The following is a 72,089-nucleotide window of genomic DNA, read 5'->3' as shown; positions in this document are numbered from 1 at the left end:
CTATGTTTTGGTCGACGTTTCGGTCCCAATCCGGACCTTTATCAAGACCTCATCCGAAAAAAACATATATATGCATGATAACAAAAAACTCTGTGAAAGAAAAGGAGAAGAAACAAGTTGACAAGTCTAACAGGCTCCCCAGAAGTAATAGAAGACTATGTAGAGCCAAGCTATTATATATATAGAGCTTGCTGTAATATAGTGCAAATATACCTGCATGCACAAAATAGTGAATACGGCATCAGTGCACACACACATATATAAAATGGAACCAATAGAAACAATTGACCAATAGACCCATTCACCAGTGGTCACACTGTACTGTGGGGGCGAACCCACATAACCGAGAGAATATATTAAAAAAAAAGCCCCATTACACCCGTGCGCCAGATGTCTGACCTTCAAAATGACAAAAAACTGTCAAAAAGTACCTCATTGATCCATGATACAATTGGAACGCTGTTTAATATGGCAATGCTAATTAAGGTATACAGCCTGCAAAACATGAGGGAACCATGAACTGACTGCTCGGGATAATGAGCCGAATGTGTCTACTGTGCTAATCTTACCTCATACATCAGGACTGGTCAGTAAGTAGAAAGTGCATCCGTGCAGTGTGCTGGGGAAGAATCAATCAGCCACTTAACACTTGCGTCCCGAATCAGGCTGAAAAAGCCACGAAACCGGAAGTGCGCGGTCAGGCAATGACGCACTTCTGCGTGTCAGCCTGACCCGCACGCCAATGGAAATAACCATGGAAACTGACACGGTGGCTCAAACAAGCCATAACTTTGACTGACACTTCACAGCACTGCCGCTGAAGTGGCTGTGCTCATTGGGATAAGCTGAATAATCTTACAGTGTGACCAAAAAGGTGGGGAGGTTTTTCACTAAGGGAGCCTGATAGTGCCGTGTCAGTATGCCTGTACAGCGGTATTTTAAAACATACAAAGGACAACTACAAACATACACTTACAACCACTATAAACATATATCAAGTGATTAAATTTAATTTAAACGGTAAAGTACCATAACATTATTTAAATGTATGGCCTAACAGCTACTTAAAATCCATTACATAACAAGCCCATCAAGATACTCAAGATATTATTAATGATTTGTCATTAATAAAACAATAAACCTATAAATGGCATAGGTGCTAGCATTGTTTATTTTTGTCTGAATGTTATTATTTGTATACACTATGCTCAAAAGGTACCTAGATTGTAATTGGCCGGCACTGGACTAAAGTCTGATCATTAAACCACAAACCCATGCAGTTCACCTATACATAATTAAAGAAATACATTCAACGGGTTACATTCGTTCAGTCCCCTGGGCATAACTGTGTCCAGCTCATGAATCCAGAAGCTTGCTTTCACGTCTTTTTAACGTGACCAGCCTATCCATGCCCTGCTTATGTGGTATCCAATCAATAAGTTTGCATCTTAATGAAGCCGCTTGATGTCCCTTGTCTATAAAATGCCTGGCTACCGGTTTATCACTCGAGCCAGTTTGAAGAGCTGCTCGTATAGATGCTCTGTGGTTTGCCATTCGGTCTCTAAACCTTCTGGCTGTAAGTCCTACAAAATACAAACCACACGGACATATTAAGATGTATATTAAATAATCAAGAGCGCAATGCAGTCTATATTTGATTTTTATCTTTCGACCAGAGTGCGGGTGCGGGAACGTAGGTCCCACAATCATGGAGGCACAAGTTATACAATTGCCACATGAGTAGCACCCAGGTCTTTTCAACATAATGTCTGATACCTCACTTTGTTTACCCGGATAGGTAGTAGGTCGCATTTGCAACTGCCTCATATTTGGCCCTCTTTTATGTGCCATCATGGGAGGTGGCATTTTTTGAAAAGGTAACGTATGATTGCTTGTGACAATGGGCCAATACTTCTTCAAAGATTTCTGTGTGATCCCAGCCTTGCCAGCAAATGTGGTTATGTACATGAGGCGAGAATCTTTTTTGAAAGTATTCTTAGCTACACAGGACTCCATTGAAGCAATGGTTCTTGCTTTCTCCAAACATTGTGTTAAAATCGACTTTTGATAACCTCGCTCAAGGAATCTTCCAGTCATTTCAGGTAACTTTGTATCTCTGCTGGCTTCTGTAGAATTAATACACATAACACGTAGATACTGTGACAGCGGAAGGTTATCTTTTAAGGCTGTCGGGTGATGGCTTGTCGGGAGCAATGCCAGATTCCTATCTGTTTGTTTTCTTAAAAGTGTCGTCTCAAATTTCCCATCTGAGTACCTGATGGAGACATCCAAGTAGTTGATGGTACTAGAATTGATATCATATGTAAATTTAGTAGGAGTGTCCAATGTGTTAAGATTGGTCACCATCAATTCAAAAGCTTCAATGGACCCACCCCAAATTAGAAAAATGTCGTCAATAAATCGACGATAGAATTTAATCGAGCTGCCATACACATAGAGTATATGTTCCCTTTCATATTTAGCCATAAATAAATTGGCATATGACGGAGCCAAGTTGGAACCCATTGCTGTACCCAATACTTGCATATAGTATTGGTCTTTATACTGGAAATAATTTTTATATAGTACTAAGGTGGCAAGCTCAATCAAAAATTCTGTGGGGATATCTTTCGATGGTCTGGTCATCAATGCTTCCTTTAATGCCTCCAACCCTTTATTGTGTGGGATCACAGTGTAGAGAGACTTGACATCTAGAGTGGCCAATAAAATATTATGAAGTGCACCAATGGCCCTGATACTCTCTAAGAAGTGATCCATGTCACATAGATCTGAAGAATTGCCACAAACCAATGGTTGTAATTCACTATCAGCAAAAATAGCGAGAGGTTGCAAAACTGACCTTTTGGCAGAAATTATCGGTCTTCCGGGAGGTCTCACTAAGGTCTTATGGATTTTAGGTATTGTGTAAATGATTGGGCATTGTGGTTTATCAACTGTTAAGAACTTAAGTTCGTCATCATCAATCCACATCTGTGAGTGGGCATGCTTTAACACAGTGTCTACTTGATATTTGATATCTTCCACTGGCCTGGTGGTTAAGGCAGTATATACATTTGAATCATTTAACTGTGACATAATCTCAGCATCATAGTCCTCCCAATTTTGTACGACAACTGCTCCACCCTTGTCGGCCGATCGGATGACAAGGTGTGCGGTCTCCCTAAGAGACTGCAAAGCTGTTTTTTCTTTAGTGGTTAAGTTGTCATACATTTTGGGAGCACTTGTGGTGGCAATCTCACTGTTTACAAGCCTCAAGTACGTTTTTAAACTAGCATTGTGCGATGGAGGGTCAAAAGTGGATGTTCCTTTAAATTTCTTAACAGGCTCAGAATTGCTCCTATTGGTAAAAAATTATTTTAACCTCATTGATCTACCAAATTTATACATATCTACGGCAGTTCTAAAACCACTATGTCTGTATGTGGGTACAAATGTTACACAGTTATGCGCAGGGGACTGAACGAATGTAACCCGTTGAATGTATTTCTTTAATTATGTATAGGTGAACTGCATGGGTTTGTGGTTTAATGATCAGATGTTAGTCCAGTGCCGGCCGATTACAATCTAGGTACCTTTTGAGCATAGTGTATACAAATGATAACATTCAGACAAAAATAAACAATGCTAGCACCTATGCCATGACAGCCTTAAAAGATAACTTACCGCTGTCACAGTATCTACGTGTTATGCGTATTAATTCTACAGAAGCCAGTAGAGATACTCAGTTACATGAAATGACTGGAAGATTCCTTGAGCGAGGTTATCAAAAGTCGATTTTAACACGATGTTTGGAGAAAGCAAGAACCATTGCTTCAATGGAGTCCTGTGTAGCTAGGAAAACTTTCAAAAAAGATTCTCACCTCATGTACATAACCACATTTGATGGCAAGGCTGGGATCATGCAGAAATCTTTGAAGAAGTATTGGCCCATTGTCACAACCGATCATACGTTACCTTTTCAAAAAATGCCACCTCCCATGATGGCATATAAAAGAGGACCAAATCTGAGGCAGTTGCAAATGCGACCTACTACCTATCCGGGTAAACAAAGTGAGGTATCAGACATTATGTTGAAAAGACCAGGGAGCTACTCATGTGGCAATTGTATAACTTGTGCCTCCATGATTGTGGGACCTACATTCCCGAACCCGCACTCTGGTCGAAAGATAAAAATCAAATATAGACTGCATTGCGCTCTTGATTATTTAATATACATCTTAATATGTCCGTGTGGTTTGTATTTTGTAGGACTTACAGCCAGAAGGTTTAGAGACCGAATGGCAAACCACAGAGCATCTATACGAGCAGCTCTTCAAACTGGCCCGAGTGATAAACCGGTAGCCAGGCATTTTATAGACAAGGGACATCAAGCGGCTTCATTAAGATGCAAACGTATTGATTGGATACCACATAAGCAGGGCATGGATAGGCTGGTCACGTTAAAAAGACGTGAAAGCAAGCTTCTGGATTCATGAGCTGGACACAGTTATGCCCAGGGGACTGAACGAATGTAACCCATTGAATGTATTTCTTTAATTATGTATAGGTGAACTGTATGGGTTTGTGGTTTAATGATCAGACTTTAGTCCAGTGCCGGCCGATTACAATCTAGGTACCTTTTGAGCATAGTGTATACAAATAATAACATTCAGACAAAAATAAACAATGCTAGCACCTATGCCATTTATAGATTTATTGTTTTATTAATGACAAATCATTAATAATAGCTTGAGTATCTTGATGGGCTTGTTATGTAATGGATTTTAAGTAGCTGTTAGGCCATACATTTAAATAATGTTATGGTACTTTACCGTTTAATATTAAAATGAATCACTTAATATATGTTTATAGTGGTTGTAAGTGTATGTTTGTAGTTGTCCTTTGTATGTTTTAAAATACCGCTGTACAGGCATACTGACACGGCGCTATCAGGCTCCCTTAGTGAAAAACCTCCCCACCTTTTTGGTCACACTGTAAGATTATTCAGCTTATCCCAATGAGCACAGCCACTTCAGCGGCCGTGCTGTGAAGTGTCAGTCAAAGTTATGGCTTGTTTGAGCCACCGTGTCAGTTTCCAAGGTTATTTCCATTGGCGTGCGGGTCAGGCTGACACGCGGAAGTGCGTCATTGCCTGACCGCGCACTTCCGGTTTCGTGGCTTTTTCAGCCTGATCCGGGACGCAAGTGTTAAGTGGCTGATTGATTCTTCCCCAGCACACTGCACGGATGCACTTTCTACTTACTGACCAGTCCTGATGTATGAGGTAAGATTAGCACCGTAGACACATGCTGCTCATTATCCCGAGCAGTCAGTTCATGGTTTCCTCATGTTTTGCAGGCTGTATACCTCGATTAGCATTGCCATATTAAACGGCGTTCCAATTGTATCATGGATCAATGAGGTACTTTTTGACAGTTTTTTGTCATTTTGAAGGTCAGACATCTGGTGCATGGGTGTAATGGGGCTTTTTCTTTAATATATTCTCTCGGTTATGTGGGTTCGCCCCCACAGTACAGTGTGACCACTGGTGAATGGGTCTATTGGTCAATTGTTTCTATTGGTTCCATTTTATATATGTGTGTGTGCACTGATGCCGTATTCACTATTTTGTGCATGCAGGTATATTTGCACTATATTACAGCAAGCTCTATATATATAATAGCTTGGCTCTACATAGTCTTCTATTACTTCTGGGGAGCCTGTTAGACTTGTCAACTTGTTTCTTCTCCTTTTCTTTCACAGAGTTTTTTGTTATCATGCATATATATGTTTTTTTCGGATGAGATCTTGATAAAGGTCCGGATTGGGATCGAAACGTCGACCAAAACATAGATGCATCCCAATAAGTGTGAAAATGGATTATGAATAAACATTGTTTTTAATATTCAAGTGGCGAGTGCCTCCTTTCCTTGGCTGGAGATTCAAGCGTTTATGTGGGATTAACGAATCCTTGGAAGCACCCCATCATTGTCTATTTCTTAGTTGAGAGTGTGGGACAATTTTGGTATATATATATATATATATATATATAATTACTGTATATAGATATCTAAGTATATTATATATATAAAGATATATTATACATGTAGTGTGTGTATATACTGTGTGTATATATATATATATATATATATATATATATATATATATGCATAGATAGATATGTATATATTACATGTATAATGTGTATTTATATATATATATAAATTATACATTTTGCCACAGTGCAGTCATGCTCCCAACTTGCTGTAGCCACACCCACTCTGGGGGGCTCCAGGAAGTTGCTGTAACAGGGCCCAAATTTTTTCTTGCAGCCCATGATAGTACTAAAAAGGGGCTCATTTGGATATGACAGCTGCCCCGTACTGTTAATGGTAGTATCTCATGTTCCTTTTAAACTATTGTGCAAACACTGCAGCAGCTGTGGGAGATGGAACAGTCAGCGCACCGGTGGCAGTTGGAAGCGGCAGTTGGGAGCTTCATGTCTTTTTCCTGAAGGTTATCTGCAGGAGAGGCTGTGTTTGCTGTGTCGCTTCTGTGAAGCCCTTATCCAATGGAGGTGTGAGAGCGGGAGTTGAGGTGGAGCCAGTGAGATTGACAGGTTTTGGACGGAGATATCTGGCTAGTGTGATCCAACTGAGGAGGCGGAGCTGGAAGATACACTGGGCCCTATCAACGCTGATGAGCAGTCAGAAAGAATGGGACAGCCTTCGTCTCTGAGACACACCTCGGGTACAGTACCCAGACTCAGTAACTTTGAAATTAAATTGCAACTTCTCCTCCATTTATAAACCATTACCTACAGTAACAACTGTTTATCTAAGAAACTCACTGGAAAAGCCTAACATTATACTGATGTGCAATAGTAGTTTCTTCTAACGTGAGTCAAGCTTACATTGGCTATATTTACAATCGTCAGTCAAACGTGTATATTACAAGAGAAAGCAAATACATAGTGTACACCACTGAGCTCATTATCTAGGTCAAACGTAAAGATATTTTGGTTAAACCAAGGTTACTTATATTGCAGTATAACATTAATTTATTGGTGAAGGTAAATTGTTGTATTGTGCAAGTTACTTATTGTAATGTGTTGTGAAGGGAACGCAACAGTTTATGTAGCGCTAAAGGTATTTTGTAACCTGAGAATAATTTTTTGAAATTGAATTGTATAATTACTGTATATATATAATATAACACAGGGTGTAGAAATGAGGACTCAAGACAGATGGATACTTGGTTAGCAGTGTCTATAATAGCAGCAGACACTGCACTTTAGCATGCATAGGCTTAGGCCTGGATACACAGGCATATAACACAAGTAAACAAACAAAAGTAAATGTCCCAGCACTTCAATTTGCTGCAATGGCCTGCAGCCACAATCTGCCATGCTCTTCCAGCATAGCCAAACATCAGTCCCTGGCACTATAGAACATTGGCCTACTAAGCTGGCCGCTTGCCGACATCAGTGCCCAGAGCAGTGGGCAGATGAGAGTTTTAAACTCTTCCTGTTCTCCAGTGATATTCAAAAAAAAACAGTGCTGGGGAAAATCTCTTAATCCCTTATTTGTGGGTGTGGAACTAATCCAGTGTGAACCTGCTTTCATCTGTGAAGAGCACAGGGCGCCAGTGGCGAATTTGCCAATCTTGGTGTTCTCTGGCAAATGCCAAACGTCCTGCACGGTGTTGGGCTGTAAGCACAACCCCCACCTGTGGACGTCGGGCCCTCATACCACCCTCATTGAGTCTGTTTCTGACTGTTTGAGCGGACACATGCACATTTGTGGCCTGCTGGAGGTCATTTTGCAGGGCTCTGGCAGTGCTCCTCCTGTTCCTCCTTGCACAAAGGCGGAGGTAGTGGTCCTGCTCCTGGGTTGTTGCCCTCTTACGGCCTCCTCCACGTCTCCTGATGTACTAGCCTGTCTCTTGGTAACGCCTCCATCCTCTGGACACTACGCTGACAGACACAGCAAACCTTCTTGCCACAGGTCCCATTGATGTGCCATCCTGGATGAGTTGCACTACCTGAGCCACTTGTGTGGGTTGTAGACTCCGTCTCATGCTACCACTAGAGTGAAAGCACCGCCAGCATCCAAAAGTGACCAAAACATCAGCCAAAAAGCATATGAACTGAGAAGTGGTCTGTGGTCACCACCTGCAGAACCACTCCTTTATTGGGGGTGTCTTGCTAATTGCCTATAATTTCCACTTGTTGTCTATTCCATTTGCACAACAGTATGTGAAATTGATTGTCAATCAATGTTGCTTCCTAAGTGGACAGTTTGATTTCACAGAAGCGTGAATGACTTGGAGTTACATTGTGTTGTTTAAGTGTTCCCTGTATTTTTTTGAGCAGTATATATATATATATATATATATATATATACAGATATACAGAGCCCTAACTAGACTTTTTGGTGCCCTGTGCCAGAAAGATCATTGGTGCCCCCCTCATTTATCAAAGGGACATAATGCACCCAAAAAAGGGCCATGGCTTCATGGGGGAGGGCCAGGGAAGAGATAGGTCAGGAGATGCTCGGGATGAAATAAGAGGAAGCGACAAGCAAGAATGATAATAAACAGAAATTTGACAGGCCCAACAGCGCCCCCTGACCTGTGGTGCCCTGTGCGATGGCACCGGCCGCACTACCCTAGCTACGGCCCTGTATATATGTAAAGTCCAGACAGCTACACCCTACTAAGTAAACAGTTTGATTTGCTGATTCATACATCTTTAAGTAGAGGCTATGATATGAACACGCTATTGTTACAAAAGGAGAAGGTGTTAAAGGTGCATTCAGGAGACATTGCTGGCACCTGCAACCAGAGATCATTCTGCAATTATTCCGTGGACCAGCCAATACATGGTTGGTACCCCTATTGTTCCAAGGGCTACTTGTGCTTTATGGCCAATTGTAACATCAGATCGTGAGTTGCCAGATATTAAGAACAAACGCCCTGTTGCTGCCTTTAAATGGGGCAGAAACCTGCGTGACAGATTGTTACCAACTGATATAACCAGCTTCAGTGCCCCAAGTTTACCTAATTTATATAGAAAACCACCAGGTTGCTACAAATGTAATAACTGTGTAACTTGTAATATATGATAGCTTGCAAATCCTTTCAACATGCCCGCAGTGGCAGAAAATTTGATATCAGACATGTGCTCACTTGCAATACCTCGTTTGTGGTACACGTCATCATGTGCCCATGTAGATTACATTATGTGGGACAAACCACAAATTTAAGGAGCGTATGGTGTTACACCGCTCTGCCATTCACATATCCTTAGAGGGAAAGGGCATTGATCAGCCGGTGGATCGCCATTTTAGAGAGGCTAACCATGGATGGGCTACACTTAGATACTTTATGATTGACCATGTTCTAGAAAGTCCCAGAGGTGGTGACAGGGGTCGTGTATTGCTTTGCAAAGAGGCACAAGGGATTTTTAGACTCAACAACATTTTTCCACAAGGCTTAAATGAAAAGATTAATTGGAATTCATTCATTTAATACCTCTATACAATAGTGACTGTATATCATCCATTCTTTTGTGTAGTTTATTTTGTGTAGTTACACTTGGGTGTTTACACTGGATTGTTTGTCTACTTGTGGTTTGTATTTTTCTTGGGGAGTTTGTTGTTTTATTATTTATCATTTTAAGTTTATTCTTTTGTTCTCTTTCTTTAGATATTTTACAGGTATTATTATCCTTTCTCTGCTAATAGTTTAATTGTCTTTGCTTTGATCACAGGGGTATTGGGATGTTGCGGACATCTGCTGCGATGGGGCGCGCCTGCGCCGTGGTGTCCCTTGGGCTTGCATCCTGTCTGGAGTGCAAGCCAGTGGGTTGACTTGACGACGGTGATATCATCCACCGGATGCCTGCTCCCCGGCTTCCCCGCTGACGGAGATGGTCCTATATAGTTGGGATAAGTTGCTGTTACTCTTTGATGTCCTGAAGAAAAGCCTGTGAGCCTTGAAACGTTGACCTTACATTAAAGGGGATTATATTGCCGTTTGTTTATTGGTTTCCTGAGTGTCATCCCTTGTGTGGAAGTATATATATATATATTATCCACAAATTCTTGCACACGGTGCTAGTAGACCTTGGGCCGGGCCTGGCAGGGCAGGCCCACATTTAGCTTCTTCCGCTTTTGTGCTACCTTCACTGACTTTGACACTGTTTTTTTTTTTTTGTACAGAAGTGATGCTGTAATCATCAAATTGATGATAATGATGACTGCTATGGGGGAGATGTATGACACCTTCGAGAGACCAGTCAGCCTCTAGCTACCATTATCTAGCACAGTCTATAAAATTACAGAAACTGTTTGCTTGCTATAGGTGTTACATTACAAGTCGCAGTCACAACTCGTTTTCTGCTAGCAGTTTACCTCTTACTGACGCTGTTGGATGGTGTTCCTATTTCTACACATTGGACTTTTGCCGCCTCGCTGAGTATAGCGTTCCTGTAGGTTACCCCGGCTCGGCTGCATGGTCAGCATTCTGAACCTCCTTGTGGCGAAGATTCTGATATTCCCGCTGTAGTTCCGTATTGTCTCGGGCACTCCAGCCTCTCCAACAGCTCCCTAGCAGCACCAATACTTCTGTTCTGCTATCAGCTCTCAGGGCCGCAGCACTTGCTACCAATGTTCTACCTTCAGCTCTTGCCGCATCATTGTCACCCAAGCCACCCCCGCAGCTTCCAAGGCTGTCTCCAGCTCTCCAGTTTCTGCAACGGCTTCCTAGCTGCACCAACACTGCCGTGCTGACATCGGCTCTCAAAGCCGCAGCAATTACTACAAACTCTCTACTGTCGGCTCCCTAGCCGCATCAACAGTTTCCATGCTGTCTTCGGCTCTCAAAGCCACAGCACTGCTACCAGTTTTGGATCATCGGATATTGCCACACCATCGGCACACAAGCTGCACCATCAGCATATTTGCCGCACAATTGTCTCTCATAGCCACAGCACTTGCTACCAGTTTTGTATCACCGGCTATAGCCGCACCTTCGCCACAGAAGTCGCACCATCTGCGTATTTGCCGCACAATCGGCTCTCATAGCCAAAGCACTTGCTACCAGTTCTGTGTCATCGGCTATTGCCACACCATCGGCACACAAGCCACACCATCTACATATTTGCCGCACCATCGGCTCTCATAGCCGCAGCACTTACTACCAGTTTTGTATCATCGGTTGTTTCCACACCTTTGACATACAAGCCGCACCATCTGCATATTTGCAGCACCATCGGCTTTCATAGCCGCAGCACTTTCTACTAGTTTTGGACAAATCGGCTATTACCGCACCATCGGATCACAAGCCGTGCCATCGGCATATTACCTGTATCATCAGCTCTCAAAGCCACAGCACTTGTTACCAGCTTTTTACCATCGGCTATTGCCACACCATCGCCACAGAAGCCGCACCATCGGCATATTTGCCACACAATTGGCTCTCATAGCCAAAGCACTTGCTAGTGCTACCAGTTCTGTATCATCGGCTATTGCCACACCATTGGCACAGAAGCCGCTCCATCGGCATATTTGCCACACAATTGGCTCTCATAGCCAAAGCACTTGCTAGTGCTACCAGTTCTGTATCATCGGCTATTGCCACACCATTGGCACAGAAGCCGCTCCATCGGCATATTTGCCGCACCATCAGCTCTCATAGCCACAGCACTTGCTACCAGTTCTGTATCATCGGCTATTGCCACACCATCGGCACACAAGCTGCACCATCGGCATATTTGCAGCACCATCAGCTTTCATAGCCACAGCACTTGCTACTAGTTTTGTACCATCGGCTATTGCCGCATCATCAGATCACAAGCCACGCCATCGGCAAATTACCCATATCATCAGGTCTCAAAGCCACAACACTTGTTACCAGCTTTTTACCATCGGCTCTTGCCACACCATCGGCATACAAGCTGCAACATCAGGCTCTCAAAGCCGTACACCAGTTTCTAAGCCATTTCTCGAACTGTTTTTTCTTGTTGTCTCACTCACCACTAGATTCCATTGTACCTTCGTGTGAACCACTACCACCCCAAGTATTAAGACCAGGCAGCTGCCTAAGTACCGGTGAAAACGACCAGTTCTAAGGGAACAACGGGCAGTTGTTATTGGCGGAAGACCTCATCAGCTGGGTTCTAGTCAGTTCACACGGGGCAGGCTTTGGCAATCATAACAATAGGTAACTTCTCCACTTTAAGTCTCTCAGTGGTTTGATACACCTCCCCCTATAGCTTTACTCTATCTGCATCTGCACACTGATTCTGAGTTGCACAATTGCAGCTTTCTCTATATCAGTCCCAAACAATCCGTGTTAGCGGTCTGTACAGAAGTGCTATGACCAGCGTTTCTAGCCATAGACTGCTTTTCCTTAGGATTGTGGCCCTGAACGCTTGCTGGAGAATTCAGCAGTGGAAGGAATCTACCGTGACTAGCAGACAACTAAACTCTGTAATAATGCACAATTCAATGCTGAAAAATAAAAAAAAGACTGAGCTGTAGAGCTGTGTATCAATGCCTATTTCCTTTTAGATTGTAAGCTTGTGAGCAGGGCCTTCCTACCTATATATCTGTCTGTTATTACCCAGTTTTGTTCTATTAAGAAACTGTTAATATAAATACTAATAATAATAAAATGCATCAGACGATACAAATAGTTGTTTATACTGTATGCTGTACACTGCAAATCTAATACAGCAGATAAACTGTGGATATGCTATTTGGACACAGTGGGCCTGATTCATTAAGGATCGCTATTGCAATCGCAACCTCGTAATCGCACGCAGGTCTGCTGCTAAAATATGCTAATGAAGGCAATCGCAATGCCGTTGCTCTGCCAGCATAGAGACGCCCACTACTGCTACCTTGCAAAACTCCATAAACATTGGTAACATCGAGTACCATCGGCTCCTCACGCAGAATTACAGCAGCTCTGACCTTACTTAGAAATTGCTAACCTCATTGCATGCAGTAAACACTCAAGCTGCATATGCCCTTGTAATGGCTAATTTATGCACGCCCATGTAACAGCATTCAAATTGACAGGCATGCCTGCATTTCTCCAACCACTCCCACGTCACCACCCTCAAACGCTGACTAACTGTCACTCATTCTGCGTTGGCTACCATGCTCTGCGTAATCGTAGAGCAATCGCAGTGTAGTCTTCGCGCACTGCGATGAACTGGGGGCACTGTATAAGGGGCACTACTGGGAGCACTGCATAGGGGGGATCACTACTGGGGGCACTGTATAAGGGGCACTACTGGGGGCACTAAATAGGGGGACCACCAGTGGCAAATGCAGGATTTCCAGAGGGGGGTTTCCAAATGCTTAATTTTAGAGCGAGTGTGTCCAGTCCATGAAGAGGGCAGAATTAGTACTTAACAAGCTTTAAGAAGCATCATACAAAGAGTATTGTATGTAATAATTCCAGCATACTGTATACAGGACCAGTGATCACAGTAAGCCATTAGATGCTTCAGTAGGCCATCCTGCCTGAGCTGAATGTATTTATATTAGATGTGAGCACCATTCCAGACTATTGGAGCAAGACCGGGAGCCTGGAGGAGCAGCAGAAGCACCTAGCGCTGCCCTGGACATATATGTACATTTTGGGCTCTATAGCAGTGAATCTCTAACAGTACATGTTTTCCAGATCTTCTAGTTGGTGCACAGGTTATTTATTACTGGCTGATACATGTTAAAGATCCACAGGTGGTGCTAATTAATTCATTTGTGATACTGAGAAGAACATGCAGCACTAGTAACAATCTATTATATTACTTTTTCTATTGAGGTCATGGTATGTGCTGGGGAGGGGGGTTTCCAGGCAGACGGAAACCCCCCCTGCGTTTGCCTATGACCACTACTGGGGGCACTGTATTAACAGCACTATTGGTGGGACAGTATATGTGGCACTACTGGGGGCATTGTATAAGGGGCACTACTGGGGGCACTGTATAAGGGGCACTACTGGGGGCACTGTATAAGAGGCACTACTGCAGGGGACACTGCATAAGAGGCACTACTACAGGGGGCACTGCATAAGGGGCACTACTACAGTGGGCACTGCATAAGGGGCACTACTTCTGGGAGCATTAAGGTGCATATGGAATGGACTGTTCCCAGTGTGATGAGAAATGGTGGTGTGTCATGTTGACACACCTACATTTTTCAGTGACCATGCCCCTTGTGGCATGTGGCCACGCCCACTTTGTCGGTGTGTGCACATACTGGGGAGGGCTCCATTTTTTAACTTGCCCTGGGCTCCAAATTCGCTAGTTACGCCACTGCTGAGTAAACTGGAAAAAATGCCCATGTCAGTCAAATTCAAAATAGGTATGGTACAGTATGTTTATCACTAAAGGGTAAATAACATACAACACTATTTATGTGCACCAGTCTAAAATTAGTAAAGCAAAACAACACAATTAGCTAAAGAGAAATTGAAACAGCGATCTCCCTGAGCTATTGTATTTGTCATGTTGAAGAGTAGAAAATAACCTTTATCATCCATTCAGTTTGTCACATTATTGCACTGTATGCTCTTTTGTAGTATAAAAAACAAATGCTGTAATATGACACTACAATTCTACTATGTGACATGCTATAATCAGAGAGATGTAAAACCCAAGATAACTGTTGTGCCTGGATTAAAATGATTTTTATAATGTGGCATTGCTGTTGCAATGATGTTCCAATTTCCATAAATAAGATTGCACATTCTGTACATACGATGCCATATGTAAAGCCAGTGTTCCATCTGTAGGTGGCACTGTGGTGAAAGTGTACAGACATGCACTCTTTCTTGGGGTTTGTAATAGCTGTTTCATCCTAATGAATCTGTGCACATACAGTCATGTTTGGGTCTTCCAAGTTTAACAGTTTTAATCCCAGGATGCACCCAGAATGCTTAATCTTCTAGAATTTAATCTGTGAAAGTAGTAGAGTTTTTTGTCATTGCGCAGGGCTAACAAGCTGGATATGTGACCCTTATTTCATATAGATGCATTTGACACCACAATTTTTCTGAATTGGGCTAACAGGAGACTCACTTCACTTTTCTGCGCTGTTGGAAGGGGGTGGAGGGGACGGTTGCTCTCTGCTCAGCTCCATTCCCCCCTCACATTGTGTTACTGCCGCTATCACATGCAACCCTTTTATCATTTAATCATACGAGGTTCATTAGCACCCCCCTTGCATCTCCCCTCACTGCCTGACTGCGGTCAGCAACCCAGGTACCCCGCATCAGGACAATCATTTCCCACATCCCCAGGCCACCCCGCGCGCAACTCCGCTGGTATCTCCGCTAGCTGGCCCTGCCCTCAGCTGTGGTGGCTATTTTAGATCCTTGACAGCAGGCACACAGCAGGCTGATTTAGCATGCAGTTTCACCACCTGCCCCCACAGTTTTAAGAGCAGGGGGGCAGCATGGTGTTAGTAGTTTGTCCCCATTGTTGTTTAGCCCTAGGGGCACACATACCGCCATTTATCCTGGGGTTTCAGTAGATTCAAGGGCCCGCAGCGCTAACCCAGCACCTCAATTCCACGCCCCCTTCTCCTGCAGGTAGTGGTGGCGCCCCCGTTCTGACAGGTTTTGGAGCCAACGTGCCAGACGTTCGCATGCAGGCAATTCCCGGTCCTTCCCAGCAGAATCCTTTTCCACTTTCATTTGCCCCCCAGTTTAGGCCCGCCCACCACATTTTGCAACAGACCCCAATACCTTACACCATGGTGCCAAGCTTCCCCGTTCTTGACCCAGTTTCGCAAGGTGCAGCAAATTTTTAACAGGCTTACCAGCTTCCACAGCCGGCCCCGCCTGCCCCTGTGTCCTTTACTGCAACCCCCTCCATTGCCACCGATGCACCAACCCCCTCTCAGCCCTCCCCTTCCTGCTGGCCCCGCATTCACCTCCCCTCTGGCGGCGGCCCATCCTGCTCCACCGGCTCTCACTCCTCCTCATTCCGCATCCTCATGTGTTGTTATTTTTCGAGTCTCCAGGTTTCCATCTTTGAGTCTTCCACAGTAACGCAGGAGGGGTTGCTGCCAATTAAGGTTGATCCGGTGTCAAGTCAAGACATGGTGGGCGCACCACGCAGCGAGGGACTAGGAGCAAACGCACAGTGGTCGTGGCCGGGCCATCTTCTGCAGGATCCGGTGAGCTTATGGTTCCCCCTTTGTGCAGCGTTTCCCCCTTTTCCTCTGAAGATTCCACCAATTCTTCTAGCTCCACAAATAGGCCTCGTAAGTTCATGAGGTATTTGGTGCAAAAGATTAATGGGAAGAGTAAGAGTCCAAGGAAATCTAATACTGTATCAGCAGTTAAAGTCCCTGATGCTGCGGGGGACATGGTTCATTGTGCAAACATGGCTATACTTAGGGGATTGAGGTCAAAAGTTAAGGAGCGGATTAGGAAGGGCAAGCTTATAGACATGTTTGCCTTTATGGCTGATGCTAAAAAGATATCCATAGATTCTGTGGCAGCCCAGAAGCAGCCTTTTCCGGCCCGTACCGGTACAGCAAGTGCCGGTCGTGGTAAGTGCTACACTTTTAACAATCCCCATGCTGTGTGGCGGCGGACACCTAACCAAAGAGTGCAGCTGCTCAGGGGGGTCAGGAGCGGGTCGTGGGGAACACCGAAACAATCAATGGGGGGGTATTATTTAAGGCGCCCTTGCCAATCGATGTGGTTGAGCTACTGAAGTGGTTGGGTCACTATCCTCTTAGGGAGGAAGCAGCCTTTTTGTTGGATGGTTTTGAAATTGTTTTTTGTTTGCCCTTGACACGTGACATATGTCTAGTATCCAAGTCTGTAAGGGATCACCCCGATGTCGTTAGTAGTAAATTGGAGGCAGAGGTTAGATTGGGGAGCATGTGCGGCCCTTTCGCATCTCCCCCTCTGAGGGGTTTATGTATTTCACCGTTGGGGACTGTTCCTAAGAAAGACCCAGGCAAGTTTAGATTGATCCGACATCTTTCTTACCCGGAAGGGGGGGGCAGTCAACGACGCTTTGGACCCTGCGGATTGCAGAGTGGTTTACCAGTCCTTCGAGCAGGCTCTAAGGTTAGTGCAAAGTTTTGGCAGGCGAGCGCTGCTGGCTAAAGTGGATATCGAGTTTGCTTTCCAAATACTGCCTCTTCATCCTGAATCTTTCAGGTATATGAGTTTTAAAGTAGTTGACACCTATTATGTAGATAAATGACTTCCCATGGTTTGTTGTATTTCTTGTTCCTTTTTCGAGCGATTCGGCTCCTTTTTGCAATGGTGCGTGCAGGCGGGTACAGGTCAAGGCGGGGTGGCCCATTATCTAGATGACTTCTTGTTACTGGGGCCAGACGGTACTTCAGTTTGCAGGGACTTGCAAGCGTGTTTTACGGTCCTAGGCGTGCCGATCGTTCACAACAAAACCGAAGGCCAAATTACGCGCTTGTCATATCTTAGGCTAGAAATAGATACTGTACTAGGTCTTTGCCAACTGCCCTTAGATAAAGTTCAAAAGTAAAGGGAATTGCTAGAATCCTTCTTTTTGGCAAAAAAGGTGTCGTTAAAGCAATTGCAGTCACTGCTAGGCCTTTTAAATTTTGCGTGTAGAGTCATACCTACGGGTAGGATTTTATGTCGTCGGTTAGAGCGCGCCATGGCAGTGGTTAAAAAATCTCAGCATTTTATTCGCATATCTCAAGACTTGAGGGAGGATCTACACGTATGGTTGTTATTTTTGCGGGAATTCAACGGGGTTTGTATATGGCTGCCAGCACCAGTAGGTAATGGCTAATTTCAATTGTTTACGGATGCATCCAGCTCATTAGGTTTCAGGGCTTTCTTTGAAGGCGAATGGTGCGCGGAGGCGTGGCCAGATTCCTGGAAGACTGAAGATCTAATTAAAAGTATGCTGCTTTTGGAACTTTTTCCAATTGTGGTTGCAGTCGAGCTATGGGCTCACAAACTTAGCAACAAGAGAATCGTGTTCTGGAGTGATAATTTAGGTATAGTACATGCTATCAATAATCAGAGGGCCGAGTCAATTCTGGCTTTACGATTGTTGAGACATTTAACCCTTTTATGTTTACGCAGAAACATGGAGTTCAGGGCTCGTCACATGCCAGGAGTAGAAAACGAGATAGCAGATGCCTTGTCTCGTTTTCAATGGGATAGGTTTAGGGTTCTTGCTCCTTTTGCTAATACGCATGGCTTACGCTGTCCTGTACATGTCTGGTAGATTATCGTTGTATTGTTCAGTAATGTGGTCATCAGACCGGGCCTTATTTTATGCCGTATACATAGATCAAAAACCGATCAACTTGCTAAGGGGCGGTGGATCTATGTCATTGATCCGGTGGGTTTGTCTGAGCACTTTAATAAAGTTCGGCCCCCCCGCCGACGTGCAGTGGCTCATCCACACTGATAGGACACCCCTTTCCAAGTTTCAGCTTACAAAAGTGTTTCAAGACTGTTTGATTGCTTTAGACTTGCCTTTGGATCAGTTCGGAACTCATTCGTTTAGGATTGGGGCGGCAACTTGCGCAGCAGCTGCAGCCGCTACCGTCGACACCTTAAAGCAGTTAGGTCGATAGAAGTCATCAGCTTACCGGACTTACAGTACATGCAGGGGGATAGGTTACATAATTAGCAGCGCTTCTTGCAAATTTGTTGGGAAACCCAGGAGCCTTATTCATACTGCCGCTTTGGAGGTTGAAGGGCTATTCAATTTTGCCTTTAAAGAGGTTTTATGTTTTTCACCTTCAACTGGGTCACCCAACTATTGTTTCCCTTCACTTGGCTAGGCTGTTATCAAATGTTACCAATTTCTGACATGATTAACCCCTTTTTACAGGTATTCCCGGGAATGATAACTGTTGGGTGTGGTTCGTGGGACACTCATATATTGGGCAAATAAGCATCCTTTAGCTTTTCAGGCTCCAAAATTGTTAGGTACTAACAGGATTCGTTGGTTAGGTTTCAGGGGCATGCGCTGGGGCGGCTTTCTGGAAGCTGTATGGGCAGCAGAGGCAGTGTTTAGGACCCCTGATTGGTTAGTCATGCATTTGGGTGGCAATGCATTTGCATTTGGGTGGCAATGATCTGGGCACTTGCTAAGGTGTCGAACTTATAATTTATGAAGATGGGTGGTAGAACTGCGCTCTCGTTGACCAGGGGGTGATGTGTTGTGGTTTCAGGGTGCTGCACCTTTGTGTGGGAGTACCTTTCCCGCACTGAAAACGTATGGGGGTAGGGGGGGTAAGGTGCGCTCTTCCTGCTAGTAATGGTGATGACTTGTGTGTGTTTGTGAGTGGTGTTAATTAGAATGTTTCTTCTGGTGGTGGTGATGTTTTGGGAGTGAGGAGGGTGTGATTGGGTATGGAGTGTAGTTTGGAGTAATGTGAAAAGGGGAATGGAATAGGATCAAAATGAGGCCAGCGAGACACAGTAATTTTGGGCAAAATCTTTTATTGAGTAGTCACAATGCTGCTCTGTTAAGATCCCGGGCAGGTGGGTGGGGTTCAGTGATGAGTGGTGATGAGACTGGGGAGGTAGGTGGACCCTTTTAGGGGGCTCCTTCCCGTGCGGTTCAGTGACCTTGCACGTCACCCCTGCTGGACCTATGGTCGACAGTCTAGGAAGTCTCGGGGGGTGGGGGGATTTGCAGAGTGGGTTGGAACACCTGTACGGCGTCCCGTGTGTTGGTGTGAGTCTTGGCAGTACTTACCTACCGGTAGGTTTTTTGTTATGGTGATGTAGGTCGACGTTGCGGCCGTTGCAGATAGGTTGGAAGCTGCAGGTTTGTTGGTGAGCTGGATAAGCGTGTTGCTGGTGTGCTGCAAGTGCACGGCTGTTCTGATTGGTCTGCGGAGGTCAGCGACCGTAGTATGCAGCTGAAATTAGCTCTTGGTCATGCCGCTGGTGGTGCGGAGCCAGAGGTGTGGATGGGTGAGCTGCTGGGAAGCTGGGTTGCAGCGTGTATGCTGGGACCACCCCTGGGGGGTGGTCTGCCCGGGATACTGATTCAAAAAAAGCCAGGGAGGAGGGGGGATGTGGAAAGTGTGACCGGGATGGAGCTGGTCACTGGCGATGTTGGCTGGGCGGACTTGCGGCCGGATGTGCGGGATGCTCTTATCACTGACGGTCCCTCGTGGAAATGGGGATCAACGGTGGAGACACCCCTGGCCAGGAGTGAGTTGCTGAGCACGCCTGGGAGCAGGGGGGGAGAGGGGTTGGTCCGGGGTGGAGCCGGTCACTGGAGGTGTGAGCGGTGCGGACCAGCAGGCGGGTGGACTGAGAGCTTTCTGCACTGGTGGTCCCTGGTTCTTCAAGGAGGTGCACACCTCCTTGAAGAAGGCACCTGTGCCGAAACGCATTGGAGACCCTCACATCAAACCCGACACCGATCCAGGCTGACCTCCACTAAAGATCCCCATCCCCACCAGGGACCACCAGTGCAGAAAGCTCTCAGCCCACCCGCCTGCTGGTCCGCACCGCTCACACCTCCAGTGACCGGCTCCACCCCGGACCAGCCCCTCTCCCCCCCTGCTCCCAGGCGTGCTCAGCAACTCACTCCTGGCCAGGGGTGTCTCCACCGTTGATCCCCATTTCCACGAGGGGCCGTCAGTTATAAGAGCATCCCGCAGATCCGGCCGCAAGTCCGCCCAGCCAACATCGCCAGTGACCAGCTCCATCCCGGTCACACTTTCCACATCCCCCCTCCTCCCTGGCTTTTTTTGAATCAGTATCCCGGGCAGACCACCCCCCAGGGGTGGTCCCAGCACACACGCTGCAACTCAGCCTCCCAGCAGCTCACCCATCCACACCTCTGGCTCCGCACCACCAGCGGCACGACCAAGAGCTAATTTCAGCTGCATACTACGGTCGCTGACCTCCGCAGACCAATCAGAACAGCCGTGCACTTGCAGCACACCAGCAACACGCTGATCCAGCTCACCAACAAACCTGCAGCTTCCAACCTATCTGCAACGGCCGCAACGTCGACCTACATCACCATAACAAAAAACCTACCGGTAGGTAAGTACTGCCAAGACTCACACCAACACGCGGGACGCCGCACAGGTGTTCCAACCAACTCTGCAAATCCCCCCACCCCCCGAGACTTCCTAGACTGTCGACCATAGGTCCAGCAGGGGTGACGTGCAAGGTCACTGAACCGCACGGGAAGGAGCCCCCTAAAAGGGTCCACCTACCTCCCCAGTCTCATCACCACTCATCACTGAACCCCACCCACCTGCCCGGGATCTTAACAGAGCAGCATTGTGACTACTCAATAAAAGATTTTGCCCAAAATTACTGTGTCTCGCTGGCCTCATTTTGATCCTATTCCATTCCCCTTTTCACATTACTCCAAACTACACTCCATACCCAATCACACCCTCCTCACTCCCAAAACATCACCACCACCAGAAGAAACATTCTAATTAACACCACTCACAAACACACACAAGTCATCACCATTACTAGCAGGAAGAGCGCACCTTACCCCCCCTACCCCCAGTCGAACTTATAATTGCCATAAAAAGGGACCTGCAATTATTTGTCGAAAAATGCCCAACAGTAAGGCTAATCTGGTCAGAAATAGTGCCAAGATGATTTTGGAGGGGCTCGCAAGGTGGTGCAGCTTTAGATCGGGTGCATAGGAAAGTCAACGCTGCAGTCTCCAGACTGGTCACCCACATAAGAGGGCATGTCATACGGCACCCTCGTTTGCGTTATGAAGAGGAAAGTTTTTATAGGCCCGATGGGGTACACCTCACGGGCGCAGGTCTTGAATGGTTTATTAGAGACCTTTGCAGATTCCTTTGTAGTACAGGCGGTTCTTGATGGGTGGCGGGGCTCGTTTCTTTGAGCCAATCTTTGGCGGGAAGCAGTGCTCCTGGGCGGCCTATTATTGGCGTAAGAGTGCCTGGGTAGCATTTTCCTTTTGATAACGGCAAGTTGGTCATCTACCTTAGGGGCAGGGGCGTATCTATAATAGGTGCAAGGTGTGCCGGGCTCACGGGCCCCTGGTTCCAGGGGGGCGCCCGCACCGCACACTCTGCACCCATATTTTTATTTACCTCTCAGCACCAGGGGTCCGGCGCTGTAAAAATGATTGGAAAATGGCAGTACATTTTCCCGGTGGATTGGAACGATTGGAAAAAATCGGCCATTTTCCCGGTGATCTGTGCATATTTTCTAGTGCCCAGAGTCTATAACTCCGGCGCTGGCCGCGCACAGCTCAGTGAGCTGCTGGCAGCCAGATAGAGAGGTTTGGGCCCGTGTCGGAGACTGGATATGGGCCCCCTCCTCTCTAGAGATGCCCCTGCTTAGGGGGGACCTGGCCTTCATCTTAGGGAGCGTTCCATGCTGTGCCAATTAATGGAGAGTGGTACTGCCTTAGGCCAGTTTACGTTGGGCGGGGATCCGCCCCTTTATTATTTAGTCATATACGATTGCTGGGCTGTGGCCCCCGAAGCACTGCTTTCTTAATGCCACCATCTTACAATTCAATTACAATTCAATTACAATCTGATCAATACATTTCAGCTGTGTCCTGTGTTTGAATGTTTATTTCTAGTTAGTGGTTAAGTTATTGTAGCATAATTGAGGGATTAAAAATAATGGGTAGCTTATTACTTCCGGTGTTTCTAAATTGTGGAACTATAGTTTTTAGAAATATATTTGTTTATTATGTAACAGGGAGTACAGGGGAAATCATGCCTTCAGTGAATATTGTTAAGCTGAATCTTTATTCTACATACTACAATATGATCATAACGTTCTTTTTGCATTTATAAGAAGTGTGCTGGTCTTTTTTCCTGTTCATTGACACTGGATATTGTTATATTTACTCATTATGGGACTGCAGCACCTGGACATTGCTAATATTTATTGAGTGTGTGCTGTTCTTGACTGGATATATATATATATATATATATATATATATTCTTTAGAATTGTACATACATAAGTAGTACATATTTGGAGCTAAGGGCCTGATTCAGACCCACTCGCAAGCGCATAGCGCACACAAGCGGGTCGATGGCTGGGCAGTGCACACAAGAGTGAGAAATTCCATCGCTTCGGGGCTCGCTACAAACGGGGCGGCTGTCGATGTTGATCGACAGCTTTCCCCGTTTTGTAGGCAGGTTAGGGGAGTGATGTCAGTAGTGAGCTTCTATTAGAGCCGGAAACACACTGGGGCTTGCGGCAGATGAGACCCTACCACAAGGGTCTTGTCGCAAACCCGATGGTCGCGATGGTCGGGACCATCGAGACCATCACCTGGCCGCTCGCTAAAGCTGTGGGTGGTCACCCACAGCTTAGCGAGCGGCCAGAAGGCAGGTACCTTTCTCATGGTGTCCAAGATATTATGATGAAACTCTGATTTAAGGGCCTGATTCAGAGCCGCTCGTAAGCGGCCACTCGTTCGCTCCGAGCGATGTTTGCCCAACTGCGCATGCATACGGATCGTTATTAGGGGTGAGCGGGTTCGGATTTCTGAAATCCGAACCCCCCCGAGCCCCCCCGATCCGAGGCAGATCCGAGTCAGGCTCGACTTTTCCCGCCTGACTCGGATTCTGAAATCGAGGCAAAACGTCATCATCCCGCCTTCCGGGTCTCGCGGGTTTTGGATCCTATATAAGGTACCCGCGTCGGCGCCATTTTCTCACTCGGCTGTGGACAGTGAAGAGGGAGGGTGGGAGTTAGGGCTGGCTGGGCTGTGTAGTGTAGTGTAGTGCAGAGTAGTGTTGTGCTGTGCTGTGCTGCGCTGTGCTGCTGTTGTCCATAGGGGCTGTGTCCACTACTTCAAAGTCCATAGGGGCTGGCTGGACTGTGTTGTGCAGTCAGTTGTCCATAGGGGCTGTGTCCACTCCAAAGTCCTGTGCAGTGTCCCAGTCCTAAAGGCTTGCTGTAGTGTTGTCCAGGGGGTGCTCTGTCCGTCAGGGGTGCTCCCCCTAAGTGCTAAAAAAAAAATATTTTTTCTGTGTTTTTGAATTGTGTGCGCAGTAGCCGCACGTGCATCAACAAAGTAGTGCCAAGCGTGTGTCTGTGTCATAAGTAAAGGGCCGGCTGGCTTGACCGTTAAAGGGTGCTGTAACCCCCAAAGTACACTCCAAACCAAATAACAAAATATTTTCTGTGTTTGTGAATTGTGTGCGCAGTAGCCGCACGTGCATCAACACAGTAGTGCCAAGCGTGAGCCTGTGTCATAAGTAAAGGGCTGGCTGGGGCTTGACCATTAAAGGGTGCTGTAACCCCCAAAGTACACTCCAGTCCAAACCAAATAAAAAAATATTTTCTGTGTTTGTGAATTGTGTGCGCAGTAGCCGCACGTGCATCAACAAAGTAGTGCCAAGCGTGCGCCTGTGTCATAAGTAAAGGGCCGGCTGGCTTGACCGTTAAAGGGTGCTGTAACCCCCAAAGTACACTCCAGTCCAAACCAAATAAAAAAATATTTTCTGTGTTTGTGAATTGTGTGCGCACTAGCCGCACGTGCATCAACAAAGTAGTGCCAAGCGTGCGCCTGTGTCATAAGTAAAGGGCCGGCTGGCTTGACCGTTAAAGGGTGCTGTAACCCCCAAAGTACACTCCAAACCAAATAACAAAATATTTTCTGTGTTTGTGAATTGTGTGCGCAGTAGCCGCACGTGAATCAACAAAGTAGTGCCAAGCGTGCGCCTGTGACATAAGTAAAGGGCCGGCTGGCTTGACCATTAAAGGGTGCTGTAACCCCCAAAGTACACTCCAGTCCAAACCAAATAAAAAAATATTTTCTGTGTTTGTGAATTGTGTGCGCACTAGCCGCACGTGCATCAACAAAGTAGTGCCAAGCGTGCGCCTGTGTCATAAGTCAAGGGCCGGTTTGGACATCTGGTCCGGACTGAAGGACGTGCCAACAATTTCTGACAAGTCTACTGTCACTGCATATGATACTGTCCTCAAAGCAGCAGCGACAAGCGTGCGTCTGTCTGTTAAAGGGTGGTGTAACCCTCAAAGTGCGCTCCACAAACAATAAAAATATTCTTCTTTTTTTTCTGTCTTTGTGAAATGTGTGGGCTGTAGCCGCACCTGCATCCTTAAAGCAGCAGCGACAAGCGTGCGTCTGTCTGTTAAAGGATTACATCGGTGACAGCATCCAAGTAGGCATGTCAGACAGTCCGTACCTGTACTGGCAGGAAAAAGAAGCAATTTGGAGGTCCCTGTACAAACTGGCTCTATTTTACCTGAGTTGCCCCCCCTCCAGTGTGTACTCCGAAAGAGTGATTAGTGCAGCCGGGAACCTTGTCAGCGAAAGGCGTAGGAGGTTGCTTCCACAAAATGTGGAGAAGATGATGTTCATAAAATGAATGATCAACTCTTCCAGGAAGGCCAGCCTCCAGAACGTACAGAGGGACCTGTGGTTGTGGATTCCAGCAGGGACGAATTAATACTCTGTGAGGATGAGGATGTACACAACACTGAAGAGGGTGAGGAATCGGTGGATGAGGAGGATGAGGACGACATCTTGCCTCCGTAGAGCTAGTTTGTGCAGGGACAGATTAATTGCCAGCTTGTTTTGTGGGGGCCCAAACGAACCAATCATTTCAGCCACAGTCGTGTGGCAGACCCTGGCGCTAAAATGATTGGTTTGTTAAAGTGTGCATGTCCTGTTTATACAACATAAGGGTGGGTGGGAGGGCCCAAGGACAATTCCATCTTGCACCTCTTTTTTTTCTTTGAATTATGTACTGTTTGGGGCCTAGTTTTTCAAACTGCCATCCTGTATGCCACTGCAGTGTAACTCCTAGATGGACCACGTGTTTGTGCCGCCCACTCGTATGTCTTAGCATAGTCATCCAGCTACCTCGGTGCAACCTTTTGGATATAAAAACACTATTGTGAGGTGTGAGGTGTTCAGAATAGACTGGAAATGAGTGGAAATTAAGGTTATTGAGGTTAATAATAGCATAGGAGCAGAAAAACACACAAATTCTGTGATTTTAGCTGTATTTATGCTTTTTTTCAAAAAAATACAGATCCAAAACACAAAATCCAGAACCCAAAACACGGAAGGGTGGTTTTGGCAAAACCAATCCAGATCCAAAACACGAAGAAAGATCCAGATCCAAAACCAAAACACAAAACACGAAAAGTGGCCGGTGCACACCCCTAATCGTTATACGCATGCGCAAACCAGTCAGTGCGGTCGAAATTCATGTGCTCGCAAAATAGCGAATGCCTGATAATTTGAGTGACAGAAAGAGGCGTTTGTGGGTGGTAACAGGGGAAGGTGCTTGAAAACGGGGAGTGGAGATCCGAACGCAGGCGTGCTTAAAGGTCAAAACGGGCGTTTTATGGGTGTGCATAATTAAAACAGCAGCGTCATTGACCACGTCACTGGGTTATTTTATAGACAGAACTGCTCGCAAAATTGTGGTAGCAAAAGCCAGCCACAAGAATAGCGAGCAGTTCATACGCTGGTCGATGTACTCGATTAATCTAATAAATAGCGGACATGATGTAGGATGCGAGCGGCCAGGGGGCGTAGTTTTCCAAAAAACGACCGCAAGTTTTGTTCGCTCGTTCAGACCTAGAGGCGTGAACATACCGCAAAGAGCGAACGGTTCATTTGAATAGCCACCCCTATTTTCTGGCCGAGCGAGCGCTAATTGCGTCCGGCTCTGAATCAGGCCCTAAAAGACCATAATCTGTTTCACTCAGCCAGTTATTAGGCTAAACCCCCAGGTCACTGACAAGACCAAAGAATCTCAACATCTACTGTATGGCATTATAACAACTTGAAAACTGCATGTAAGTGTTAAATCAACAGGGCATGAAGTTCTCATCTTACATTTGCTTGAATAATATCTAGGGGTATATTTACTAAAGTGCGGGTTTTAAAAGTGGAGATGTTGTCCATAGCAACTAATCAAGTTCTAGCTATTGTCTTCTAGAAGGTGCTAGATAAATCATAGGTAGAATCTGATTGGTTGCTATGGGCAACATCTCCACTTCTAAAAGTCTGCACTAGTACAGTAAATATACCCCCTAGAATCTATGTATATAATTTTCTCATTTCATTTTTGTATTTAGTTATAATTAGAGATGAGCGGGTTCGGATCTCAGAGATCCGAACCCACCCGAGTTTTGGGGATCTGGGGTGATCCCCCACCCGAGGCAAAACCTTGCGACCCCGCTGTAGGGTCGCGAGGTATTGTTTTGAGTGGGCTTAACGCTGATTGGCTGAGAGAGCCGTCTGTAACGGCTCTCAGCCAATCAGCGTTAAGCCCATTGAAAATGCACTAGGAGAGAGAAAAAGTTTGCGCCCGTCATTTCCCGCCGCCTGACACCACCGGCACCCCCCACTGCCGACACTGCCAGCACCCCCACTGGCAGCATCCCCCGCTGCCGACACCACAGCTACCGACACTCCTGTACTGCTGCCCCACGTACTGAGGACACCATCAGCGACCCCCACAGTGCCGACACATGCACTGAGGACACCGCTGGCACCCCCACTCTGCCGACACTGCCGGCACCCTGCATTGAAAACACCCCTGCACTGCTGACACAGTCAGCAAACCTGCACTGAGGACACTGCTGGCACCCCCACTCTGCCGACACAGCCAGTAAACCTGCACTAAAGACACCGCTGGCACCCTCACACTGCTGACACAGCCAGCAAACCTGCACTAAAGACACAGCTGGCACCCCCGCACTGCCGACACAGCCAGCAAACCTGCATTAAAGACACCGCCGGCACCCGCGCCCACTGTGTCACTTAGCTTAGTCAGCAAGCTAGCTGGATTCAACCTTTTGGCCTTAACTAGATGAAGCAAATAATATTGTGAGGTGGTCAAAATTGATTGGAAATTACTGGAAATAAATTTTATTGAGGTAAATTATACTGTAGGAACAAAAACAGGCCCATTTTATGTGATTTTAGTGGTTTTTATTTTTTTTAAGAAAAAAATCCAGATCCAAAACCAAAACACGAAAACAAAACACCAAGGAAAAAAATCCAAAACCAGATTCATATCCAAAACCATGGGAGATCCAGATCCAAAACCTAAGCACAAGGGTCAGCGCACATCTCTAGTATAATATATGTGTAGCCCTCCCACTGTCATTTGTGAGAGATGTTGACGGTGAGGAGGTTAATACAGCTACTACAGTTGTGGGGTAATTTGAGGGGAGGTTATCATGATGGAAACCCAGATAAGCTATAAAGAGTGATAAGGGCAAGCAGAGTGACAGTTGGGGGTAAATTTACTAAGAATCGAGATAGGTCGATCTCGGGTGATTTATTCATTTTTTTCCTGCTTGCAAATTTACTAAAGGCAAAAGTCGGGTGAGTTAGAGAGAGATTTCTCTCATCTCACTCATAAAACTCGGGTGAGATAGCAATCTCGAATCAAATCACCTTCGGGCCAAATCGGAAGTACTTTTCACCTCAAACATACTGTACATCTCTCAAATTTACCAAGAATCGGGATGACAAGCTTGGGTGAGATAGGAGCAAATCACTTTTCAAACTCTCAACCCCCTGAGCTGCGAGATGGTCAGAAACATACACAAATCATTGTGATTTGTGTATGTTTCTTTCTGTAAATGGTTAAAATAGGGTTAATTAAAAAAAAAAATTATGTGAGGTCCCCCCCCAAAAACATTAACCAGCTCCGGACTTGGCAGCTAGTCCTGGTTCTTAAAATTACAGGGAACAAAATGTGTAGGGTTCCACTGTAATTTAAGAACCAGGACTAGCTGCCAAGTCCGGGGCTGGTTAGTGTTTTGGGGGGGGACCTCACGTGATTTTTTAAAAAAACATTTAACTCTTTTTTACAAGTCTTAACACACATGCAGCAAGCACATATCTCACTGATATGTGCAGGCTGCTAGCTTGGGAGAGATTTGCAGAGAGAAAACACTGCAATCTCGGGTGAGTAATCTCCTGCAAAACGAGTTACTCGGTAGAGATATCTCGTTCTGCTTCACCTTCAGCAAACTCGTTTAGCCTCAAATCGCCTGTTGGTAAATTTGGAGTAAAAAAAGTGATTAAATCACCCGAGTTTTGGAGAGTTCCAGCAAGATTAATCTCGAATCTTAGTAAATTTACCCCTTGGTCTGAAGTGCTCAGCACTTGATGTGGTTCACGGCCGATATGATGGCCGATGTATTTATTTTTGGGGGGTCCATACATACTGAACGATATATCGTGTGACTGATATAGCTTTCACAACTGCATTTAGAATGCGTGTCGTCGGCCTCCTGGTTGTCACATCTGATGTGCAGAACATCAGATGTTATGACGTCGCTTACGACCCATGGGAGCACGCAATTGAGGTTACACATTAGACAATGCGCCCCAAAATATCCGTCTGATCCACGTTGAAATTATATATATCGGACTATATATCGTCTAATGTGTACCTAGCCTAAATTTACTGGGACGCTGCAGGGAGAAGCAGTGTGGCTAAGGGACAGAGGGGGAGATGTATTAAGCTCCGGAAAGTGACAAATTGGAAAGTCCTAATCTACCAACCACTCAGTTCCTTACTGTCCTGTTACAGGCTGTGTTTGAAAAATAACAGTTAGGTGCTGATTGGTTGGTTGTTTATCACTCTCCAATTTATCACATTCCAGCGCTTAGTGCATCTGCTCCAAAAAGTCGCAGGCACCTTCAGAAGGAGCCATATTATATATGGCTATTAAGTTTTTCTACAATACCTTTACTGGTTGAGATGGCTGGAAATATTATTATAAGAGGCCTTGTTCTCCTCCTGGTGTGTTGACCCTGGTCTGTGACTGCTGGTAATGGCTTAACTCCTCACTTGGAGTGCAGGGGCGCTTAGAGGGGGGGGAACGGGTACAAATTACCCGGGCTTGCTGGAAGGGCCCGGCAGGGGCCTGGGTCCGGTACCGCTCCCCCCCTCTTACATCACAGCAGCCCAGTACACGTTGCTGTGTGCTGAGCTGCACTGGGAGACTGCTCGCGGCTGCTAAGGAGCAGCCACAGCAGTCTCCTATGCTTGTGGGGGGAGCGATCACACGGATCGCGCCCCCCACTGGTTATGCAAAGGACTGAGGGGGCTCACTGCGCCCCCCTCACCAGCGCGCAGTGCCGCTCCACGGTGCTGCAAAGCTTTTTATTTTTAACCCAACGCCTCCCACAATTAGGCCATGTCCCCTTTTTACCTGGGCCCAGCGCGGCTCTTGACGGGCCTGTTGGAGTCTACATGATATGGAGTACTTTCCTCCTACACTCCAAAAACATTTGGTATATTAATTTGATGTTGACTACATTGGACTCTTGTACATGTGTATATGTGGAAATTTAGACTTTAAGCTAACTTGAAAATAGTGTTTATTAAAACATTTATACTTCAAGAAAATCTGATATTGCTTTGCAGAAAGCAAGAAGTAAACAGCAATTAGAATTAGACTCAGGGAATCATTTTATTTTGTGTTTTCCCATAGGGCCTGATTCTGAGTCGGATGCAGCAGTGGACATCAGTGTGTCTTTTACCTTATGCTGCTACAAACCCCTTGCATGGTGCATGCGAATGTGCTAAGATACCCACTTTTAGCGTCTACAGCAGCTGTATCACCACTTAGTGCATTTTTTGACACAACCATCAGTTGCACCATTGAAACATCAACCAGCCATATGCTTGGTGCAGATCATCCGTCTGAGTATGGCGTCCAATGTGAGTGTTTCAGCGTCTCTGTATTCAACCACTTTCAGCGACACTCCAAAAACATGCCTATACTACGCTACATCTGCATCTGATTAGCAAAGCAACTGTAACCACCCAGGAACACCCTACACATTTCTAATACACTTCTTGTGTGTGCATCTTAATCTGTACTGAAACCCTGTACAAACACCATTGGATGTATGCGCGATACAACTCAGATGGAAAACATTGCTCCACTGTATTTAACATCACCACGGCGTCTGACTACCAGTCAGGTACATTATGTACTATAGTACATTATATACTATAGTAGTATGCCATAGTGGTACTTGCTAGATAAAATAACTGCAAAAGGGATATGTATATTTACATGTCCCTTTGTATATTTATTTACATGCCCCTTGTAGTTCTAATACATGTATATTTACATAATGTCACTCCCCTTCTTTCTGATGATCTCAATCATTCTAAAAACGTTCAGAAGTGCAAAAAAAAATTGCTATTATCAAAATATAAATAAATTAGTAAACATTCTGCCCGTCATTGATACAGATATGAAAATAGCTCCTCTAAGAGGGTAGGCGAACCTGATAGAGATGGCAGAGAACATGACAGATTAGAAAAAAGAAAAAACATCAGGGTAAAGAGGTGGCACCAAGAAGAAACAAGATAACAAGATCAGGAGACAGCAGCAGGAAGTGACACACCCAGCTATGGACCTTGTTTTGGTCTTGGAGCGTAAATTGCAATAACAAAATGAGGATTATGTAAGAACTACAGGCTACAGGTATCCAGTAATAATATCAAGATGATCCTACTTATTTGCTAATGTAAAAATAAGTGATTTCAGGTTAGTGATAAACAGGTAAGTGTGTCTCCATAAATAAATCAATTTGTAAGCCAAAATGGGCAATATTCCTCTCCTTAGATTTTAAACTCCTGCGAGTAGGTTTCCCTTCTCCCTTATGTTAATGTGGATGGCTGCTTAGGAAAAAAGAAAGCTGGCAATTTACCAGGTCAGTAATGGGCAGTAAGCAGAGAAGTTCCGTTCATGGCAGGTGGCGCCTTTGCTACATTTTCCATTGAGCAATGTAAGTGAATTAATAAATAACTCACTGCAATAGCCCAATTAGGACTTTCTTTAATTAACGAACTGAGCTTTTCCACATAATCAGCTCGCCTTTTTGAAGAGATGAACAAATTGCCACTCTAGTCGGGTTGGAGAGTTTGGCAATGGAGTGTACTGATAGAATATTGCAGATTAGAAGGAAGAGGACATCGGCATGAAGAGATTACACCAAGAAGAAGGAAGATGACAAGATCAAGAGACTACGTCAATAAACAGCTGTCAAGAAGCATCACACTCAGTGAGCAACTGATACCCCTTTTACATCGGAGCTAAAACCCGGGTTTTTGAAGGGTTAACCCGGGCAGCTCCCTGGTGTAAATGGGGAGAGGGTTGGATCGCCGGGTCGAGTGACCCGGCAATCCAACCCAGGTAACTAGCAGGGTTTAACACGTGCGTAGCCCGTGAAACCCTGCTGTGAGAACAGCGCACTCCAGGTCACGATGACCTGGAGAGCGCTGCTAGCCGGCCGATTGTCCTGCTTCAGTGGTGCTTGGAGATGACGTAATCTCCAAGCGTCCACTTTCACTCCAGAAAAGTCGGGTCTATGCAGACCCGACTCCGGTGTGAGCGGCGCCAACTCGGGAATATCCCGAGTCGGCGCCGGCAAAATTCCCGGGTCTGAACCGGATAGGAACTGTGTTCCAACTCCAGGTCAGACCTGGAATTTAGGTGGAAAAGGGCTATGATTATAAGCCTTAATGGGGAAGATTCCACTACTTAGATTGTAAACTCCTGCGAGTAGTGGTTCCCACCAGTGGCAGCATAACCCAGTGCCACAACGTGTGGTCTATGTACTAAGCCTTGGAGAGAGATGAAGTGGATGGAGATAAAGTACCAACCAATCAGCTCCTAACTGTCACTTTACAGGCTGTGTTTGAAAAATTACAGTCAGGAGTTGATTGGTTGGTACTTCCATCCATTTTATCTCTCTCCAAGGCTTAGTACATAGGGGATAAAGTGGATGGAGATAAATTACCAACCAATTAGCTCATCTCAAACACAGCCTGTAAAGTGACAGATAGGAGCTGATTGGTTGGTACTTTATCTCCATTCACTTTATCTCTCTCCAAGGACCCCTGTACAATCCCTGTCTATGACATAAAGGAGAAGCAGCCGGCAGTTGCTTGGACAGGGCAAATGTGGCAGCCCCACAGTAATTAAAAACACTGAATGAATGACATTATGGGGTAAATTTACTAAGATGGGAGTTCTATTAAGAAGTGATGTTGCCCATAGCAAACAAGCAGATTCTACTTCTCATTTATCCCATTCTAGAAGATAATACTTGGAATCTGATTGGTTGCTATGGGCAACATCACTTCTTAATAGAACTCCCATCTTAGTAAATTTACCCCTATGTCACTCTTTAAGAGACCTATTTGTTATTAAGCCCCCATGCAGTGGCGTCAGAAGGGGGGTGCGGGGGGTGCGGCCCGCATCGGGTGTCACCCTTCAAGGGGGTGACACCAAAAACAGCAGCATACAGACCCGCGGGCCGCACCTGCTGCCAGCACACCCCCTTCCTCCGAGGTCCTGCACTCTGCCGCCGCCGCCGGGAGTGACTTAGTTCTCTCTCCGCGGCCGGCATCCAGAGCCACAGACAGGCACAGAGCATTTCTATGTGCCTGTGTGTGGCTCTGGACGCTGGCCGCGGTGACGTCATCACTCGCGCGGCATGAGGAAGAAGGAGGTGCGCGCCCGGAACCCTCCTGGTGGAAGCCAGCCTCGAGTGGACATCCTGAAGATAGGTAAGTAAGTATTGCACAGGGGAGGGGGCACAGCATAAGGGGCATTACTGGGGGTGTTCTGGGGGCACTACTGGGGGTACTGTATAGGGGGCACAGTATAAGGGCATTATGGAAGGCACAGCATATGGGGCACTACTGTCTGGGGGCACTGCATAAGGGGAGCTCCTGCGGGGTACTGTATAAGGGCACTACTGGGGTACTGTATAAGGGCACTATAGGGGGCACTGTATAAGGGGTGCTACTGGGGTACTGTATAAGGGCACTATATGGGGCACTATAAGGGGTGCTACTGGGGGTACTGTGTAAGGGCACTACTGGGGTACTGTATAAGGGCATTATAGGGGGCACTGTATAAGGGGTGCTACTGGGGTACTGTATAAGGGCACTATAGGGAGCACTGTATAAGGGGTGCTACTGGGGGTACTGTATAAGGGCACTACTGTGGTACTGTATAAGGGCACTATAGGGGGCACTGCTTAAGGGGAGCTACTGGGGGCACAGCATCAGGGGCTCTAATACAGGAAGCATTGCATAATGGGCTTTAATATAGGAGGCATTGCATAATGGGTTCTAATACAGGAAGCACTGCATATTGGGCACAACTACAGGGGGCATTGCATAAAGGGGTATTACTAAAGGGGAAACTGCATAATGGACACTATTACTGGGGGCATTGAATAAGGGGCACTACTACTGTGGGCATTGTGTATAAGTGTCAATAACGTGGTCATTGTGTGAAATGGGCACTCCTGTGTGTCAGAACATAAATAAGGGACACTACTTTATGGTGTAATGTGAATCTCTAGCATTATGTGCGGTGTAATGTGGATAAGATTGTGCTACTGTGTGGCGTAATTTGAATTAGGGATAGTATTGTATGGCCATGCCCCTTTCTTTCAAGATCACGCCCCTTTTTGCGCTACATGCCTTAGGCGCACGCTGTCCTTTTATTGATAAATCGCCGGGGGGAGGGGGGGGTCGTTCCACCACATCTCTAGGACCACTTTAAGCATCGCTACCCAGAATATCGGGCGTGGCATCGACACGCCTGCCGGGTGCGCCTGGCATTCCGTGAGGAGCACAGTGTGACTGCTGGACTGGTAAGGGGGAAGAGTTCGTGGAGCTGCGCTCCATGGTCCCGATTTTTTCTTGTGGGGGGGGGTGTCACCATGCATTACAGTACCGGGTGACACCAACCCTAGTGACGCCTCTGCCCCCATGATCCCCTGGAGGTTGATACAGAGGAATTCAGCATTGCTACAGTTCTGGGACAGCTGCTATGAAACTAATTGTCCTGTTATATGCAAGGTGTGATGATATTTTGCTGTTAATTCTCAGCTGCATTTCTTTTTATGATCTGTTCTATGATTTCATTAATCCAACAACTGCAACTAAATGAACAATGTAAATTAATTTAATTACTTTAAATTAGCTGTCACACATTGAATAATAATAAAATGCATTTTGCAGTAATGTCTTCTAGGTGAAATGTAATTAATACATAACTTACTATCTGCAATGTCATTCCAAGTTTAATTTTATCTCAAATGAAGACTCACTTCAATACATTCTCAGCAAGCATTAAGCAATGCAGGTAATTGGTGATATTTGTGATTACTGGGTAGGTTAAATTTAGAGCTGGGTTCTGGAGACAATAATGACTTCGTATTATGGGATAGTAAATATAAATGATCTTTCATGAACAAAACTCATATTTTTACAGATCCTTGTTTATGACATTGGGCCTGATTCAGAGATGTACGCACGCCCGATGGTTTACGTACATCTCCGATGGTGTGAGATCTGCACATCAGAGTCGTAACTAGGCTTTTTGGTGCTCTGTGCCAGAAAGAGCATTGGTGCCCCCCCCCCCCCCCATATTTTTCAAATAGGGTCATAAAGCACCCAAAAAAGGGGCATGGCCTCATGGGGAAGGGCCAGGGAAGAGATAGGAAGCCTGGAGATGTTGGGAATAAAATAAGAGGAAGCTACAAGTGGGAATGATAATAAACAGAAAATTGACAGGCCCAAACAGCGCCCCATGCCCCGCACTACCCTAGTTACGGCCCTGCTACACATTACGCATGTGCAGATCTTGTTCTGCGAGACCGCATGTAGTGCCCCTAAGTAAAAGCATGATTAACATTCTGTGGCCATTTGGGGGCGTGGACAGGCTTCATTCTTGAAAACTGGGGCGTGTCTGCTTCCTTTTCGATGCATTCCTAGGCCAGTTTCTGCATCTTCCGACACATCTTCACGACCACCCTGAGTCACCTGAAGGTCATTGTTCACTCATATGATTGGATGTTGTAGCCTCATTAGCATATTATTGCACAGCCACTACATACAAAGCCACCCATTCGCACGTCATCCTCTGTGCTGGGAGAGAAGCAGGGGGCATGTGTATCCCGGAGCACTGGGCAAGTCCCCAGCATGACGTGAACGGGGACAGGACACATTTTGCTACTTTTGCAATACGAATAAGGTGCAAAATGTAAAGAAAAAGACAGCATGCTACACCTCTCGGATCGGCTCAGCCATATCGGGCATCTTGTGCAGTATGGTGTATTGAGGCTAGATGTATGAGGACACATCTGTACATCTGGAACCCTCTTATGACAGCCACACAGCCCTAGCTTAGCCTCATTCCCCTCGTGCTTTTGTTATGAATAAATGAACAGGTGGCGCTACACATGCAGGCCCCTACCCTCCAACATGCCCCATTCCATTAGGTACAAAATGCTCTGTTCCTGGACTTTCCACCTAATGTATGAATGCAGTCACCTGTGTTGAACTAGATAATTGATGAGACAGGTGTTTCAACACAGGTGGTTGCAATCATAAATTAAGAGGGAAGTCCAGGAGCAGAGCAATTTGTACCAAATGGAATGGGTCATGTTGGAGGGTCTGGCAGGCCTACTAACACAAAGTTCATATCGTACAGCTACAATGGGTATGTGTTAACTGACATGCAGACCTGGAACCATGCACTATAGGAAGCAATTAGATCTATCCTCTAGAGCAGTGGTTCTCAAACTAGGTCCTCAAGACCCCACACAGTTCATGTTTTGCAGGTCACCAAGCTACTGCACAGGTGTACTCATTACTCACTGACACATTTTAAAAGATCCACAGGTGAAGCTAATTATTTCAATTGTGATTCTGTCAGGAGACCTGCAAAACATGCACTGTTTGGGGTCCTGAGGACCGAGTTTGAGAACCTGCTTTGCACATCATTCTAGATTGCTTAGCACCTCCCCTTTGATTTTCAGAGCATGGTTAAAATACTAGGGGTTCTATTTACTAAGCAGTGTTAGGAGACAAAGTGAAAAGTGATAAGAAAGTGATAAGGTGCCAGCCAATCAGCTCCCAACTGTCATCTCACAGGCTGTGTTTGAAAAATGACAGTTGGGAGCTGATTGGCTGGCACCTTATCACTTTCTTATCACTTTTTACTTTGTCTCCTAACACTGCTAAGTAAATAGACCCCTAGGGGTCTATTTACTAACACTCCACATAACGTGGAGTTAATGTCATTCCTGCTGCGCCTGATAGCTCTGCGAGGCAGGAGTCAGCTACCACACCTTTTACTAAGAAACCAACTGACGAAAATGGTGAACGTTAAGTTCACTCTTCAGCGGTTTCTGTCCCCCTCCTTACCGTCAGCTGCATAGTTTATGCGCATGCACCTAATGATGAGGTGGCGCGCGACCTCTAGCGTCTGTGGTAAACACACACAAAAAAAAGCAGCACTGTGGGGTTTTTTTTTTAATTCAAACCTAACTTTGTTGACTAAGACAACGACAGCCGGGACCTCCTGTAAGCAGTGCACTAGTAAAGAAAGAAGTAAGACGTTACCGGCAGCCAGGGGACAAGATGCGGCGCTAGAGATGCAGGACATGGTAAGTATAAAATAATCTTGATAACATCTGAGGCACATATCCCTGCCATGGGAGCCTATGGCAGTGCGATAAGAACCCTCAGAAATAGCGCTAGCAGCAGAACAGAAAAGAAAATCCGTTAGTACATATCAAGTAGCGGTATGTACTTGGATTTTCTATGCCTCTTAGCTCTTTTCCCCCTTAACTCCATTTAGTAAATAGACTCCTCCCTCAGAGCTTACAGACTGGCCTTTGTCAGGCTCCTCCATGGCACTGCCCTGTCTGTTCATCATTAGATTTTTATTAAGGTTGAGTCTCTGATGATAAACTATCTTTGGGATTTTCCCCTCCTTTGCTTTAGGGGAGATGCAGCCAGATGTGTTTTTTTTTCATGAATTCCTCAGCATTTATCATTTTGGCAGGCTCAGCACTTTCTCTGCCCTTTCTCTCTTTATTTATGTCACCCCCTTATGACTTTACACTGCTAGTTGGGAAATATCCTAGCTAGAACAGGTCTAGGACCCAGCCAGATGCAGCACAGTGTCTTTCCTGGGGTGACTCTCCCACAGGTTTTGTGGAAGCGACACACCATATAAAGTCTATTTTCTCTTCCTTTCTTTGCTCTCAGTTCATTTTGGGAGCCAAGCTGTATATTTCTGCTACTACAGATTTCCCACTCTGACTGGCGGTTTTCTTTTTTTTCTTCTTTCCACCCAAACCAAATCTTAAAACATTCGGGCCCCATGAAAACTCACTACATGGCATTTAATGCATTATACTTGTGCCTGCTGCATCACAAACAGAGTGCTGCTCACACATCCATACTACAGGGGACAGCATTACAAGATTATGGGGTCTACTGATCATCACTTTAATTATACAAAATTTACATTTTCACCTACTATTATATAAATAAAGTGTCAGGGCCATTCATTATAAATGTAACGCAGGATATATCACTGATATCTACTTCTTATCTGTCAGTCCTGATTTGTCCCGTTGTCCCCATACACTAGTATGGGATCCTAAATTCATCAAGCTCTGTATATACAACATTTTCAGAGCTTGACCGGGAATATTCGCCATCTTCAGATGACATTTGTTCTAGCACCTCTGCTGCTTCCCTAAATCATATAGAAATCTATACAAAAACAAAAACTACTGCACTGTGTAAGAAAGTGAAAAAAACATTATAGTACACTGAGTAACTACAGTATAATTACTGATTACATTCAGTAGGTACATGGAATAAAACAGATGATGAAGTAAGCATTACTGATAAGTGCTGGGGATGGGCACAATAACCATCTTTAAAGCAATTCAGTGTAATTGTAGCAAGCTGTGATAATTCTTCACTGCAGTGAAAGTTGCAATCAAGAAGTGAAGTGCGATCGAAAATTAAGATGTCAGGATAGGTCTAAACTGCGCTTGTAATGTTACTTATCAATGTCGTGTCCATGTGATTGCCAAATTGTTTTTGATAGTACCCATGTGTTGGCAGCTTACTAGCTTTAATACGGTAACTTAATTTGCACATTCAAGTGTTTTCTTTTGTTAGTCTAAAAAATATATATTGTTACAGATGTGTCCACATACATCTATCCTCTGTGCGCTACAAGTCGCGCCACACATAACGCGGGAGCTCCATGTGACTTGGTAGTGTTGAGCATCTTTTTGTGCAACTTTGAACCTTCAATGCGTTTTATTCATGATGCGAATAGATAGCACAAGCAGCTTCTGCTGATTAAAATGATATGCAGCATGTCTATGTTCTGTGTGTGACCGCTGGTGTATCTGCATGCGAAACATTACGTTACAGTGTTACAGCTGCTGATACTGTAATGTAGCATTTCGCATGCAGATACACCCGCAGTCACACACAGAACATAGGCATGCTGCATATCCTTTTAATCAGCAGAAGCTGCTTGTGCTAACTATGCACATTGCTGTGCAAATAAGACGAATTTGAAGGTAAAAAGTTGCACAAAAGATGCTCAGCTCTACCCAGTCACACCGCAACATGGCGCAACTAGAAGGGCTGTTTAACGTGCAAGGAGGCTAGATGTATGAGGACATAATACAAATATTTACATGATGCTAAAAAATACTTAAATTAATGTTTATTTGATGCCAAGACCAGAAGAATATTAAGCATACCAAATGTTAGAACGTAAAGTTAAAATATAGATTAAATTACTCTCTAGTACCATTATTCTCCAAGATTGTTAAATAAATAGTTTGATGGTCATTATTGCCTTGCAACATTGATGTTTGTCGCTTACTCTAAGTTTTATTCTTTTTAAATTTGGTTTACCTAAAGTAGGAATATATTATTGGCATAAACCTATGCGGAGCAGCCTAAATAAAATGCATTTGCTCTAGTAAATAAGATTACAAGAGAACATGCTCTATCAATATTGTGGGAATAACAATTAAAGTTGCATTAGAAAACAAATTAAATAGACAACCCCCACCTTAATTAACTTTTGTTATGCTTAATGATCCTATGGGAACAAATCTCATGTTGCGGTCTCTGCCAATTTAATATGAAAACTATGAAAATCCTCTTTAAAATTGTTATTTACTTATTTTCATGCATTTGTTAGGAAGAAATGGACTGATAACGCTATGAGAAAAATTGGCAATGGAAAGTTAATCAAAGCAAAAAATATTTTACTTTGTGAAGAAATATAGCATCATGGGACATTTCTAATTACAGATCACGCCACGCATATCAGGCCAGTGTGTAGTGGTGCAAAGCGCAAATACAGGATGCGGGTAAATGTATATATTTGTCTGTGCTGCCCTTGACTTCTGGACTACATGAATTAGCATGCCAGTATGGATAAAAATTTGTAGCCAACAAAACCCTATGAGACACGTTTTGTACTCTTGGGAATCTATTCATCGTCACTTATTTTCTACAAAAGCAGGTGAAAATTAATACTTTCACTTGCAATTATAGAAATTAATTTATTGGGCCATTCATCAAGAAGGTAAAGCAGGAGATATCACAGATATCTCCTGCTTACCTTTCTCTCGTGGAATGGGCCACCGCAGTGGCGTAACTAGGGTATTTGGAGCCCAGGGCAAATTTGAAAACGGAGCCACCCCACAGGCGCGCGCAGTGAAAAATGGGCATGGCCACTGAAAAATGGGGCGTGTCAACATGACACACACCCCTTTCTTGTCACTGGGAACATTTCTTTCCATTTGCACCTTAATGCAGTGCCCCTTATACAGTCCCCCCCTATGCAGTGCCCCTAGTAGTGGTCCCCCTTTTGCAGGCCCCCAGTAGTGCCGCTTATATTATACCCCCAGCAGTGGTCCCCCTTATGCAGCTCCCGATTAGTTCCCCTTATACAGGCCCCCAGTAGTGGTCCCCCATATGCAGTGCCCTTTACAGTGCCCCAAGTAGTGATCCCTCATATGCAGGCCCCCAGTAGTGATCCCCAATACACAGTGCCCCTTATACAGTGCCCCCAGTAGTTGTCCCCCTTATGCAGTGCCCCCTGTAGTGGTTCTCCCTTTTCAGTGCCCCCTGTAGTGGTCCCCCCTGTGCAGTGCCCCAGTAGTGAGCCCCTTATATAGTGCCCCCAGTCGTAGTCCCTCCTATACAGTGCCCTTTATATAGTTCCCCCAGTAGGAGACCCCCTTGATGCAGTGCCCCCTGTAGTAGTCCCCAGTAGTGGTCCCCCACAATGCAGTGCCCCCAGTAGTATCCCCCCCAGTTGTAGTCAGTAGTGGTCCCCCACGATACAGTGCCCACAGTAGTATCCCCAGTAGTGGTCCCCCACAATGCAGTGCATCCAGTAGTATCCCCCCCAGTAGTAGTCCCCAGTAGTGGTCCCCCACGATGCAGTGCCCACAGTAGTATCCCCCCAGTAGTAGTCCCCAGTAGTGGTCCCCCATGATGCAGTGCCCATAGTAGTATCCCCCCGGTGGTAGTCCCCAGTAGTGGTCCCCCATGATGCAGTGCCCACAGTAGTATCCAACCAGTAGTATCCCCCCCAGTAGTGGTCCCCCCCTGAAGCAGTGCCCCCATTAGTGGTCCCCCCCATTAGTGGTCCCCCCCGAAGCAGTACCCCAGTAGTATCCCCCCCAGTAGTGGTCCCTCACGATGCAGTGCCCACAGTAGTATCCCCCCCAGTAGTAGTCCCCAGTAGTGGTCCCCCCACCTGAAGCAGTGCCCCCAGTAGTATCCCCCCCAGTAGTAGTCCCTTCTTTTGTAATAGAGCGCGCCCCCTCCCCCCTCGAAATACACACTGAAGTGAAACTAAAGAAAAATACTTACCTGTATCCACGCTCCTGCTCCCACCACCATCCGCGCGTCCATCCTCCCGGGCCGGGCCGCTCTGCATTATGGGAGAAACGTCATGATGTCATGACGTCTCTCCCATTACCCACTGCAGGAGCTGGACGGAAGCCCGGCTCTTGCAGTGGGCGCGCAGCAGTCAATGAGAGTCTATCTGACTCTCATTGGCTGCTGATTCACACACACATCGCTGCCGCTCGGTGGCAGCGATGTGTGTGCAGCAGCCAATGAGAGTCTGTCTGACTCTCATTGGCTGCTGATTAACACACACATTGCCGCCAGTGCTGGCGGCGATGTGTGTCTTATGCACAGCCTGAGTCCGCCTGCCACCCTCCTCCTGGTGCTATTGGGCAAGCGCTCAGGGGGAGGGAAGGGGCTCAGCTGTGCAGCACAGGACCGGGGCTGGAAGCCTAGTGCCGGTCCTGTGTAAATGTGTAGCGCTGACCGCACTCACTGCGGTCAGCGCTACACTGGCTAACTAGGGCGGGCCGGTACCGTGGCTGGCAGCGCCCACTCGCGCCACCGGTCCCACGGCGCGCACGGCGCACACCCTGCTCGCCCTGCCCTAGTTTCGCCACTGGCCGCTGTCCCCACACACTAGTATGGGGACAGAATTCATCAAGCTCCGAAAATACAATATTTTCAGAGCTTGACTGCGAGAGCATTCGCCATCTTCAGATGGCATTTGCTCACTCTCGTGGCTTGCAACCCACTGGGTTGTGAAGAGGTATCATCCCTCTGCCCCTGTCTGGCTCCTTCCGCCGGATGTCGGGGCTCTTGTGTGCATGATTGACCTGTAGGTCACACGTTCGTACTTGTCTCTCTGCTCTGAAAGGAGCTGTGAAGAGATTCATGGCTCAGATTTTTGGATCAGCTGTCTCCGCGCCAAAGCAGTGATGAATTGATCTGGCGCTCATGGCAAGTTAGTATGTTAATATTGAAATTATCATTACAACAATCAAATAAGCTATTCGTCATTGATAAACATATATACAGATGTCCTGTTTGTAATACCATTAAAGAATCCTAAAGTTAGAATCAACTCAAGTAGTAAGAACTGGCTGATAACAGGGAACAATCGCTTTGGTACTTCAGTGTAGGGAATGTAAATGTAAGTATCCTTAGTAAACAGTGGTAATGGGCCTGATTCAGAGTTGTACACTATGCTGATGTTTTTGCAAAAGGAGCAATTTGGTGCCACGGTGCATGCATCTGAGTCAGACTGGGCAGCGTCAAGGTACTTTACTGGAGTCATGTGCTGCAAGTCTTTAATCACGATGTGATTCACAGGCAGGAAACGTTTCAGGGTGGCAACTAGGAGTGTCAGAAAAAAGTGCAGACGTGGCTCAGGCGCATGCCACATCCTGCTTCTGCGATCCCATACAAAGTTACATGGCCCCAGTGTCTCCGTTATGGTGGCCATTGTGAGTGACCATAGACTAGGGGTGGGCAATAAGCGGCCCCCAGCTGTTGTAGAACTACACATCCCAACATGTCCTGCCACAGTTTTGCTATTTGGCCATGCGAAAACTGTTGCAATGCATGCTGGAATTTGTAGTTTAACAACAGCTGGAGGGTTATTGCCCACCCCTGCCATAGACTCACTCAAGGAGTCGATGTTTGCCTGATCTGCGTTTGATGCCACGTATGTGTATGCAGTTGTGGACAGCTGTGATGGCTCAGATGGGCCTCTCAGTACAAGTTCTGCCGCTGTTTCATTAGCTTATTTTAGCACATCCACTGCTACAAAAGTCGCAGCTGCAGGAGCATTAGCATACAACTCTGGATCAGACCCAATGTCAGCTAATGCTCATTGTTCCTGTTCATTGCTTATGGCAGAAGGATTTTACTACACACCAATAGTTCTGAGATAATTGGGGGAAAAAAATCACATTAGGCAGGTTTAATTCTCTCTCTGTTTGGCGATGAGCAGGAGAAACAGAAATTTTCCAATGACGTTTTATTAAACTGATAAATTCTTTCTAAAAAACATGCAAATTATTAAAAAAATGTTTGAATTGCCCAGGGCAATTTTACCTAGCTAATATGTGTTTTATAGTTGTCATGATAAAATGGCGCCATTTGATGTAATATAAGAGAAATACCTTCACATGCCCCTTAACCTGGTAGCAATGTAGGCTGAGCAGAGTAATATCCACAGTCTGGTTATAAAGCTGGGTACACACTAGATGATATTATGGATGATTTGACGATTTCTGACAAATCAGAACGACAGATCGTTCAAATCGTCTCGTGTGTATGCAATATTGTCTCCCGTGAGTTGTTTGTCGCGTCTTTTGGTTGGCCCTACATGCTGCTCAATCTTAGGATGTCGTTAACACTCTACCGAACGACCATGGTGATATGTTAACATTATATAGTTAACGATCTAACCACCAAACGATGCATAATACTGTATAGCATGTTTTTCATTTCACATTCCTAGCTCATCACACTATTTACTAGGGGTAAGAGGGTTCAGATTTCTGAAATTCGAACCCCCCCCGAGCCCACACGATCCGAGGCCGATCCGAGTCAGGCTCAACTTTTCCCGCCTGACTTGGATCTGAAATCGAGGCAAAACATCATCATCCCGCCTTCCGGGTCTCGTAGGTTTTGGATTCTATATAAGGTACCCGCGTCGGTGCCATTTTCTCACTCGGTTGTGGACAGTGAAGAGGGAGGGTGGGAGTTGTGCTGTGCTGCGCTGTGTTGCTGTTGTCCATAGGGGCTGTGTCCACTCCTCCAAAGTCCATAGGGGCTGGCTGTGTTGTGCTGTGCTGCTGTTGTCCATAGGGGCTGTGTCCACTCCTCCAAAGTCCATAGGGGCTGGCTGGACTGTGTTGTGCAGTCAGTTGTCCATAGGGGCTGTGTCCAACCCAAAGTCCTGTGCAGTGTCCCAGTCCTATGTGGGTGCTGTAGTGTTGTCCAGGGGGTGCTCTGTCCAATGAGGGGTGCTCCCCCCAAGTGCAAAAAAAATAAATATTTTTTCTGTATTTGTGAATTGTGTGCACAGTAGCTGCACGTGCATCAACAAAGTAGCACCAAGCGTGCACCTGTGTCATAAGTAAAGGGCCGGCTGGCTCGTCCGTTAAAGGGTGCTGTAACCCCCAAAGTGCACTCCAAATAATATTTTTTTTTTTCGGTGTTTGTGAATTGTGTGCGCAGTAGCCGCACGTGCATCAACAAAGTAGCGCCAAGCCTGCGCCTATGTCATAAGTGAAGGGCAAGCTGGCTTGACCATTAAAGGGTGCTGTAACCCCCAAAGTGCACTACAAACAAAATAAACAATTATTTTCTGTGTTTGTGGGCACCTTAGCCGCACGTATATATCAATATAACATAAATGGAGGACCAAACTTTCTCCGATAAAAATAAAATAGGGAAAGATCAAGAACCACTTCCTCCTAGTGCTGAAGCTGCTGCCACTAGTCATGACATAGATGATAACATGCCATCAACGTCGTCTGTCAAGGCCGATTCCCAATGTCATAGTAGAGGGCACATACAATCCCAAATGACAAAGTTCAGGAAAATGACCTTGAAAAAACATTTAAATCATCTGAAGAGAAACGTAAACTTGCCAATATGCCATTTACGACACTGATTGGCAAGGAACGGCTAAGGTCTTTCCCTATGTTCATAACTAGTGGTTCAGCTTCACATGACGATGGAAGCCCTTCTCCCGCTAAAAAAATCAAATGAGTTAAGCTGGCAAAAGCACAGCGAAGAACTGTGCGTTCTAAGAAGATATCACAAATCCCCAAGGAGAGTCCATGTGTGGTGGCGGTTGCGATGCCTGACCTTCCCAGCACTGGACGGGAAGAGGTGGCTCTTTCCACCATTTGCACGCCCCCTGCAAGTGCTGAAAGGAGCACCCACAGTCCACTTGCTGATATGCAAATTGAAGATGTCACTGTTGAAGTACAACAGGATGAGGATTCTGGTGTAGCTGGCGCTGAGGAGGAAGTTGGCAAGGAGGATTCTGATGGTGATGTGGTTTGTTTAAATCAGGCTCTGGGGGAGACAGTTGTTGTCCGTGGGATGAAAAAGCCCATCACGGTCATGCCTGGGAAGGAGACCAAACATTCCACCTCTTTGGTCTGGCAATATTTCTATCCAAATCCGGGCAACAACTGTCTTGCCATATGTACCATATGTAAAGGTGAAATAAGTAGGGGTGGGGACGTTAACCACCTAGGAACATCCTCCCTTATACGGCACCTGCAGCATGTTCATAAAAAGTTACTGTCAAGTTCAGAAACTTTGGCTAAGAATGTAAGCAGTCCAGGGACACCTAAATCCTGTTGTCCTGTTGTATCCAAGCGCCTGCAAACCACACCGTCAACTCCCTACTCGTCAATTTCCTCCTTAGTCAGGATCGGAAGTAGTCCTGCAGGCCATGTCACTGGCATGACTGACTCTCCTATCCGGGATTCTTCCGGAGGATCCTGCATTGCTACGCCTCCTGCTGCCGCTGCTGCTGTTGCTGCTGCTGGGAGTCGTTCATCATCCCAGAGAGGAAGTAGGAACACCACTACTTTTACTAAACAATTGACCCTCCAACAGTCCTTAGCGAGGAGGATGAAGTACGACAGCAGTCATCCTGAAGCAAAACTTATAACTGAGGCCTTGACTGCTATGTTGGTGTTAGACGTGCGTCCGGTATCCGCCATTAGTGCAGTGGGATTTAGACAATTGATGGAGGTAGTGTATCCCCGGTTCCAAATCCCATCTAAATTCCACTTCACTAGGCAGGTGATACCGAGACTGTACAGAAATGTCAGAATATGTGTCCTCAGTGTCCTGAAAAATGTGTACCACTTGTCCACTTAACCAAAAATGCGGACCATTGTCCACTTAACCACGGACATGTGGACAAGTGGAACAGGGCAGACTAAGGACTATATGACTGTGACAGCACACTGGGTAGATGTATCACCTTACGCAGCAACAACAGCAGTGTCACCAGTAGCAGCATCTCAGAAACGCCAGCTCGTTCCAAGGCAGGCTACGCTGTTTATCACCGGTTTCAGTAAGAGGCACACCGCCGACAACCTCTTAGAGAAACTGAGGGAAATCATCACCCAGTGGCTTACCCCACTTAGACTCTCCTGGGGATTTGTGATATCTGACAGCGCCACCAATATTGTGCGGGCATTATATCTGGACAAATTCCAGCACGTCCCATGTTTTGCTCACACAATAAACTTGGTGGTGCAGAATTTTCTGAAAAGCGACAGGGGCGTGCAGGAGGCGCTTTGGGTGGCCTGAAAAATTTCTGCCCACTTTTGCCATTCAGCGACTGCGTGCCGAAGACTGGAGTGCCAGCAAACACTCTTGAACCTGCCCCGCCATCACCTGAAGCAAGAGGTTGTGACGCGGTGGAACTCAACCCCCTATATGCTTCAGTGGATGGAGGAGTAGCAAAAGGCCATTCAAGCCTATACATCCACCTATGACATAGGCAAAGGAGGGGGTATGCACCTGACTCAAGCGCAGTGGAGAATGATTTCCGTGTTGTGCAAGGTTCTCCAGCCCTTCGAACTTGCCACACGTGAGTCAGTTCAGACACTGCCAGCTTGAGTCAGGTCATTCCCCTCTTCAGGCTTTTGCAGAAGCAGCTGTAGAAAGTGAAGGAGGAGCTAAGATGGAGCGATTACGCTCGGCATGTGGGACTTGTGGATGAAGCCTTTCATTCGCTTTGCCAGGATTCCAGGGTGGTCAATCTGTTGAAATCAGACCACTACATTTTGGCCACCATGCTCAATCCTAGGTTTAAAGCCTATGTGCTGTCTCTCTTTCTGGCCAACACAAGCCTGCAGAGGTGTAAAGACCTGCTGGTGAAAACACTGTCAGCTGAAGAGGAACGTGACACGTCAACAGCACCTTCTTCATTTTCTCCCGCAACTGGGGCTGCCAGGAAACAACTTAGGTATCCTTAGCAACCCGCTGGCAGTGATGCAGGGCAGGCAGGACCAAGTTTGGACATCTGGTCCGGACTGAAGGACCTGGCAACAATTTCTGACATGTCTACTGTCACTGCATATGATACTGTCACCATTGACAGAATTGTGGAGGATTACATCGGTGACAGCATCCAAGCAGGCATGTCAGACAGTCCGTACCTGTACTGGCAGGAAAAAGAGGCAATTTGGAGGCCCCTGTACAAACTGGCTCTATTTTACCTGAGTTGCCCCCCCCTCCAGTGTGTACTCCTAAAGAGTGTTTAGTGCAGTCGGGAACCTTGTCAGCGAAAGATGTAGGAGGTTGCTTCCACAAAATGTGGAGAAGATGATGTTCATAAAAATGAATTATCAACTCTTCCAGGGAGACCAGCCTCCAGAACATACAGAGGGACCTGTGGTGGTGGATTCCAGCGGTGACAAATTAATACTCTGTGAGGAGGAGGATGTACACAACACTGAAGAGGGTGAGGAATCGGTGGATGAGGCGGATGAGGACGACATCTTGCCTCCGTAGAGCCAGTTTGTGCAGGGACAGATTAATTGCCAGCTTGTTTTGTGGGGGCCCAAACGAACCAATAATTTCAGCCACAGTCATGTGGCAGACCCTGGAGCTGAAATGATTGGTTTCTTAAAGTGTGCATGTCCTGTTTATACAACATAAGGGTGGGTGGGAGGGCCCAAGGACAATTCCATCTTGCACCTCTTTTTTTTCTTTGCATCATGTACTGTTTGGGGCCTAGTTTTTCAAACTGCCATCCTGTCTGACACTAAAGTGTCACTCCTAGATGGGCCACGTGTTTGTGCCGCCCACTCGTATCTCTTAGCATAGTCATCCAGCTACCTCGGTGCAACCTTTTGGACATAAAAACACTATTGTGAGGTGTGAGGTGTTCAGAATAGACTGGAAATTTGTGGAAATTAAGGTTATTGAGGTTAATAATAGCATAGGAGCAGAAAAACCCACAAATTCTGTGATTTTAAGCTGTTTTTATGCTTTTTTTTTTCAAAAAAATACAGATCCAAAACACAAAACCCAGAACCCAAAATACGGAAGGGTGGTTTTGGCAAAACCAATCCAGATCCAAAACACAAAGAAAGATCCAGATCCAAAACCAAAACACAAAACACGAAAAGTGGCCGGTGCACACCCCTTCTATTTACTGATGGGGCCAGTTGAAGGGTTATTTAATAAAACATAGAGATGCATGGTTCGGTTCTCCAGAAATCCGAATCCACCCGAATTTCGTGAATCCGGGTAAATCTGAGTCGTGGTTCTAATCTCCTGAGGAGATCCGGGTAAATCCAGGTCGTGGTTCTGAATTTTTTTTGTGGTTCGGAATTCGGATTTTAAATCCGAATTCTGTGTTTTTGATTGCATAAATTACATGATTTTAGCTGTTTTTAAAACTTTTTATCTATTTTTTATTTTAAAAAAATCCAGATCCAAAACCAAAACACTTGAGGATGGTTTTCAAAACCAAATCCAGATCCAAAACCTTGAAGGCGGTACAGATCCAAAACCAAAACACGGGAATCAGCACACATACCTACTAGTTACCTCCACCCTGTTACGTCATCTGCAGCGCATCCATCAAACACGTTTTTGCAAAATTCAGAAACTTTGGCTACAAAAATAACATCAAGCAGTCCAGCCTCAGCTAGCTCCCTTCTCTCTGCTAGATCCAAGCACCTGCCATCTTCACCACCAACACCATCATCAACAATATCCTCAATCATGAAGCAATTGTTTTGTTTGGGCCCCCACAAAATAAGTTACCAATGAGCAGCTGACATTGCTGGCAATGATCTCTATGTGCACAAACTTACTTTACAGAGGCAGGATGTTGTCACCATCATCATCATCTGATTCCTCACCTTCATTAGTGTATACATCATCTTCACACAATATTGATTTGTCCCCGCTGGAATCCACCATTACAGGTGCCTCTGTAATTTTTGCATGTAATTGATAGTAAAGGTCTTTCTTGTTGAATTTGTAGTCCATTTTGATGGACATCATCTTTTCCACATTTTGGGGTAGTAGCCTCATAGGCTGATCACTGACAAGGTTCCCGTGTCACGGCTGCCGACACTTGAGACTCCTGGGAGGAGGCAGGCCTACTAGGCACAATAAACTGGGGTGGCTTTAGGAATGACCTTTTCATGAAATCTCGATAGCACGGAGTAAAAGTAAATAAAATTTATTCACAGGAGAAATATAATAGCAACGTCTCACATAAATTCTCAACAACACTGAGGTTCATATAAGCAATAATGACTATAGGAGAAAACCTCCCATATAGTCTTTAACACAGAAAAGTAATATGGTAGGGGGCCCCGAGTCCAGTAGGAGGCTAACACCTCAGGATGGTATAGAGGAGCTTGACCTGGGTGGAACCCTATAGTGATGGAGATCCGGAACAGAGTGAGCCCTGTGATGCGGTGAAAGATGGAGCAGGGTTGAGCCCTGTGATGTGGTGATGAAAACTGTAACGGTGCAGTTGACAACTGTAACGAAGATGGATACGATGTCCACAGGAGTGAGAGGCAAATAGGCAAAAGTAAATAGTGCAGCAAAAGGTGAAACCACAGCAGTGGAGCAGAAAGCAATACTTAGGCACTGGCTATGCTGAGCTCTGTAGTGCGGCTGGTAACTGGCATTAGAAGTTTAGCTGGAACATGAGCATAGCAAAGTCCACAGCAACCCACAGGCACAGCAGGGATCTGGCAGGAGTCCAAGAAAGACCTGAAAGTAACGTTGCACAGAAAATCCCCCATATAGTCTTTAACACAGAAAAGTAATATGGTAGGGGACCCCGAGTCCAGTAAGAGGCTAACACCTCAGGACACAGTTAGTAACAGGCTTTAAAGCAGGGGTCTTCAAACTTGGCCCTCCAGCTGCTGTGGAACTACACATCCCAGCATGCACTGCCACCTTTTTGATATAACAGCATGCTAAAACTATGTGCAGTGCATGCTGGGATGTGTAGTTCCACAGCATCTGGAGGGCCAAGTTTGAAGACCCCTGCTTTAAAGTTTATACTAGAGGTCTGTGATCAATAGGAAGTTTCAGAACATGTGATCCAAATGGAATCAGGTTTGAAATAATGAGCAATCTAGGAACCCCACAACCTGACAACACCTTGGAAGATGATCACTTTAACTCTCTATTCCCTGTATGTGAAGAACACCAGTAAGCAGGATAGCTTCTCCAACGAACACAAAGTAACTTTGGAAAAAGTAATCTATCTTTATGTACTGAAATAGTCGCAGTCCTGACATCCCGGCTGTGTTCAAAACTCTTTCTGAGTGCACACTGGAGGGTGGGCAGCTCAAGTAAAGCAAAGCCAGTTTGTGCAAGGGTCTCCAAATTACCTTTTTTTCCTGCCAGTAGTCAAACAGATGGATTCGCGATAGAGGCGTCATTAATTGTAGGTAATTCTGACCCGACCAGATGTCAAAAGCTAAAACTTGGTTGTGTTGACTCATCTGCATCACCAGTGTGTGTTTTGAAAGTTTAGTTTTTTCTCGGCAGATGCACTTGCTGGAGAAACTGAAGGAGAAGCCATCGCTGCATCACGTGCCACTTGAGCTGACAATTTGCTTACCAACAGCTCTTTGCATCTCTTCAGATCTGTGTCTTTTGTGAAGAAAGACACACCGTCTTTATTCCTTCTGGGATGAAAATCCACTCCCAGCAGCAGCAGGCATGGCGCTCAAGGATTCTCAAGCAAGACACAATTTAAGACTTAAAACTTAAATATTAAATCTTGCATTTGCTCTGTTCAGCTTGTCCGCATATCTGTGGTTAAGTGGACTGTGGGTACAACGTCAGTTTGGAGGCCACTAACTATGTTTTTTTTAATGTCCCTGTACAGATTAGGAATGCTTTTCAAGGGGAATCTTTGCAAAGCATTATTTAACAGTCAATTGTTTTGGAGAGCACAGAAGTATTCCTGGTCCCCTTCTGGGATGAAATCCACTCCCAGCAGCAGAAGCAGACATGGTGCTCAAGGATTCTCAAGAAAGACACAATGTAAGACTTAAACCTTAAATCTTGCATTTGCTCTGTTTGTCTTGTCCACATATCTGTGGTTAAGTGGACAGTGGGTACAACAGCATTTTGGAGGCAACTAATAATTTTTTTTTAATGTCCCTGTATAGGTTGGGAAATGCTTTTCAAGTGGAATCTTTTCAAAGGAATATTTAACAGTCAGTTGTTTTGGAAAGCACTACTAGTAGTCTTCCTGGTCCCCTTCTGGGATGAAAATCCACTCCCAGCAGCAGCAGGCATGGTGCTGAAGGATTTCTGGGGCAAGATCTGATGTGCATGAGTAAAATATTTTTTGTAAATGCCTCCCCTCCTCACCTCTCCTTCTCCCTCATAAATTTACTTTGGAATAATAAAATTAAATAAAATTTACTACCAATCAACCCTTCCTGTCCCTGCCTTCAACTACATATATACTCCAACTCCCTCAGGCCTCTTGAATAATAAAACATTTCTTTCCTGATGTGCCATGTTGGAAGTTGAACTGCCATGTGTTTGTGTTGCCCACTGTTGCCATTTAGCTTAGTCAGCCAGCAAGCTTGGTGCAAATTTTGGGCCTAAACTGGATGAAAACAATATTGTGATGAATGGCCAATTTCTACAAAAGCAGGTCAAAATGTTAATTTTACCTGCTTTTGTAGAAATTAAGTTTTCAGGCCATTCATCAAAAAGGTAATGCAGATGATATCACAGATACTGTATCTCTAGCTCACCTTTCTCTCTTGGAATGGCCCGCTGTCCCCATACACAAGTATGGGGAGAGAATTCATCAACATCTGAAAATACAATATTTTTAGAGCTTGGCTGCTGGAGCATTCACCATTTCTCTCGCAACTGCTCTTTCCCTATGGGAAGGAGTCCTGGGTTGCAACTAGGGATCCTTTGAGATCCCTCCACCCCTAACCAACTCCTTCCACCAGACGCTGGGGCTTTTGTGCAGGCGCACTAGTTTCACTTCTCTGAAAGGAGCAGAGAAAAGACTCGGGGAGACACAGACAGCTGATTTTCGGATCAGCTGTCTCCGCACCGGAGCAACGAAGAATTGCTCCGGGGCTTGTGTTGAGTTAGAATGTTAATTATAGGGGTCGGACCCTGATTAGTTACATAATGAATAGAGCTCATAATCATATTGTCATCAATATAACAAATATTCATAAAAAACACATAGTTATACAAGTGCATGCAACATTAAAAAATAAAAATCAAACTGCAATCACAAGGAGGCATTTGAAGGTCATGCTTAATATATGTAATACTGTGGAATATAGGCCTGAGAATCTAATACCCAAAAGCTGCTATTCCAAAGAGCATTTACTCTTCCATAATATAAACTGCAACAATGGGCAAGCAATTCAGTCCTCCCTAAGATAATGTAGCAAATGATTACTCAGTTCATAGATAGCTTGTCCAACAAAAGAATCTTGCATGTGACTTGCAGTCCTTAGGTCCTAGTCGATTCTCTGTGATAGCAGTTCAGCAGTGGCCACCATACACAGACATTTGCTGTTTATGCAGAACTTGGTGCTGACAGTGGGGGTGATTCAGCTTCATACGGAATTGTAAAGCTGCACGCAGGCAGCTTATCTATTCTGTCCTTGCTAATATGCAAATGCAGCAGTAGGTGTCTGACAAACCCTATTACATTTGCTATCCCAGCACTGCGACCGAGGTCGAAGGCTGGGATCACCAGTCGCGATGGTGGATGGCACCAGACCGCCAGCCAGCTGAGTAAGCTGAGGCTTACTCTGGCTTGCCAGCTTGCGAGGCTAGGAAACTGGATCTGTAGATGTATTCCCTGGCCTTACCACTCCCGGAAAATGGGGCTGACACAGGGAACAATGGCCATCCATGCCCCCACACCGCCCTGCGATAACACAGGACCCATTCTGCACATTTGCGGAACGGGTCCTGCACACGTACAGATTCACGATAACCAGGATTCTGCGTTCAGCATTACACGTACGTGTAATGCTGAATCAGGCCCAGTATCTGTTCTGAATACCGCATAAAGGTGCCTATTTATCAATCTTTTTTTTTCTAAAATAAGTGGTGTTTTTACATTTTTTTCATATTATTTTAGAATCACTTAGATGTATCAAAGGGGTTTTCAAAGGAGTTGTCATAAAAAACTACTCAAATTCCTTAAATTTGCATTCTTTTAGTAAGCAGATCGCATTTCCTATACTTGTAATGGGAAATGAGATCTGCTTCAGGATTATAAAATAAAATTGTAATAAAATACATTAGCAGGAGGGTGTGTGATAACACTAACTAGAGATGGCATTAAGCACTGTTCCCCTATTTCACCTACTATAACTCAGCCTTCCCTGCCTGCTGACATGGAAAGCAGAGCCCGGAACAGGCTTCTGTGATCAGCCTGTTTGTCTGATAGACCACAGGCTGATAACAAAGAGAAATAATAGTGATGATATAAAATTGTTAAAAAAATACACACCTGCACCAGGGGTCCATGGCCGGTTAGTTCACTGGGTTCCCTCTGTAATCCTGGCATGGAGGCCTGGTGTACCTAGCCCCCATGCCCCACCCCCTTTAATTTGGCTCTGTTTGCACACCTTGCAATGCAACAAGGTTTGCCTTTGTGCAAATTTGAACTTTTTTTTGCTTTGACACAGTGACATAAAGGGTGCACTATTATTATTTATTTACTACCAGTTATTTATATAGAGCACACATATTCCGCAGTACTTTACAGAGCATATTTGTCCATTCACATCAGTCCCTGCCCCAGTGGAGCTTCCAATCTATATTCCCTATCACATGCGCACACACATACACACTAGGGTTAATTTGTGTTGGGAGCCAATTAACCTACCAGTGTATTTTTGGACTGTGAGAGGAAACCAATGCACCCGGAAGAAACCCACACAAGCACAGGGAGAATATACAAACTCTACACAGTTAGGGCCTTAGTGAGAATCGAACCCATGACCTCAGTGCTGTGAGTCTGTGCTGCCCAACTACAATCTCTGTGATTAAAAAGCATTATGCACAGTGTGAAGTGATAATAAATAAATATATTTGATAAAATCAAAGGGTTTATATACACTAGTGTGAGCTGAGAAAGTTATAATAAACATCCACAGTATATCCTAATGTACAGTATCTAAAGACCATCAGTCAGACTTACTGGAAAATAGCAAAAATAGAAAATAAATAGCAAAAAAAAAATAGTAAAAATAAAGTAATAGCAAAAAATAGCAAAAATCTTTCCACAGCATATCTGCTATTGAAAATGTAAACACCCCCAACTATAAGTTTTATTACCTTAGAAACCTTGCTTTCAGAATACTATAGCTTACACGTTTCTGTTTACTGAAAGCATGCGGGTGTGAGTCTGAGGTGCATTCTGTGAACACAAATCTCACTGCTAATTATATTTTACTCCTTGCCAGAGCTGTAACTAGACTTTTTGGTGCCCTGTGCCAGAGAGAGCATTGGCGCCCCCCCCCCCCATTTTTTTTTAAATAGGGACATAAAATAGTACACCTGAAAAAGGTCCATGGCCTCATCGAGAAGGGCCAGGGAAGAGATAAGGGAAGCCAGGAGATGCTGGGGATAAAAGAAGAGGAAGCTACAAGTGAGGATGATATTAAACAGGAAAATTGACAGGCCCCAACAGCGCCCCCTGCCCTGCGGTGCCCTGTGCAATGGCAGAGGTCGCACTACCCTAGTTTCGGCCCTGCTTTTTGCCTTACAGGAGTCAGTATAAAAGGTTTTGTGGTTGTTAGGGCTTTGTCCCTATTTTAAATTTGGCTTGCAGTACCTTTTTATTATTATTATTATTATTATCATTTATTTATATGGCGCCACAAGTTTTCCGCAGCGCCTTACAAAGTACATAAACAAATAGATTGATATACAGTGACTTAAAGTACAGTACAATACAATACATTACAGGACATGGATAATGTACATTGCTACATTCATGACCATAGCACCCAGATAAGCAACAATGCAAAGCAATCAAGTGTTCGGTGCCCTGGTAGAGAGTAAGAAGTAGATGAAGGTATAGTAAGGAGATGCACAAGAGGGTGCTTCCAGAGGTGCTGCTGTGATATTTGGACATTTATCTCCTCACATGCAGGAGTTATTCTCACTTCCCTGTTATCACCTGCAGTACACTTGCCTTACTGACTATTTATATCTGTCCCTCACCTCACTGGTCATTGATTGTTTCCCAGGATTCATGTCTGCTATGTTTCAGGTATACGAAGTCTATGGTCTGAGTTTTGGATTTTCTTCAAGCCAGTATATCCTGTTCCTGCTCATCCAGATCCTGGCTGTTACAACCATTATTCAAGCTCATATTTTGTATGCATCTTCCTGCATCTAATACCAGCATCCACTTGTGCCAGCTAAACCTCTGACTGTAAGTGTTGAGCTCCTGTAATTAGTGTGCTATTTTGTGTACTCTCAGACTGTATCCATGCAAATCATGCATACTTACCGACTTTGTATAAGTGCTTTCCGTGAGCAGCTGGACTGTTGCCGTAATTAGGCCCCGTCCCTTTCCCAAAAAGTTTGCGATTCCCACGTCGACGTGGCTATATGACGGAAATCGTGTTGTTTAGGACCGTCTCCTCCCTCGTGGACCCCCAAATTCCCCATTAAATCTCTCCATCCTGCCCGCTTCACTAGGAAGTGGGCAGGATGCGGGAAATCTGCCTACACATCCGGGGGTGCGGGGGGCTACCTGAAAATTAGAGAGCCTCCCGCGACTTCCGGGAGTGTAGGCGAGTATGAAATCATGCAACACTTGGATTGTGCTAAGAGACTCATATTTTTCTCCCCTGTTCTAGTGTAGATTTGGTTCCTGTACTCTAAATGTATTCTGGACCAAACACTGTATTTGTTGTTGCTGTGCTTCTCCTGAAGACTGAGGGCTCCGCTAGTCCTCACTATTTTGTATTTTTGCTGAAATAAAACATCACATTTTTCACTTTCTTGACTCCTCAGTGAATCAATACAAACACCCAGATAGCCGTAACAGTGGTGTCTGATGGCTGCAGAGAGAAGTGGTGTTATCTGTCTGTCCCCATGGAAAGTCCAATAAAGCTTCTTCATGTGTTATGTAATACGTCATGTCACCAAATAACAGCTTTATTATGAAATTTTTTTAGTCAATCCAAATATAAAACAACATTACTTCCCAGATTTAATACAGGAAAATAATATTCATTTTGAGAACAGAAATATATAAGCAAAACTATACTATAACTAAATTATAGTTTTTCCAATAACTTGAACAATGACATAAATCATCAGACAGTTGTGATTACTAGAACAAATAATACAATAAATTTAATATATTGATATACTCCCTAACATTTCCAGTGACTAAAGCACTAATGAATGAAGTAAATTGGCTTTGGGAAAGGAGCGTAACTACAGTGGATGCATGGCGTGCTGTTGCTCCTTCCCTGTTCCTAGCTCATGCTTCCCAATGCTGCTGGGAGAGACTGTGACATTCCGCTATTCATTCTTTGTGGTCACATTCTCCCCAGCAAGTGAGGACAGAGAGGCAGATGGAGCAGACATCAAAGTCACTCCTCCCTTCCTCTACCACAGGCCATCAGCTAGGAGTGTGGTAAGCAGGAGCCTGCCAATGTGAAATTGGGCCACTGAGGGCATAATGTGAACTTGGAGAGCACTACAATGTGGCATAATGTGAACTGTGTTTACAATGTGGCATAATGGGGGCACAGTGTGTCATAATATGAACTAGGGCACAACTATAGTCCATAAAATTAATTAGAACACTACTATAGGGAATACAATTAACTAAGTCACTACTCTGGAACATAAACTGAACAACCACTGCAAAGAAATGTGTCTCTCGAAAGCATTGTGGCATGGGTCACTTCAAACTGTTGTTATGGACCCACAAACTTCTAGCCAACGCTCATTTTAGTGTATGTATACAATACCAAAGGTGTGGTTGATCAGACCTGTGACATAACTCTGGACAATGTAATGTAATTTCCAGTCTATGATATAACATTATGGGGGTAACACAGTCATCATAAGATATGATTACAGCAAGTTAATAAAAAAAAAGTGAAGAAAATATTATCTATCTATCATCTATCATATCTATCTATCTAGTCAGTTTCCAGAGTTGCTCCCTAGGGATGAGAAGAGGTCCCTATCCTCAGAGTTCTCAGTGCCAGCTAGAGAGACATAGGGCCTTCCCCAATACTTCACTTTACACTCGTTGCGTATGATAAAACTTGTTGATAAATAGGCCCCAGAGGGAGATAAGGAAAAGGGGAAGCTAGATAAAGAATAAAGGATAGGAGGAGAGAGACATAAAGACATAGAGGAAAAGAGGGACATACATGGAAAAGGGGTACAGAGAAAGTGAAAGAAAAAAACAATACCAGCCACAACAGCTAGCGACCCGCCACACATACCCACAACCCCCAGAAGCCACAGCGAGAAGACAAGAGATTGGGGGGAAAGAGGAGGAGGGGGACAGAAAAAACTGTGGCAAGAGAGGAGATGGAAACCAATAATGAGGTAAGAAAGGTGCAGAAACAGTAGTAAAAAGGGGGAGGAATAAGAGGAAGAATACAAGGAGATGGCAGAAATAAGGAAAGACAAGAGCAATATTGTGAGGCGAAAGGAATAGAGAGAAATGGGAGGTATACAGAGAGGAATAAGGTAGATGGAAGGAATAGGGGGAGAAATAGGTGAAGACAAGAAAAACATGGTGAGAAATAATAAAGGGTATATTGAGGAAAAGGGGGAAAATAAGGAGTGTAGGAGGGAATAGGGGTAAGAACAGGAGGAGATGGGAGGAATATGTACAAGAATAAGGGGAGATGGGAGAAATTTGTCCAACAAAGGGACAGGTCGAGGAGCTGAAAGCCACAATGGACATTGTGGCTTTCAGCTCCTCGACCTGCTGATCTATCCGTAGGACATCCGCTGCACAACAATCAGGTGATCAACCTCATGCTCCTGCTCGCACAGTCATTTGAGCCTACGGGAGCTGCAACGACGGTGAGCAACTCCACACCTGACGGTGCTGCCTCTGGAAAGCAGGAATACGAGGTACGATCTGGCAAGTCACTAAGCACTGTCCGTTCATTCTGCCAGAGCAGACAGGACAACACGGAGACGCACTCCATTCATGCAATATTTCTTCACGATCCTCCTGGATCTACTAAGTCGCTCCCCTCTGGGCGAAGTTGAGCGCAGTACCGGGGAGGTACTGGGGGGTACACTATCCCCCCTGTTTCTTCATTTCAGTGACCTGCTGGAGCCCGTACATACCTGCTATAGGATATCCTGTAAACTAAGTCCTCTCAGTATTAGGGGATTATCTTAACACAGCAACATATGCATATTCTAGCATTGTTGGAGGAATGTTGTGATTTAATCTCTTTGAGATCAATATTGTTTTATTGTGATTGTATGTGTTACTTGGATTGGGTTAATAACCCCGCTTTTATTTTGGTATAAATTCCACATATGTGATACTTGCTTTTTATAAATAAAAACACTTAGGTCTTGAATCTGGTGTATTGACTTGAATATTTAATTGTAACCCCTGCATCTCCACAACTGCTTTTGTTTCACTAGCTTCCTGCTCTAACAGAGCAGTAAGCTCCCTACTGACATCACTGGTGATGTCAGTAGGGCCGCCTACAAACGGCAGGCGTTCCTTCATGAATGCCTCCATTTGTCCGGCCACCCCCAACCCCGCCTACAAAACGGGGCGAGCTGTCGATCAACATCGTCAGCCGCCCCGTTTGTAGTGAGCCCCAGAGCGAGTGAATTTGTCACTCGCTCCGGGGCTTGCACAGGCCCTCACCATCGACCCACTTGCGAGCGCATAGCGCTTGCGAGCAGGTCTGAATGAAGTCCATAGTACAGACACAGGAAGTTGTGTCCTAAAATCAAAGGTGATTAAATTAGGAGCCAGACAAAGTTTTCCACTAGCAAGTTAATTCCACAAGGAAGTGGTCTAGGAGTAGGGCCAATCTGATTGCACATTCATTTATGCTAACGATGTCAGCAGAACAATGAAATTACCTGACAGGATCTTTATGTACACAGCCTTTGTCTGTTTGCAGATGAATGGAGTGAGGCTGTCAGTCTTCCTTCTAAACCAAGTGTAGGGTAATCAAACCAGAAAGTGTATTCAGTCTTGTCTCGCAGGTGTAATTAGACATAAGCAGAGATCAAAGCTTCACCCTATTACATCTCAGTTTGACATGAAATTAATATTTCTATGATAATTGGGAGGTTGCAAAGTCATAGAAAAATATCTGAAGTCTATTTAAAGGTTAGTTGCAATTTGGTAATGACTCGGATATATGGCTTGAGAGATATGAGGTATCTCCTTAATTTAATTTCATAATGCATCATCTTTACACTCATATTGCAACTGAAATAATAGAAATTAATGTGAGCAAACCACATATATATTAGTGTATTATGTCCAATTTTATGAATATATTTTGAGGGAAGTCTTGATTTAAATGATCCTCAATCTGTAAGTGCAATTGTTACTTGATCCTTAATAGATGATAATGACTTGATCTATTGCCTGATGCTCTAGTTCTGTCTAGTGTTCTGCTACATTTACATGATTGTTGGAAACCTCCTGTGTAGTATCAGGTGTGCAGGTCTTTGTGAGTCTAGTGAAGACAGTGCCATTGACATTGCTTGGAATAAGGAGACATTTATTATGATCCATCTAATCAGAGCTGATTTTGTTCTTACATATTGTGAGACTCTTTATCCAGTAGAGATGAGAGTACTTGTCCACTGAAGCCATAGGGCTAATATCTCTGATTGGGGGATACTGGATCAAAGATAACTTTAATTGAACTAATTCATTGAACACAGAATTGGTGTTGCACTAATTATATCAAAGATTTATACATTTATAACATATATAAACTTGACATGGTAGACATTTACTTTCACCTTGGATACTTACCTGCTGGATTGCCAATAGCAGATTGTCTTATTGCCGTTAGAGCTGCTGTTACAGTGGATCGGAGATATTGTTTGACAATAATAGCGTAACTAGTTACTAGTGACTACCTAGCACACACAAAAAAATTAATAAATAAATATTTTAATTTTAACTTTTATTTTTTTTACACTGGGGAAGAGCACCCCTGGATTGACAGAGCACCCCTGGATGTCACAGCACCCCTTTATGAACTGCAGCCCTAGCCCCTTGAGGGACAGGACAACACAGCAGCACCCCTTTATGCAGGGCCGGCCCTCCCTTTATGCCAACTACGCAGGTTCATAGAGCGCCAGCCGCAGGTGCAGACACTGAAGTAGAGAGACAACTTTCCAGCTCTGCCGCCGCACCGGACCACCCACTATGCACACTCTGTGTGCCTGGCTGCCTGTGAGGATAAGAAACACTCAGCCGAAGAGGAGCAGCATGCTTACACAGGAGCAGGCGGATGCCACGGCCGAATCATCTGAGTGAGGTACACAGGTGTAGCCTCAGTTTACAGTTGTAGACCAGGAGAGAGAACCAGTGTGAAGCCGCCTGTACTGGATCCTGAAGGACTGGAGCAGAGAAGTCAGGCAGCACTGCTTAAGAGCTATAAGTGTAGCTGCTGTAGAGAAAGGATGGGGGAAGTACGGCTGGGGTGGTGGGGATCTCTACATTGCATTTACTAAGGATGGTATGGGGGGATCTGTGCATTGCACATTTGGTAAAGCTAGTGTGAGGGGATCTGTATATTGCATTTAGTAAGGGTGTGTGTTTGTGGGGGGGTAAATCTGTGCATTGCATTCAGGGCGCTATTTAGAGTGGCGAGCTGAAATGCGCCCAGCACATTGGTCGGGCTTAGCAGTTTGTGACTGTGAAGAGACCACCAGACTAGTGACAGCCTTCTACAGGCATAGTGGTAAGTACCTGGTGAGGGGGGATCTATTAATGTTATTTGAGAGAGGTGTGGGGTGTATTAATATTTGGGGTGGGGGTATATTAATGTGATCTGAGGGGTGGGGGTGTAATATGTGGTGTGAGGTTATATTTTTGTTATTTGAGAGGTGTACTGTGTATTATTATGTTGTGTGGGAGTATATTATGTGGTGTGTTATATTGGGTGGGGATTTATTAATGCTATTTGAGGGGTGTGCTGTGTACTATGTGGGGTGGGGGTCAATAATGTTACTTGAGGGATGTGACGTGTAATATGTAGAGCGGAGGTGTATTATGTGGGGTGGTGGGTATATTAATGTGAACTGAGGGGTGGGGGTGTATTATGTGGTGTGGTCCGGGTATATTATTGTTATTTGAGATCTGTGGGGTGTATTATTATGTGTAGTGGTGATGTGTTATGTTGGGTTGTGGTTTATTAATGTTATTTGAGGGGTTTTCTGCGTATTGTTATGTGGGTGGGGATGTATCATGTCGGGTGGGGGTTATTAATATTATTTGAGAGGTGTGGGGTGTATTATGTGGGGTAGTGGTATATTAATGTGATCTGAGTAGTGTGGGTGTATTATGTGGTGTGGCATATTGTTATTTGAGGGGTGTGCTGTGCATTATTATGTGGGGTGGGGGTATATTAATGTGATCTGAGGAGTGGGGGTGTATTATGTGGTGTGGCATATTGTTATTTGAGGGGTGTGCTGTGTATTTTCATGTGGGGTGGGGGTCTATCATGTGGAATGGGGGTTATTAATATTATTTGAGAGGTGTGGGGGTGTATTATGTGGTATGGCATATTGTTATTTGAGTGGTGTGCTTACATCTAGACCACATCCCTTTATGTTTTTCTGGGTGCATGCATTCGGCTCGTGCATTGGTACCCCTTGGGACGCCGAAAAAAATATTTGCTTACCTAAAAAAATTGTCTCTGGCCTGGCCTGCCTTTATGTACTGCAGCCCCTGCACCTTGATTGGCAGGACAACAGTGAGTGATACAACAGCATCCCCCACTTTATTTACTGCAACCCCAGCCTGACAACACTGCACCCTTGAACTAATAGTGACAAGTCACTGACAACAACACACAACACTGACTGCACCCTAGAAGAACAGAACACGTCTGCTTTATACACTCCGCAGCTGGAGTGAAAATGGCGCCGATCACCGGGACCTGTATAGAATCCAAAACCCACGAGAATACGACAGCAGGAGGATGACGTTTGCCTCATTTTCATATCCGAGTCATGCGGGAAACCCAAGCCAGCCTTGGATCCAACTTGGAATTGCAATGTACGTATGGGTCCGGTTCTGGGAGAATCGGACCCGCTCATCTCTAAAAATAATCAATGTATTAAAGTGTTCTAAATTCGTCCATTTGGTTGTTTTTCTGTCGGTTTGCTTTTAGTAAATGGGCGGATTGCAAAACTGACAGAAAAAGTACCATAAAAGAACAAGCTTGTGCTTTACTAATTTTACCTGTCGGAGTGGAAACAATTCACATAGCCCCCTGTACTAGAGTTAGAGGGGGTTATTCAGAAGTAGACATAGGTAAAGCTTCGGTCGCAGGCGCCCAATGTTTTATCTCTGCCCATGCATCCAATGTTTGCCACTGGAAGACGTAGATTGAAATTGCATGTAGATCCATGCAATTTCAATAGGCATTTCTGGGCGGTAACAGGGGTGGTGCTAAAAGTCGCGGGTATGTCAGTGACACCGGTGGCAATGGAAACCAACATTCTGAGCCCAGACATTCTGAGCCTTGTCCGATGCAATGTCCGATGGTCCGGACAAAGGGCATTGATAGAGTCAATAGGACATCCATCAGACGAAGCATTATACAAACAGCAGCTTATTATGCTCCCAGCTCACCTAATGGAGACATATTAGAGAACAATGATACACTTAAAATATTATGTGGCTATTTTAAAATGCACTCTGCCTTGAAAAAGATAAGTTAAAGTAATTACTGTAAGCTACACTCATCCGTATTTGATTTATGTCATACTACGTATCAGGGCAACCAGTATACTGTAGGTTTGGTGAGAGATGGTCATAAACAAGACAGGTCATATACAGTATGTTAGCCAAGATTCTCATTGCAAAGGAATTTATAAAAAAAATATTTTTTTTTAAATCCAGCAGTGATGGCAAAGCATGAATCCGATTTATGGCAAAACATAAATAAAATGTCACCTAATTACTGAGCATCTGTCATATGTAAATGTATATGACGAGCACCAACCCTCTCCAGGTGTTCTGTTGTAAAGGAACCTTTAAGCAGCAAAAACTTGAAAATCCGAAAGGAAAGGTAAACATTTGCTGCTCAGTGATAATGGCTCACAATCAAGTCTACACAAAGTAATAGGCAAATAAATGGCAGCAGCAATTTAGATAATGTTCGGAAAACTGCTGCAACGTATGTAAAACCTTTTATCCTGAAAACTATGGGCCTGCTTCAGACCTGCTCGTTAGGATGCATTCACACGTAACCTGCCGATATTTGCAATTGGCGCATGCGTATAAGACGCAGTGCACGTGCGCGAACTGGTCACTGCGATTGCGAAGCGATCGCCCCTTGAGCACAGACGCCTTGCTAGAATGAGTGATAGGACGAGCCGTTTGTGGGTGGTGACAGGGGATGGTCGATGGAAACAGGGGGGTGTTGGTGCGAACGCTGGCGTGCCTGTGCATCTGAATGCTGTTCAGGGACGAACATAATTAAGATGCAGCGTCATAATACACGTCACATGGCTGATTTACACATAGCAGCACTCGCAGTGCTTGCAGTAGGGTATGGTCAATCACAAGTGCTGCGTATGGGTCCGATGTTACTCGATGTTACCGATTGATTCATACACTTCCTGGAGAAGATGTGTGTTACTAAGGGAAAGTGGGCGTCTTGTGACAGGCTGGTGGGCATCTAAATACATACTGCGATCGCATGTCATAACATAGTTGGCGTGCTAATGTCTTGCCATGCGATCGCGGGATTTGCATACTTTGTCAGCTGAGGGCTGCATGCGAACGCATCTAGTGAGCGGGCCTGAATCAAGACCTTAGTCCCAAGTATTCCGGATAAAAGGCTGCATCTCTGTATCCAGTTTTATAAATAATTAGGGGGAGATTTAATAAAGCTTGGAGAGAGATAAAATTGGAGATAAATAGCACCAACCAATCAGCTCCCAACTGTCACTTTACAGGCTGTGTTTGAAAAATGACAGTTAGGAGCTGATTGGTTGGTGATATTTATCTCTAATTGTATCCCTCTCCAAGCTTTATTAAATCTCCCCCTTAGTGCATTATGATGGTAAAATCATCACAGAGTATACATTAAAGTAAAGACACAAAGTTGTAGTGATTATATAAAAAACTGAATAAAGCTGGAAGTGTAGAGTGTTATTTAACCCTCTAGTGGGTGCTAGAAGACTACTTACACTTGCTGTATCTGGAAACAGTGCTACTGTCTGATGAGTTACGTTACCTTTAATGTTGCATTCCCTTGAGATCACCGATTCCGACCCCAAAAAAAGTGATTGGATTTGGTGAATCAGGTTGTCCAACATGTTCACAGACCAATTGGGGCTGTAAATTGCTAGTGTATGGTAACAACAGATTGGTGGATTGGGAAATCTTTAATTTGGGGAGAAAAAAACAGAGTCTGTAAATTGTTTTTTGTGATTATTCATGTATGTGCCCTTTTAGATTTGAATAAACAATTCAGGGGTTTATTTATTGTATGCAGCATTACTACACATAGGAGGGCCAAGCGGCAAGCATAGGGGTCGAAGTGACACAATTCATGTCATCAGGGCCTGAGGCATTGGGGGTGGAGCCATGGCAACACAAATCACATCATAAGTGCCCCTCCCACACTACTGGGGCAATGATCAGGATCCAATAGGTATGATGATCTACTCTCCCGGGAGTCTGGAAGAACTCAGAAGTTGCTGGAAGACGAATATGCATTATCCTGATCCAGCATGCTCCCCTCATTGTACAGTCCACTGCTGCTCTCTACCCACCTACAAAGCTGGTCCATTTTCAACCACATGTGACATTGTTGATGCTCTTTATTTATGAACATTACTTTTTCATCATTGAGAAGTTCACCTGGTTCAATAACACAGCTGCCTACAGTATCTGAAACAACATTAAACCGTGATTCTAATTAAGGAGAACATAAAAATGACAGTTAAATAATGAAAAATGAAGGATATATAAATCTAATGTGTGCACTAGGCTGCTTCCTGTTAACCATAGCAGAACTGAACAAAAACAATTTGGATACAGAGACTGCATTTTGAGTCTGCATCCAGCTCTGCACCTTCAGCATAGGATATGCACCAGGTTTACCATACGTACGCCCAGATACACTTACAGTACACGTAAGCAGGTCATAAACACAAGACATTTTTATTTTATTTGTTTTGATAGCAAAATGTATCTACTATTTGGTTTGATGTAAGTAAAAAAAGGAAAATATGCTAAACTAAAACATATGCACAATCAATGAAGGAAACACTGTAAGAGGTGAATTCTAAATCATCCAAGTATTTTTGGTCTTTTTCTAAAACTTATGATTGTTTTTTCTATATTATCTTCATTATTGCTTTGAGATCCCATGTGCAACCCCCGAAGCTGACAGCCACCACAGCGCCGACGTGCTGACAGTGCCGCAAGTGTGCGGCTTAAAACGCACAGTCAGTTTTTAATCCAGCAGGGGAATTGGCACCCCAGACCCGAGCACCCACAGCAGCTTACGCACTTGCTGCTACTGCAGAAGTGGAGAGCCCACCGCTACTGGACACATACGTGACCTCTTCATTAAAAAGGAGGGGCCTGCCTGCACCTCCCGCTTGGGCAATCCTAACAGCCCTTGTTTGTAAAGGGACAGGGCTCAGTGGCAAATGCAGAATATCTACAGAGGGGTATCCAAATGCTTGAATTTAACATTTTCTACCATTAAGAGGGCATAATCATATGAATGTACAGAATGAAATAATTCTAGCATATACAGGACCAGCAAACACTGTAAACAATTATATGTAAATGTAGAGCTATCCTGTCTGAGCTGAATATTTTTATTTCATATGTTTGCTCCAGTACAGATCATTTGAGCAAGTTGGGGAATCTGGGGGAGGGCAGAAAAAGAAACCATGCACTGCCCTGGACATACAGTAGATGTACAGATTGGTCTCCTTAAGTACTGGATGGTGTATTATTCAGTATTAATAATTGATCCTATTAATAATTGATGGTCAGTGGCGGAACTAGAGAGTGTTGGGCCCAGGTGCCAGAATATGCTTTGGGCCCCCACCCCACCCATTCCTGGCACCCCGCACCTCAACATTCTTTCTCCACCCCTCACCCCCCCCAGTAATTAAATCCAGTGTCTGTCCTGATGCCCAGTCTTGTTTTTTCACCACCCCTCACTACCCCCCCAGTCAGTAAATCCAGTCTGTCCAGCCCCAGCGTGTCAGCCTCTTTCTCTCTCCCAGCCCCAGTGTGTGTCCCAGCCCCAGCGTGTCAGCCTCATTCTCCCCCCCAGCACCAACGTGTGTCCCAGCCTCAGCATGCCAGCCTCATTCCCCCCCCCAGCCCCAGCGTGTGTCCCAGCCCCAGCGTGTCAGCCTCATTCACCCCCCAGCCCCAGCGTGTGTCCCAGGCCCAGCATGCCAACCTCATTCACCCCCCCAGCCCCAGCGTGTGTCCCAGTCCCAGCATGCCAGCCTCGTTCTCCCTCCATCCCCAGCATGTCTCTGCCTTGTTCTTCCTGTCAGCGTGTGTCCCAACCCCAGCGTGTGTGTCAGCCTCTTTCCTCCCCAGCCCCAGCATGCAGGGCCGCCATCAGGGGGGGACTGCCGGGACTCCAGTACTGGGCCTGGAGAGAGGGGGGCCCGGGTGGCTGCGGCAGTGATGCAGCCAGCATTCAGGTAGAAATAGCATTGGCAGCACTTCAAATAGATCAGCGGCCGCGAGCCAATCAAAGCTCGTGGAACGGCAGACAATTAGGAGCGCTCGCTCCTGATTGGCTGCGAGGTCCGCAAGCTGTGGATTGACTTGCAGCCGGCACCCTTCTCTCTCCGGCAGGGCCGGCACTTCCATTAGGCAGCTGCCTAAGGGCGTCAGCACCTGTAAGGTGGCCTGCAGAGGCAGTGTTGGTCTTGCCTCTCCTGGTGAAAATGTCCTTACCCCAGCGACCGCACCCATTCACACTGTGATGGCACCCAGCACCTGTTTACACCCGCCCCCCAGAGAAGACTAGAAAAATAAAATAATCTCAATGTCTCACACAGTGACCTGCGGTGGATTCGGAGTCGCAACAGCTGGGCCTGGCGCCGGTGACGTCACTATGTTACCGGCCGGCCCACTGCAGCTCCGCCTCCAATGCCCTCAAGACAAGCTCTGCAGCTGCTGGGCCTTGAGCGCGCCCCTCCTCTCATCCAGTGCTCCCCTGCCCTGAACCATGGCACAGACCTGTTCCATGAGGACATCACCCAGCGGTAAGTAGGCTGGGAGAAAATACAAGTCAAGAAGGTGCCATCTGTAACTAGAAGTGTATATCTATATATATATATATATATATATATATATATGTATATAGACAAAGTCTCCAGGTCCGGCACTCGAGATAATCAACCAAATCCTGCAGGGGTGCCCTCACATAGGGATAAATAGAAGCATGAAGGTGCAGCACTCCCCTCTCAATAAATCAAGCAGAGACCAAAGGATCAATAGAACGTTTCAGTACTTTTAGTACTATCTGCAACCATATACCAACCGTATATATGGTTGAAGATAGTACTAAAAGTACTGAAACGTTCTATTGATCCTTTGGTCTCTACTTGATTTATTGAGAGGGGAGTGCTGCACCTTCATGCTTATATATATATATATATATATATATATATGTTTTTAACAGACACCGCATTTCTATATATATATATATATATATATATATATATATACATATATGTGTGTTTAAAAATATATGTGTGTATATAATATATAAATATGTGTTCTATCTATTTATATCTTTATGGGCCTGATACAGGGGTGGAAAGTGTATATATATATATATTAGGGGTGTGCACCGGCCACTTTTCGTGTTTTGTGTTTTGGTTTTGGATCTGGATCTTTCTTCGTGTTTTGGATCTGGATTGGTTTTGCCAAAACCACCCTTCCGTGTTTTGGGTTCTGGGTTTTGTGTTTTGGATCTGTATTTTTTTTTAAAAAGCATAAAAACAGCTAAAATCACAGAATTTGTAGGTTTTTCTGCTCCTATGCTATTATTAACCTCAATAACCTTAATTTCCACTCATTTCCAGTCTATTCTGAATACCTCACACCTCACAATAGTGTTTTTATGTCCAAAAGGTTGCACCGAGGTAGCTGGATGACTATGCTGAGCGACACGAGTGGGCGGCACAAACACGTGACCCATCTAGGCATGAAACTGCAGTGGCAGACAGGATGGCATTGAAAAACTAGGCCCCAAACTGTACATAATGCAAAGAAAAAAAAGAGGTGCAAGATGGAATTGTCCTTGGGCCCTCCCACCCACCCTTATGTTGTATAAACAGGACATGCACACTTTAACAAACCAATCATTTCAGCGCCAGGGTCTGCCACACAACTGTGGCTGAAATGATTGGTTCGTTTGGGCCCCCACAAAACAAGCTGGCAATTTATCTGTCCCTGCACAAACTGGCTCTACGGAGGCAAGATGTCATCCTCATCCTCCACATCCACCGATTCCTCACCCTCTTCAGTGTGTACATCCTCATCCTCACAGAGTATTAATTCGTCCCTGCAGGAACCACAGGTCCCTCTGTACGTTCTGGAGGCTGGTCTCCCTGGAAGAGTTGATAATTCATTTTATGAACATCATCTTCTCCACATTTTGTGGAAGCAACCTCCTACGCCTTTCGCTGACAAGGTTCCCGGCTGCACTAAACACTCTTTCGGAGTACACACTGGAGGGGGGGCAACTCAGGTAAAATAGAGCCAGTTTGTACAGGGACCTCCAAATTGCTTCTTTTTCCTGCCAGTACAGGTACGGACTGTCTGACATGCCTACTTGGATTCTGTCACTGATGTAATCCTTTAACAGACAGACGCACGCTTGTCGCTGCTGCTTTGAGGATTCAAGTGCGGCTACAGCCCACACAATTCACAAAGACAGAAAAAAAAAAAGAATATTTTTATTGTTTGTGGAGCACACTTTGATTGTTACACCACCCTTTAACAGTCAGACGCACGCTTGTCGCTGCTGCTTTGAGGATGCAAGTGCGGCTACAGCCCACACAATTCACAAAGACAGAAAAAAGAAGAAGAATATTTTAATTGTTTGTGTAGCACACTTTGAGGGTGTCACCACCCTTTAACAGACAGACGCACGCTTGTCGCTGCTGCTTTAAGGATGCAGGTGCGGCTACAGCCCACACAATTCACAAAGACAGAAAAAAGAAGAATATTTTTATTGTTTGTGTAGCACACTTTGAGGGTGTCACCACCCTTTAACAGACAGACGCACGCTTGTCGCTGCTGCTTTGAGGATGCAAGTGCGGCTACATCGCACACAAGTCACAAACACATTAAAAAAATAGTTTTTTATTTTTTGGAGCACTTTGAGAGTTACACCACCCTTTAACAGACAGACGCACGCTTGTCGCTGCTGCTTTAAGGATGCAGGTGCGGCTACAGCCCACACATTTCACAAAGACCAAAAAAAAGAACAATATTTTAATTGTTTCTGTAGAACACTTTGAGGTGTCACCACCCTTTAACAGACAGACGCACGCTTGTCGCTGCTGCTTTAAGGATGCAGGTGCGGCTACAGCCCACACAATTCACAAAGACAGAAAAAAGAAGAATATTTTTATTGTTTGTGTAGCACACTTTGAGGGTATCACCACCCTTTAACAGACAGACGCACGCTTGTCGCTGCTGCTTTGAGGATGCAAGTGCGGCTACATCGCACACAAGTCACAAACACATTAAAAAAATAGTTTTTTATTTTTTGGAGCACTTTGAGAGTTACACCACCCTTTAACAGACAGACGCACGCTTGTCGCTGCTGCTTTAAGGATGCAGGTGCGGCTACAGCCCACACATTTCACAAAGACCGAAAAAAAAAGAACAATATTTTAATTGTTTCTGTAGAACACTTTGAGGTGTCACCACCCTTTAACAGACAGACGCACGCTTGTCGCTGCTGCTTTAAGGATGCAGGTGCGGCTACAGCCCACACAATTCACATAGACAGAAAAAAAAAGAAGAATATTTTTATTGTTTGTGTAGCACACTGTGAGGGTGTCACCACCCTTTAACAGACAGATGCACGCTTGTCGCTGCTGCTTTAAGGATGCAGGTGCGGCTACAGCCCACACAATTCACAAAGACAGAAAAAAAAAAGAACAATATTTTAATTGTTTGTGTAGCACACTTTGAGGGTGTCACCACCCTTTAACAGACAGACGCACGCTTGTCGCTGCTGCTTTGAGGATGCAGGTGGAATCTAGACGGGATTTGGAACCGAGGACACACTACCTCCATCAATTGTCTAAATCCCACTGCACTAATGTCGGATACCGGACGCACGTCTAACACCAACATAGCAGTCAAGGCCTCAGTTATACGTTTTGCTTCAGGATGACTGCTGTCGTACTTCATCCTCATCGCTAGGGACTGTTGGAGGGTCAATTGTTTAGTAAAAGTAGTGATGTTCCTACTTCCTCTCTGGGATGATGAACAACTCCCAGCAGCAGCAACAGCACTAGGAGGAAGTGGTTCTTGATCTTTCCCTATTTTATTTTTATCGGAGAAAGTTTGGTCCTCCATTTATGTTATATTGATATATATACGTGCGGCTAAAGCGCACACAAACACAGAAAATATTTTTTATTTTTGCTGAAGAGTAGTGCACTTTGTGGGTTACACAACCCTTTAAGAAATGAGCCAGCTGGCTCTTTACTTATGGGACACAGGCGCACGCTTGGCGCTGCTCCTTTGTTGATGCACGTGCAGCCACAGTGCACACAAGTCACAAACACAGAAAATATATATTTTTTTGGTTTGGAGTGTACTTTGGGGGTTACAGAACCCTTTAACGGTCAAGCCAGCCGGCCCTTTACTTATGACACAGGCGCACGCTTGGCACTACTTTGTTGATGCACGTGCGGCTACTGCGCACACAATTCACAAACACAGAAAATAATTTTTTTTTTGGTTTGGACTGGAGTGTACTTTCGGGGGATACAGCACCTTTTAACGGTCTAGCCAGCCGGCCCTTTACTTATGACACAGGCGCACGCTTGGCACTACTTTGTTGATGCACGTGCGGCT

The sequence above is a fragment of the Taudactylus pleione genome, unplaced genomic scaffold (assembly GCF_031769625.1).
Source record: "Taudactylus pleione unplaced genomic scaffold, aTauple2 ptg000026l, whole genome shotgun sequence".
NCBI classification, from domain to species: Eukaryota; Metazoa; Chordata; class Amphibia; order Anura; family Myobatrachidae; genus Taudactylus; species Taudactylus pleione.
Note: the sequence above shows the minus strand (reverse complement) of the source record.